This window comes from Hippocampus guttulatus, chromosome 20 (genome assembly GCF_054856545.1).
Source record: "Hippocampus guttulatus isolate MCC_2025c chromosome 20, RoL_Hgut_1.0, whole genome shotgun sequence".
In the NCBI taxonomy this organism is placed as follows: domain Eukaryota; kingdom Metazoa; phylum Chordata; class Actinopteri; order Syngnathiformes; family Syngnathidae; genus Hippocampus; species Hippocampus guttulatus.
The window spans coordinates 10,494,882-10,546,923 of NC_141280.1; the positions used below are offsets into that span (position 1 = coordinate 10,494,882).

A 52,042-nucleotide genomic window follows, 5' to 3' on the forward strand; every position below is an offset into this window, starting at 1 on the left:
ACATGTTGGGCTCAACCACTAACTAAATCAAACATAAAATCCCCTCGGCTTCAAATTCAGACTCATCACTCGATATGGTACTCTTTTTTTTTCTTTTTTTTTTTTTTTACCTCCAGGACATTCTTACTCTTCCTTGAAGATAACCCCAAATCATTTGAACCCTGCCTTTAAGCTTCAAACCTTACTGTCTGTCCACATGCTCTCCTGGTTACACTTATATAAAATATATCTACCTTACTCCTAATCGTTATGTCAACCAACTCCGTAGCTTTTCCTGTCATCATCCCAACATTCCATGTACCCACTTTCAGTTTTAAGCTCTGTGCTTTCCTCTTGTCTATTTGTTTACTTTCCTGTCAATGATGTATTTGGTTGAGACTTGTGTTGTGTCTTCTGTCAGAGGTAAGACTCAATTTCTATTTTTTTCAATCACCCCCCCCCCCCCCCCCCCCCCCCGCTGAGATACAGGCCTGGAGCAATACAAACAGTAGCAGCTGTTGTGACTGGTTGCTACTGTACTGTGTGCTTCAGCCTAACATAGCATGGCTGTAATTCAGCCACATGAATGGTTCAGCGCAGGGCAACTGTCATTGTCACTTCTAGTCTATCGGGGATGTGTGGTCAGGGTAGGTAAGTGAGGCAGTGCCACCCCACTCCGGCCATTCTCTGCAAGTGAAGAGTTTCAATGAAATAAAGCAAAAGAAATTTACGATTACCGTATTGTCTGGACTATAAGGCGCTTCGGATTTTAAGACACACCTTCAATGAATGGCTTTTTTTAAAAACGGTTTTCATATATAGGGCACACTGCATTATAAATTGCATATAATAGAAACCACAATAATGGCTGCGGTTGCACTATGCATCCACTAGATGGTGCTACGCTAACGGGAATACAATACAATACGATACAGCTTTATTTATATAGAGCCTTCTCAACCACTGCAGCCGTACCAAAGCTATAAGAACTTGTCACAAACAAGTAACTATACATACATATGGCATTACAAAACAAGAAATGATAGATAAAAGTTATGAAGACAACTGATTCACCAAAAAGGCACACAAACCTTGTGGGCTCACATCCACAAGGGGCTAAATATCCTTCAAAGTCTTGCTTGTCTCCTTCTTCCTTTGTTTAGACAGTAGTTGACTATGCTTTTGGTATTATCTTCGTTTCATAATGGCTGCGCAGAGCTCACAAAGTAGTTGTCTGTTTGAGCGTGTGTTTGAGAATGCACATGTCAAAATAGTGTCAGGCAAAACCCTTTTAAGTTACAATTGGTTCCTGCTCATAATCACCACGAGATGGCATCGGAACTCGAACAGCGAAACAACTCAATGGGGAATAAAAGGAGACTGTGACACCAGATATAAGGCGCATCGGATTATATGGCGCACTGTCGGCTTTTGGGAAAATTGAATGCTTTTAGGTGCACCATATAGTGCGGAAAATACGGTACATGAAGTTATGTTCAATTTGATCTTTATGGTTTTCTTTTCAATCTTTTTATCATTAAAATAGCTGAGTTTCTACTTCCCGTTCAAATGCGTGGACAAGCAGTGAAGAAAACCAAGCGCCTCCAATGACCACGCAATCAAAAATTGCGACTCAGGCAGTTAGCCCGTGCACTCACAGAAGCGTCATTGCTGTTTTTATCTTTCTATGGCCAATAAATGTGTTTTAACACTCATGTGCTGAACATGCTGATCTCCAACAGTCTGTTTCCTATGATTGTGTGTGAGATATTTTGTCTTTCTGATAGACCACAAAACCACTGAATGTGCACGGTAGCACCAAGAAAGTACAGTAGTGTTGCCAAAACGTGGCAGTGCTGTGCTGCATTGGTGCAATGCGTAAAAGCCCAGACGCACACATACCCACAAGAGCAAGCCTAGGCTGGAATGTTCCATTCATGTGCATTGTGGCCACTGTGTTTGGCTTCCAAAAAAATTAAATTGGTGCCTGTCTGGATTTTCTCCGGGTACTTTGGTTTCCTCCCACATTCCAAAAACATGCGTTCTCTAAATTGTCTTTAGGTGTGATTGTGAGTGTCTATGTGTGCCCTGCGATTGGCTGGCAACTAGTTCAGGGTGTACCCCGCCTACTGCCCGAAAACAGCTGGGATAGGCTCTCGCACACCCGCGACCCTTTCGAAGTAGATTTGAAAATAACGAGTCAGTGAAGTCTATGAAAACCACCGCCTAGTCACCGCCCCGCAAGTTGCGCCTTTTCCAGAGGAGCTTCTCAACCGGCACACGCTCATGACTGAACTCAACTAAACTGGCGATGGAACCAATCAGTTCATGATGTGAACCATTCAAAATGCCAAAGGATTGATTAGCAAATGCTCAGTGACAGATTTATTCTATATGTAGTACGCTTTAAAAAAAATTTCACTGAGCATGCACACCTGTGCACCATTTATGCACACCCCTGTGTAAAAGTTACATTTGCAGTATAAAAACATATATAGACGCAACAAAAAATATATACACTGGACAGTTTTAGCCTACAATATGGTATTCTTTTAATGATGCTTAAGCGCACAAATAATGACTTTGGATGCCTTCTTTTGATCCTCCTTCGGGATAACCACAATCCTGGGTAAGTAAATTTGTTCCTGTTATTTGTTGCAAAATTTTGAGCCAATCCCTTTTGTCTTCTTGTTCACTTCAAGTGAGATGATAATGGGGCACACACTGCAGCTGCTACTGCATCGATGAAGGAGTCATTATCTTTCATGCATATTTGTGAACCAGTCATGCATTTGCCCAGCACATCCCAGATGCTGTTGGAGTCATCTGCTCAGCACACACCCTGCTGTGAGGAAAACTCAACTTCCTCAATTCTTTCCATCTATCCCCCACCCTCTCTCTCTCTCTCTCTCTCTCTCTCTCTTTCTCTCTCACTCTCTTTTCGTGGTACCATGTGCACTGCAGAGACCAGGAGAAGTAGGTGAAAGTAGAGGAGCAAGATGACATTGTCTCTCTACTGCGCTTCAGGAGAAGGTAAACAATGACGCCTGCCAAGAGGGCCCAAGGGATGAGTCCTAATGTGGCTAGGGCGGTGGAGCAGAGAGTTCCCTCTTTTGTCCCTTGGGCATAAGAATGTTGATTAAACATGTGCTCAGCCTTGGATATTGAGTAATTGGACGAAGAGCAAATGTCAAGTGTTTGTTAATTTCGGTGTTATGCGGTGGTTTATAGTGTGTGATCAGTGAAGGGCAGTGAGCCGGGGCTTCATGATGCGTGACCCTGGGCCTTGATTAACACGCACTCTTATGATCTATGCTTTTCTGTCATGATAGGTGTTTTTGTGTGTGTTTGTTTTGATTATGACACAGAGCATTTCTGTTTGCTTTTGTTCTGGATTTGGCGTCTACCGGGTTCCTGGATTATCTGTATGTGAATGGCGATTCGTGTACAGTGGTACCTCTACTTAAGAACGTCTCTTAATATGAACTTTTCAAGCTACGAAAGGCCTCAACAGGAAAATATTGCCCCTTGTTACGAAAGATGTTTCAAGATACGAAACGTAAAAATACAGTGTGGGCTGCGACTCGCAGCTACGAGTTTCCTGAACGCATTACTCTTCTAGTTGCTCTGCCACTGGCTACTACCGAGCATCACCCTGGCATCCCATTGGCTAAGAGGGACTTCTACGTATGCATAGATAGGTGCCATGAGGTGTTCCGATAGTTTCTTTTTAGATTAGAGCATTTACATGGAAAATGCGTCTCTACTTACAAAATTTTCTAGTTATGAAATTTCTTTCAGAACCAATTAATTTTGTAAGTAGAGGTACCACTGTATATGTTGCCTTGTGATTGGCTGACAACCAGTTCAGGCTGTACCATGCCACTTTCCTGAAGTGGGATAGGCTCAAGCAAGGAGAAAGGACTGATCGATGTTTCCCTGGGCCTCTTGTTCTTGCCTTCCCCGTCTGCTTGCTATGTCCCTGTCTCCACCTGTTCTCATCAGCCTTGCTCCCCTTGTGTCACAGAATATCAGGGCACTCATTTCTTTTCCAGGTGTTCCTTGTTGCCCAGTCAGTGTGTTTGTATTTAGTTTCCTGGTTCTCATTCATTGGGCCTCTGACCATAGACCAATGTCAAGTATCCTGTGCCGTATGCTAAGTGTTCCGTCTCCCTCGGTGGTGAGTCTATCTTGGTCTCTGCAGTATTTGTTTTTGGGAGCTTTTGTTCCTTCCTATTTTTTGATACTATGTTGGTTTTTGTTAATAAGAACTCCTGCCCCCCTTGTCTGCTTCCTTGTGTTTGGGTCCACCGTTTGCCTGCACACCACCCTGAAAATGTTTATGAACAACAGTTATTGAAACATACACGATTTGGTACAAAATTCTATTCGACGGCAAGCCTAAATTCATGAAGAAGGAAATAAAAAAAAAACAAATATCAGAAATGAATGGCAGGTAAGGGATGAAAGGGACACGGTTGGGCTGTGGGAGTCTTGCCGAAGATGAGACATAGTCCACTTGTGGCTTATTCATTACATCTCCCTCTCTTTGCCGGTCGGAACCAAGGTTCTAACTGTTCTGGGCGGCACCTCTGGGCAGGATATCAGCAAGTGGACAAATGGGACAACAACGCAGCAACCAGGGCATACAGTTAGTGCCCCCCACTCCCTAGCCCGAGCAGTGTAGGTGGGGCTGTGTTACAGGGAAGTAAATCTGTAAGGACCAAGGGGGAGGGGGCAAAGCAGAGGCTTAGATGTCAAGGAGAGACACGTTGACCATGTGACCTGGTTTGCTCCTGGTTGGGCACGTTCTATTGCACTGAACCATTTGGGACATTAGGGAACCTTGTTCGAGGGTAAGGCAAGGTGGGTCGAGAAGATTAGTGGGAAGGGCATGGATCTCAGCACACCGATTCTTGGCGTACACAATATGGAGGAATTCTACTCTATTGTTATGTATACGGTAGACAAACTGATTTCATGCAGCATGTCAGTCATTAACTCATTCACTCCCCGTTTAAAAACGTCTTTTCAGAGTTGGTCCAGAATTGGCTGGTACTGAATGAGTTAACATGGTGACAGTTTGGGTGTGAGCGTAATGAATTTTAAGCATGGACAAGAGTTGGTTCATGGATTGTCCAGTTGATTTAGTATTTCGCTATGTATATTGAGAACTAGGATGGTACCTGTAACCATTTGCTGAGAAGCTGTAAATTAACCCTTCCATGCACCCTGCAACCTGATCATTTGATAAGCTGTCCACTATAGTAACCGCTGTCCCCGAAAGGGATAAGGACTTTTTTGTAATGTTTTGACACATTTGTGATCCACCCTGGGTGCACCCGCGTGACGCATGCATGTCAAACTTATCGAAGGCTCCGTTGAAGGAACTTCATACATCTGACAATTGCCTCACGCATCACCTGCCAAACGGGCTCGTAAGTTTTTATTAACACCAGCCAAAATGAATTTGAACCCGCATTTGATAAGATAAGATAAGAAAACCTTGATTCGTTTCACAATGGAGAAATTCCCAATTCACAGCAACAAACTTATGAAAGGAAGAAATAGAAGAACAAAACATAGGAGCTGCTGTAAAAGCAGACACTCTCGTGGTGCCATCTTGAAGTCAAAATAACAAAGTAATAAGACATGATGCGTGTTAATTTGGAACCTTGCATACATCCCATTGCCCAGACACGAGTACTCTCAGGGCACTTGTTAACCTTAATAGGCAAAGGAAAGGCACGGTACGATTGGTCTGGCCGGAGCGATGAAACTCCAAAATTCAGAACAGTTAACTGATAGCTTTATAGACAAGTGGAAATCATTGCATATGTCTCAACTCAACTCAACTCAACTTTATTGATAGAGCACTTTAAAACAACCAACATTGTATACAAAGTGCTGAACATGGAGCAAATATCATATATACAGCAATAAACAATAAAAAAAATTAATAACAAAGACAGTAGAAAGCACAAAAACAGTAAAACTAAAAATATTGTCTCACGCTTAGTCAAAACCTGAACAATAAAAATGAATTTTGAAGTTTTGAAGTTTTAAAGATGGGTAGTGAGGGGGATTGCAGAATGTTCAGTGGGAGGTCATTCCAAGGAGAGGGACCAGTAACGGAAAAGGCTTGATCACCTCTGAGCCCCTGCTTAGTTCTTGGTACCTCTAATAGTGTCTGGTCCACAGACCGGAGGTAGTGGGCAGGTGCGTAGGAGCTCAGAGAGGTAAGCTGGAGCGAGGCGCTTTAAAGATTTGAAAACAAAAAAGAGGATCTCAAAAAGAACTCTAAAATGTATCGTGAAGGAGTTATGTGCTCCCTCTTCCGAGTACCAGTCAAGAGGCGAGCAGCAGCATTCTGGACCAACTGGAAAGGCTTCATGAAGGATTGAGTGACTCCAAAGTAAAGTGCATGACAGTAATCCAGCCGGGATGTGACAAAGGCATGAATAACTCTTTCAAAGTGCTCACGAGAAAGGAGAGACTTGACTTTAGCCTGCTGTGAGGCTGTGTGCAAAACAGTCGACGACTGGGCTTTCCCGGCTCACTAACATGTTTTGTTCTTTTTTATTTTTTTGTCAAGGTAATATTTTCCTCTCAAAAGAGTAATTCTGAATGGCCACCAACAGAACCACTAAGCAAGAAAAAACTGCCATTGCGATCACCCTTTTGATCTGTCGCTCGGAGATCCTCTCATCTCCGTCATTAGTATTATTTTGCTGTAATATGCTCTAAATGTGAACCCTGCAATTGTTGTATTACTCCCAGACCAGACAGTCCAATCTAATGAGCATCATCTCCATCTCGGGATGCTAACCGAGACTCCCTGCTCCCCTTTGTGTGGCTGGACATGTGTCTAACTGAATGATGAATGACCCTGTTTCTCCTCATGTAATTGGCTCCTTGCTGCTTGGCCTGAGCCTGGCTGCATGTCTGCCGGGCAGCCACCTCCATCTGTCAATCACCAACCTGCTGCTGCTTGCCTCTACCTCTGATAGCTATGCTAATGCACAGCCTCTGAGTCTCATTGGCTGAACCTTCGCTGGTCCAAGCTAATCCATTAAAGCTGTGACAGTAATAATCTCTCCCCAAACACAGGGTTCCCTGTGTGCTAAACGTTATTTGACCGTTCCTGTCACATTGCTCTTTGCTGGGTACAGAAGTGAGGTGATGGATGAGTCCTACCCGGGCTTATTCATTCATCACCTTGGGCCACTTTGTGAGTGGGCGTCTTCTATATTTCTACTGTTTTGTTGGGAATTTTGGAGTACTTGCAATTAACTCACTTCGCTGGTGTTTCCATCGGGGGTGTTGTTTTTGAGTGTTAATTAATTTCTTTTGCTGTTATTTTGTAGGAGTTAATCGTTGCATTCATTTATTGTTCATCTTCATGAATGTCACCATTACACGACCCATGAAAGCTTAGTCTGACAAAATATTAGCAGTTGACAAATATACTGACAACCATAGTTGGCGAGTGGACTGTAGGATTGTTTATTATTATGTAATTACACTGACTCCAAGTGATTGATGTCATCAACCTGTCCAAATATACACTCTGGAGCGCACCCATTAACCTTGGCCATTTATTTTTACTTTCTCTTTAACAGCTGTGGCGGCACAGCATGTTAAAGGTGTCCACTTGCCACATTAAACCCCTAAGTACTGAATTGTAAAGCGGAAACTCCAAAAGCAAACATAATTTGTTCCGTGAAAATCACCAATTTGATCAAATTCAGACTACTGCTGCTCTCTTAGGAAATAACGGAAATGTAAATAATCTGTTCTCGCAGTGGTCCCCAATCCCCGGGTCGCGGACCGGTACCAGTCCGTGGTTCATTTGGTACCGGGCCGCACAGAAAGAATAAATAGCTTACATTACTTCCGTTTTATTCATTTCGGAATCTCAATGATGTTTTATTCGGAAAAATGACCTGATTCTCTGTTACATCCATTAACAGGTCAAGGCACGCTTCTCTGTCAGGTGATAGGTTACCGCTAAAATGAAACCCAGGAGCTAGCAAAATGAGAAAAAACCCCAAACGTCTTTGGAAAGTTTCTTTGGGAAGGGGAAAAGGCCCAGCTAGGAGACAGAAGATGTAGCCTTCTTTTTCTTGAAAATCACATTTAATAGACAGTGAAAGGAGTCCGACTTAAAATACAGAGTTAGCTCAAGGGGAGACTCCCACGCACCAAGCCCACTGTGCATGATATGAGGTGATGGTGAGTCGTATTTTTCATGCACTTTTGTATTTGCGGTCTATCTTATTTTGAAGGCACATTTAAACATTACCACAGTGACCAGAGAGCGTTCGGGGAAGATAGTCAATCGTGTTCCTCGTGTCATAATTCGTGTTTATCATTATGTTTAGAAAATACCACAATTTTCATGCAAGTCATATAATATTATTATGTTGTATTTATACGTCACACCTTGAAGGCCAGCCCCGGACAATATTGTCTGACATTAACCCGGTCTGTGGTGCAAAAAAGGTTGGGGACCGCTGTGTTACAGGGTCAAAACTTCATGCACATGCAAGGTTTTAAATTCTTAACTGTAATACAGGTGAAAAAAAGGTAAACCTCTGTTAATAGTACATGATGAAATAGTCAAATGTTGTCATGTTGTAAAGAGCAGGCAGGACAGAGATATGTGTTTTACTTTCCCATGGCATGATAAGTTCAATTTTTAGTTCTGTGGTCTTCATCATATTTCCTTTTTTCTTCCGTCACTGGTACCCTCACAGGGCGGCACGGTGGGGGACTGGTTAGCACGTCGGCCTCACAGTGCAAAGGTGCAGGGTTCGATTCTGTGTGGAGTTTGCATGTTCTCCCTGTACCTGCGTGGGTTTTCTCTGGGTATTCCGGGTTTCCTCCCACATTCCCAAAATAAGTTTGGGAGGTTAATGGAACACTCTGAATTGTCCCTAGCTGTGATTGTGAGTGCTATAGCTGTTTGTCTATGTGTGCCCTGTGATTTGCTGACAACCAGTTCAGGGTGTCCCCTGCCTACTGCCCGAAGACGGCTGGGATAGGCTCCAGCACACCCGCGACCCTTGTGAGGATAAAGCGGATTGGAAAATGGATGGATGGATGGATGAACAAAGAGGATACAACTGCTCTTATACAGCATTTTGTTTTGAAGTCACGCAGAGACCTTTTCCATTTGATTCCACAACTCAGATGCTCAAAATTTGCAGTTTCTCACACAAGGGAACAATCTTCAGGATCTACTTGACTCTGTCTAACCTCTTATGTCTCTTTTGTGTCTTTTGAACACAAAGCCTAACTACTCAAAGTATGGCTTATGATGTCATCCGTCCTTTATAATGTGAAAACAGCAGCAATCAAACAAATTTGGCTTGAAGAAACACAAAAATGTCTCTCACGGGCAATTTTACTCAACAAACTCACACCCAGATGCCACCTTACGGTCTTTTTAACTCTTACTTTATGTACAATTATACACTAATAGCACTTTCCAGGCAGTGTTTGATTGTTTGTTTCATTCATTGTAAGAAGACAATGAATGCATGTCCTAAAGAAAAATGAATTCAAAACAAGTTTTTAAACACAGTTCTTGGGAAAAAGTATGGTCTGATATGTATAGTTAATATTGCACTGCACAGCACTGGAGCTAACCCAACACAACTAACTAACTGTAAGTCAAACTTAATCAAGAGTGAAAATAGAGTCCCAGTCAGAAATAATAACCATACAAAATATTTACTTTTTAAAGGGGAGTGGATGTCCCATATTTCTGTAGCATGTTACATTCTGCGATTTATGTGACGAGAGTGCTTTGGGCAAGCTTCCACTATATGAAATGACCCTGTCAGGGCGCATTGCAGGCAAAGGGCAAAGGCCTTTTCAACCCGTCACAAATTCTTACCAGTGGAGTTAATTCCACCCCACCAAAAAAAAATAAAAATAAAAATAAACTCGGTAAGCCTAGTTTCATGAGGAAAAGTCCACTGCTTTGTCAATGCCTGAGTAGTTCTGAGTTGAAATGGATGTTTCTACATATCAAAATCAAACCACTTGCTCCGACAGGACCTTCTTAAATGTAATCTAATAAGAGCCATGGATGTGCTAACACTTCACTTTTAATACGATCACACTGATGCGTCTTTCCTTTTGTCAAGGCTGGCTGACATGACGAAAAGCACAGCTGTAATCTGAGGCCGAAAGGAAGTGGATGATTGGATGAATAAAGTCTGACTATGAAAGTCATTTCTACGTTTTTATTTGGTAGACTGGCGCCGTTCATAAAAATTTTCATGCGGGCGCAAGTCTTCTACCGTGTTTGGGGTTATGTTGCGCATGTCTGTGCATTCCGGCGCACAGAGTTGCCGCACCCCCGACTCATTTGACAATTTTGGAATAGAAAGTAGTCTGTGCTCAACGTAAAAATGGGCAGATTGTAAATTTTCATGCCAGGGCAATGGTCTAGTTCGGCATGTTTGTGCATTTGGTAGATGCGCTACGCCTTACTGAGCGTTACTGCTGCGCCCCCGGCGCATCTTGCAATTTGGTGGCAAAAATCTACGCTAAAATTTTTAATGGCTAAAAGGTGGTGTAATTTGATTTTAGTGCATTTGATCAAGGCTCAGACAGACAAATTCAGCCCTCCGCAATCTTGTATGGTGGGTCTCATTATTTTCATTCATAAATATTATATTTAATGAATATATAAACCAGTTTGGGACAATCTCTCTGAAACATTTTAGAAATTAAGTCATTGTAGAATTTGTTCTCATTATCATCTTAAAATACCTTCATAGCACATTGGCGGGGGTGAGTGTCACATTCAGACTCATGATCGGGGTTTGCAAGACTGTCTCCAGTCTCCCCACGTCACTGCGGTCAACGACATAATTCGCAAGGGGATAGCATGCAGCTTACCTGCCAATGTCACGCACGGACTCCAGCGAGTCTGTTTCTGTTTCCACATTGTCCAACCTGGCGTACTCGTCATACTACGCCCGGACTGCCCTGATTTTGATGCAAATGGCACCAACCATGATAAAAAGTTCACTGGGAGAAACAGTCGGCTGATATAAATATCGAGAACATTGCAATTGTGACAACAGGATCACCTAAATTCTAATGATGTACTTTTGAGTCATATTTTGTTGTCCGTTTTTTTTAAACACCACAGTAAATGTATTGTTTTACGCAACCAATACAGCAAGCTACATTGGACCTCGACTTGGCATTCCTCTTTGGCTTTAGTGGAGGCCCGCACTCGAGTATTCCTGTTCTTTTTTCAAGAATGATCTCTTCCTTGATAAATTTGTCTTTTCATCATGGAACTGGTGACAATGTGCCAAAACAAGACCCACATTTAAGTCCCTCAGTGACTGACTGACTGATTTAAAAGTCGGCCTGCTTTTGACAGATACAGTCAAACACGAGCAGCCCGCTAAGCATAGTCATATGTGCAGCCTGAGTTTGGCCTCCAGTCTCAACTTTAATTTGTCATTAATATAGGCTATCGCATTTCATCTAAATCCTCATCTGACACACTGTGTTTCCACTTAGGAAGTCAACATGGGAGAAATTGATTATAAAATATTTTAAATCGCCTACGTGTGTTTTGCTTTGTTTGTCTTTAAAAGTAACAGCTGAATGTTGTTGAATTTTGGCCAGCAAGGTTATTTATCATTGTTTTGTTTCTTAGCACAGTTACTTATAATACTGGCCGAACCACATGTTATTGATTCTCATCCTACAGTCGAGATTATTAAAGTGTGGTGATCAAAAACATGAATAATTGCGCATGCAAAAGGCAATGCATGTTAAAATACATAAATATATAAAATCACAAAAACAAAATAGCACAAAAAATGCTAACTGAATTGGGAACACTTCAAATGTCTTTCTACCTGTGGATATCGCATGCATATAAAGACAAAAACAAAATTCACTATGAAAACAAAGAATAAAACCCTGTTTTCTTGGCAAGATCTTGCTCAAGATCGGGTCCTCTACAATAGGCCTGGGAGCTTGAGGGTTCTGCGTAGGATCTTAGCCGTTCCCATTATCTCGAGTGTTGTTCCTGGTCTGCAGCCACCCATCTTGAAGATTACTGCCAGTTCCCCGATCACTGCTGACACTACATTACCTTCCACATTGTCTCTAGTTTTTCCTTCAGCCTTTGGTATTTCTCCAGGTTTTCACATTCCCTTTTCCGCATGTTGCTATCTGTCAAGACTGCGTTTGTCTGATGTTCATCCACCATCGCTATATTAGGCTAGTTGGCTATCACCAGTTTGTCACTGTATGTGAAAGTCTCAGGATTTGGGCCAGTATTTTTTTTCAACCACCTTCGGTGGTGTTTGTCGTCTTCATTCTAGGATCCCCAGATCATATATGATACAGATGTTCTGGTACACTATTCCTGCCTACTGGTTATGCCGCTTCATTTATGCCTTGCCCGCCAGTGTCTTACAACCTTGCCATGATATGCTGCACAGTCTCGAGGGCTTCTTTGCACAGCCTGCACCTGGTATCCTGTCTCATGTGGTGTAGCCCCGCCTCTGTGATGTTGCGTTGAGGTCCCGTTCTTGTACTGCCATGAGTTGTGCCTCTGTGTTGTCTTTCACTTGAGCCTTCTGCAACTCCTGGAATGTTTTCGTGGTACTCAACTCACCACAACTCAACTGTATTTATAGAGCACTTTCAAACAGCCATCGCTGCATACAAAGTGCTGTACATGGAGCAATTTAACATATACAATAAACAGTAAAACAAATCGGTAATAAAGACGGTAGAAAGCACCAAACAGTAAAACCAAGAACCTATCTAAGCCATGCTGAGTCGAATGCCAAAGAATACAAGTGAGTACATGCCATGCAAGGGCTTTTCATGGCCGTAGATCTGGTTCCTTCTCCTTACTGGGATAGTATGTGTGTGTGTGTATGTGTATGTGTGTATGTGTATATATATATATATATACACACTGTATATATATACACTGTATATACAGTATATGAAACTCCTCTAGAACAAAATCATGTTTGCAGAAAGACATTTTTCACAACAGGGGGTTTTTCACTGTAGCAAATTTGATCTCAGATGTAAACACACACACACACACAAACGTATGTGTACACGCACACACAAACGCAAGTGTACTATTTATTTTTATTCCAATAGCGCATCAGTATGAGCATACACTTATTTAAAAAGGGAAAGAAATTGCAACATTTACGATCGGCATTCACTTTCACTTACATCAATTTCTTGGATAATGTCTTTTGCTTCCTCCGTCTTTCATTTTGATCACTTTTACCCTCTCTTCCAGCGCCAGAGCTCTTCTTGCTGCTTGACATCCAAAGGTCCGTTTTGTAGCCATTTTAGCTATGCAACATTCTTGCTGCGCCTGAAACTAACAATAACAAATACTTCCTGTACTACTGCGCATGTGTAAACCAGTGTGGTGGTCGATGTTGCCGTTTCCGAACGAAGTAGTAGAGGTCGCTGTTGGATTAGACTTCGTTGTAGTGAATCTCATCGCGAGGCAAGAGCAGAGAAAAAGATTTCGTATAACGCAACAGGGTTTTTTTTTTCGTTGTATGGGGGGCAGGAAAGTGGGAATGGTGTTAATGCATGAAGATTTTTTTTTCACAGTAGGGGCATTTTCGCCCATGTAGGTTTCATTGTAGAGGAGTCTCACTGTATATATAACATGAATGAATACAATAGACACAGACAACCCCGGAATTTATTTTAAAATGGCATTTTCAACACATGACATTCAAAGGAGATCGCCAGGAATAATAAATCATTTCAGATGTATGTAAACTTGACATTGTACTGACTTATTTTGAAACTACTGTATGTTTCTGATTAGGTATTTTTGATTCCTCGTCTATGTGTTCCTTTTCTTTCACTCTAAAGCAATGATGCCCATGTCCTATGTGATGCTCAAGGTCCTATAGGCCCCTATGCAGCCTCTTTGTCTCCCTCTTCCAATGCTCTGATTCAAATGATTAGGGTCATTGTCAGACTTCTCAGAGCTTGCTGATGAGGGAGATATCTAAAACAGGCTGGATAGGGGCTCTTGAGGACCGGACTTGGGCACCCCTGCTATCAAGCATTTTACTCAACGATGAACATTGAACATATTTTGAAGAAACTTCCATCTACAAACTTGCTCATACTGCCTTTGTCTGACAAGTCAAAAAAGTAGACACAAAATTAGTGTTACTAATGTGAATGTATGTAAACCACAGTCCCTGAAGGAATATATTTCAAAATCTCTTCGACTTTATGGACTGCCCCTGGAAACTAGATCCAAAGTGACGTATTTCTCCACCATGTGGAAAAAAAGAGGAAGCCTCAGATTGCAGGACCAGTGGTCTTGGGGTCGTGGTGATGTGCTAACTAAAGTGTAAGGGCTGTCACACAGGGCTGGACAATAGCGCTGACAAAAATGTCAGGTGAAAAACCTGGGACGACATGTGTCACTTTAATTCTGAAACAGAGGCCAGCGTGGCAAGTTCAGTGTCCGGAGTGCCTGTCTGAATCCTACTCACTTTCCCCCTAATCTGAAGGAAACCATTTATGTCCAGAGCCAGATGCAGCTGCAGGGTGAGAAGGGACAGCCTGACAGAAAACACTGATTTCCTGAGTAAAAACCAAGGGAACAGGACACTTTAGGTCTGGGCGAGTCGGACACTCACCCTTTGAGACAACGCTGATTTACAAGATGACAATGACAAAACAATGGTGAAAATAATCTAAATAGGCCTACGTTCAATTGAACTTTTTACACAATCTCAGACAATAACTGACTGGAATTTGAAAGGTCAGCTGTGAAACCACATTTGGACTGCAGTTCTTTGCTTTGCCATGCTACTTTGTGAAGATGTACTTTTGCTGATTTAAAGAGCTGGTTTGTGAATGTGTTTTGTTGACGAATATGAAAAATGGAGAATATTTTATACGTTTGCAGGGTTCAATTCCGGCTCTGGCCTTTCCTGTGTGGAATTTGCATGTTCTCCCTTTGCCTGCGTGGGTTTTCTGCGGGTATTCCGGTTCTCGCCAAAAACATACATGGTAGGCTAATGGAACACTCTGAATTGTCCCGAGGTGTGAGTGTGAGCGCGGATGGTTGTTTGTCTAAGGTTATTATTTTAACACTAACCAACAAACTTGGGAATGCCCTTCTTAAAGCAAGCCAAATCTTGAATGTTGAAGGACAATGAAAACCTTGATAAAGAAAGCCACGGCGTTCGATTAAATAAAATAATGTCGAAAGGAGTTTTGAAGGACTTTTGTTTACTTTGGAGTCATCCAATCCTCCATTACGCATCTCCAGTTGATCCAAAATGCTGCTGCTCACCTCTTGACTGGTACTCGTAAGAGGGAGAACATAATTCCTACTCCAGCATCCAAGTCACTGACTCCCGATACATTTTAGAGTTCTTTTTAAGATCCTATAATTTGTTTTTGAATCTCAAAATGGTCTCATCCCACCTTACCTGTCTGAGTTCCATTCCTATGCACCTGCCTGGTGCCTCGGGTCATTGGACTGGACACTATTAGAGGTACCGAGAACTAAGCGGAGGTTCAGAGATGATTGAGCCTTTTCCGTTGGCGGTCCCTCTCTTTGGAGTGACGTCCCACTGAACGTTCGGCAAGCCCCCTCGCTGCCCATTTTTAAAACTCATCTTAAAACTAATTTTTATTTTTTGGGTTTTGAGTCAGCATGGGAATTGATTTTTCGTCTGACTGTTTTTATGATTTTTATTGTCTTCGTTCTTAATTTATTGTTTTACTGTTTGTTGTTGTATATATGATTTTTTTTCTCCATGTAGAGCACTTTGTATACAGCGGTGGTTGTTTTAAAGTGCTCTATCAATACAGTTGAGTTGAGTTGAGAACTTACGTTTGAAACAACAAAAAGCCACCATTTCACCCCCCCCCCCCGACCACATTTTCACCTCTGACCTTTTACCTCCTGAGCGTCTTGCTTCTGACGTATTTGCCCCTTCCCACATATGATTTCCCTTACTTTAAATTTAAACAGTGAGCACGCTGAACCTCGGCCATCAACGTTGGAGGTAAACATCTACCATGTTGATGAGAGCTAAAAGAATCGAGTGAGTCACTTAGAAGGCGCGGACATACATACATCAAATTATGTTTGACATAGTCAATCCAGAGGTTGGGTCACGCCATGTCTCCTGTCATTAGCCCCGCTCCTATTGCTTGCCACCAAATGCATGTTGAAGTGATCAAGGAGCATGTGTAACTTGACACTTTCCCCATGAGTTGATTACTGCCATTAGTGTGGAGATTGACTTATTTAGCTGCACCCTGGACACTATGGAATACCTAAAGCCAACATAATCTAATAAATAAATAAATTCCCACCATCCACACCAATTAACTCTGGTTAAATATTTTCATATATTTAAATATAGATATACTGTATATATAATATATAAGAAAACCTTAATTAGTCTCGCAATGGAGAAATTCCCAATTCACAGCAGCAAAGTTATGAAAGGTAGAAGTAGAACAACAAAATATAGGAGCTGCTGGAAAGGCAGCCACTCTCGCGGCGCCATTTTGAAGTCAAAATAACAAAAATAACACAACACAACACATAGGACACACACAGTCGTGCAATCTTCACCACTTTTCTGCATACACTTTGTTGTCTGAAGCAGTTCTAGATGAAAGAGGATCAAAGTGTCCTTTCACCAGTGGGTCAGAGACGTCATGCTGGAAATGTGCACACGTCTGCTACAAGCTAAGTTTTGAAAGCAAACACGAAGCTGTAGCGTCCATTGACGAAAAGAGATGAGTTCACTTCTCCTGTCCCACGTAATCCGCTTCAAACTCCAAGCCGCGACTCCCAGTTCCAAATCCGCATCGGCGCTCCGCGCTCACGCTCCTTTCTTCTCATCGTCGGCTCCTCAAGACTTACATCCATCCAGCCGCAGACCGCTCAACAGCACCGATCTCTCCGGTGACGACTGTGGTCTACTGACTGATTTATTTATTTTTATTTTATTTTAGTTTTTTTCATGCCCTTCACACAAGATGAAAAAAACCAAAGGTGAGCCTTGCAATCCATTGCCCCCAAACTGTGAATGCACTTTGGAGCTAAGAGTTGCCTCGTCAGTGGATGTTTTCCAAAAGCACTTTAAAACGTACTTGTAACATAGGTAGCGGCAGAAAGAATAGATTTTTTTTAAACTTTCATTTATTTTGATTTGATTTTAACCCTTTGAGGGACAGCAGCTACTACAGTGGACAGCGTATCATGTTATCAGGTTAGAGGGTGCATCAAAGGGTTAATGATTTGTGTTTTTTATTTTTTTGTATTAAATCTGCAATGTAAAATGTTGTGATTCTTTATTTCACGTGCGGTATTTCTGACCAGAGTTGCAGAGTTCAATTCTGGCTCCGGCCTTCCTGTGTAGGGTTTGCATGTTCTCCCCGTGCCCGTGTGGGTTTTCTCCGGGTACTCCGGTTTCTTCCCACATTCCAAAAAACATGCATGGCAGGTTAATGTAACGCTCGAAATTGTCCCTTAGGTGTGATTGCCGATGTGTGCGAATGGTCGTTCTTCTCTGTTTGCCCTGCGATCGACTGGTGACCAGTCAGGATGCACCCCGCCTTCTGCCGCAAGACAGCTGGGATAGGCTCCGGCATGTCCATGACTCCTGTGAGGAAAAGCGGATTAGAAAATGGATGGATGGATGGATGGATGGATGGATTTATGACTGCATTTCAACCATGTAAAGCACTTTGTGAGTGCTTGCTTTGAAAAGTCCCAGATAAATGAAATTTCCTTATGTACCCTGCCTGTATGCTTTGTATGATCTCCCAGTATTTTATATGTTTTTAATCATCATATTACAATCTCTTCAAGCTGCTTGGAAGCCAAGCTATGACAGGTTAGAGAACCACCCGTTGCTTGGCATGCGCTTGACATTGACAGCCAGCACGTGTTTTCCGGTTGTTATTGATTTTTGGACAAGGCGCTGCTGTCTTTTTGTTTTTATTTTTTACTTGCTTTTACCCCATATTGTTTGCAGCCCTATTGTGTTTAAAATACACCTCTACAAGCTTTACAGAGAGGGGAAATTCTATTTCAACATTCCATAATAGACATATGGCGCAGGGCACAGCTTAATGCAGTTGGTGCCGGCAGACTTCATTGTGAATATTGAGGCGGAGAAAATCACAACAGGCATATATACTCACCAGAGCGCGAAATATAGATAAAAACGACGCTAAATTGTAGTCCCTGACAAAAGCGTGTTTAGATATGGTGAACACATTTTGCATCAGTGTATTTTTGTTGTTTTTGAACATAATATATAAAGACTGCTTATATTAATTATTATCAGGCAGAATAAATGTGGAGGATATATTATGCTTGGTAGTCTCGAGATATTCAATAGAATTAGATTTTTTTCCCTCGTGTACTTAATCAAACATTCCCTTTGCAAGCAGCCTCATGCTTATTTTAGAAACAAGCTAAGGACACTTTTTTAATGAAAGAAAAAAATTGTACTGAAGGGAATTCAATCATAGGTGTGGGGGCTGGGGGTCACATACGTCCACACTTTCTAAAATATAGCTATATTTTATTTATTTATTTTTTTTACATTTATTTGAATCCGGATACTGTGAAATGAAAACTATAGGGTAAGAATATTTTTGCACTTCAGAGGTTGGGCTCGGTAGTTTGCATTCAACTGGGCAAACTGCTGCCTTCTGAGAGTTGGCCTTTGGCCGCCTAATTTTCAGTGCACACGATTTGACAGTGATGGATTTGGGCCTAATTACAAATCATCCAAAGCAAATGATTAAAATGTGAGAGTGTGGGGGGGGGGGGTTGTTTGTTTTGTTACGTTTTGTTTTTGCTGACCAGTGACCACGATGACTCGGACAAAGGATGGAGCATGAAAACAACAATCATAGCCCCCGTTAATTAACTGATGCTATTATAATTATCTGAATATTTATTGAATTGTGATTTATCTTATTTGAATGTTTTTGCAAGAGGGGTGTTACAGTCGCCTTCGTTTGCCTTTTTTTTTTTTTTTTTCGGAGTGATACATTTGCGCAGTTAAGGATTGGGAAGAAATAAATACTTAAGCAACCGCGGCACTGTGGTTCCAATTCAGTGAAACGTAGAGTTTGGGAATCGTGTGACGCATCGTTCATGCATTCAGCTTGCTGCAGCGCTGACCTATATTTCATACAGACAGGCGCACATTTCCGGCAGCTTTCACAACGCATTTATCTTGCGCGCAGTCTGCAGAGGCGAACCAATTAGGGCCTGTTGGCGCTCATATAGTGCGAGATGGCGAATACCGGGAAATGTTTGCACGCTGGATTTGGCTTTTTAAATGATGCCTCTCTCACGCCTTAGTAAATATCGAGCGTACCCGTTGGCATTTTAAAAAAATATGAAGGAGTTATTTATTCCTACGTAACGTTATGTTGCCGAGATTTTTTTTGATTCAAAGGTCGGGATGATACAGTACTCTAATTTCACACGTTAAAATATAAAAGAAAACATCTTTTTTATTTGCTTCCGGTATTTCAGATCATTGATGCCACACACGTGTGTTTTGGGGTGGGCGGTTTTTTTTTCGGAGGTGCAGCGTTGCAATTTGGGCCTCGTATAAGGTGAAATGTGGAATCGAAACAACAATATTTAATTGTATATCGAAACATTCAGACCCGCTCACCGCGTTAACTATTTAAAGCAACATAATAATAATAATAATCTACTGAAATATGTGAAAATGCAAAATAGATTTTTTTTATGCTGAATAAATCATCTCGTAAAATAAATTCCAGCACTACATTTAAATTCGTGGTGATTTCTTTAGATTTTTATGGCTGAAAATAATCACGCATCAATACTCACAAAGCGAATATGCACTGTGTAGTCACAATTCCTCTAAGGACGATTCTGGTTTTGCGCTCGCCTCGTCGATAAAAGGCTCAGAGGATCGTTGACGTCCGACAGTGATAAATGAGCTCCTCTGTGCACTTTTTGTGCATTTATATATTTATAATTCCCTCCCGTTTTCCGCGGCCATCCGACGAGCAACGGAAAGGCGGACAAACAAAAGAGAAAAAAGGTTATCTGTTTGAAAACGAAACGATTTATTCCGTTTTGTGATGAACGTGTAAAAGAACTACCACAAATCTCGGTATTTAATTTTATCTCCCCCCCCCCCCCAACAACCCCTCCATGCCGTCCAATCCCACACACGTTGACTCAAACTAACACGCACACGCGCGCACGTGCAGGGTACAAAACAAAGACGTGTCGTGAAAACCAGCTGCAGCTTCTCTTATTTTTTTCAGAATTTGGGAGCCGGCCCATCCATCATCGCTGTCACTATCAATCCAATAACAGCAGACAACTGCAATTCCGTCTTTTATCGAACCGAAGCTGGATACGTGACCTGCTCCAACAACTAATTTTGTTGCTTTTCTTTTTTTTTTTTCTTCCACCGCCCACACGCGACCTCTGAATTTTTTTTCTCACTTCCCAAAGGCCTTCTTTCACACCAACACATGTGCTTTGTACCTTCTTTCTTTATTCTGTCTCGATTTGGTTCGAGTGTGAAGGCTTCTTCTGTGTTTTGGTGATATAGAAAAATCATTCAAACATTATCCCCGCCCCCCCCAAAAAAAGACCGAACTCTTTATAAATTCCCTTCAGTTGTACACAAGGATCATGAAAACAAAATGCAACAAAAAAAAACAACAACATGAGTGTGGAGTAAAATCACTCAAGGTCGTCGCTGTGTGGTGAGGTCACAAGAATCATACTGTTAAAAAATAATAATTAAAAGAACGCAACGAAGAAGCACAAACATGTACAGCACAACAGTTAAAATGACTATACATATTTTTCAAATATATTCCACAGTGTTTGCGTGTGTGCGCGCGCGCGTGCGTTGTGTCTGTACATCGTTGTTTAGACAGGAGATGCCGATATGGGAATAAAGCTTCACAGATTTGGTTAATATATGGGGGGGGGGGCGGCGGTGTCATCCCTGTGGTCCATCGTGGTATAAAAATAAATAAATAATTTAACACGAAACTGGGGAGTGGGGTGGGGGGTGGGTGGGCAAAAGACCGCTTCTCTTCAAAATGTCTTTTTTTTTTTTTTTTTTTTTTTTTTTTTAATAGCAGCCACCCACCTCCCCAGCTCTTCCCGCGCTTGCCGGTCTTAGAGTTCATCCTAAAGTCTCTTTTGAAAACTGCATTCAATAAAATCCAAAATAAAAGTAGTCGACAACTGGTACACCCCCCCCCCCCCACCCCAGCCCCCAACACGTGATCCTCGACACACGTGCGCGTGCAAAGCGACGGAGCGTCAAAGTTGAGGTGAGGCGCGTGGGGGTGGTCACGTGGATATGCACCGGCGGCTTCAAGCTCCACAAGCTGAATGAAGATCCCTGAGCCAACCATGGAGGCCTGCAAAGGCAGAGAAAGGGAGATGAGGGCACGTAATGTAATCGTATTTTTTGAAGGGGTGGGGGCGGGGGCAACGAAAGATGCACACGCAATTAAATATCACACACACACACACACACAAGAATCAAAACAGCTTTCTCAGTATTTGCGTGTGACATATAATAGCAAATAACCGCGATACACGCCTCTCATTAAAAAAAAAAAATTTCAGGAAAAAAAAAATGATTTTTCTGTGGTTCGTTTCTGCCGCCGTGGCCCTTTTGATCGACTCAAACTGAAAATGAAGACCCGAGATACGGAAACGTGAATGATCATAATGGATTGGTCGCCGCTTCGGAGGATCGGAATCGTCTGAAAAGATTTTTGTGGCCTTTAAAAAAATGAAACCGACGTAAATATATTCTTTTTCGGGAAACAACTGCAACCGGATCTGATCATTTTAACACTATGAAGGGCACTCAATTAAATGTGTATTAAATGTTTAACTGAAACATTTTGGAAAAAGAAAACGCAACCAACCAATAAAACCCTTCTCATATATGGCTTTCATTTTTTTTAACCTTTGTAAGATGAAAAATACATCAGGATAATACTTCAATGGATTCCATTGTAACCATTATAATAACATCTCTGCGCTGAATAATAAATAATTTACACACGTTATAAAATAAATAGTGCCTGGGTTGTGTTATAAAATTAATAGTGCCACACAAACACACCCGATTAATGTTGTGTGTGAATGTGTAAAGTTGCATGTTTTCGTCGCGAGCATTCTTATCTTTCTAAAACTACATAAATACACAATGCGATTTTCCACTCATTGATTTATGAAAAATGATAAGACAATAGTATAGTATAATTGAAGAAGTCAGCACCCCCCCACCCCCACACACACACACAAGACCCACTTTGGTCTTTTAGACAGTAGTATAATGCGGTAAATTAATGCTTACACATTTTTACACTTTTAAGACTCTGCATTTCGTATTTAAACAAATGTTGTCTCCTTTTTTCCTCAACCAGTGAAACGAGTTTATTTTGTTTCATAAACTAAAGTAAAGGTCAAGCCATATTCTGCCCAGCCTTCATTTTCGCAAATATTTGTTTAACCCTTTCGGGGACAGCGGTAACTACAGTGGACAGTTTATCACGTTGTGAGGTTACAGGGTGCATGAAAGGGTTAATATGTCATTATGGAGTATCACCCTCATTTTGGAAAAAAAAAATAAACTTTTCAAATGGAGCAAACATTGCAAAGATGAGACGTGATGCGTCGACAACGGAGCGGATGTCAGAGTTCCTGTATGCAGAAGGCATCATGTAGATTCACTCAAGTATTCCACGCTGGTTAAATGTTATGGCTCCGGCTTTATTGTGCATGGAATGCAAGCCAAATGGAATGCAAGCCTCATATTTCTGCAGTCCTGAGAAATTTACTGCTGCAGTCAGCATATGCTCTCACTGCAGATGAAATTGGGGGAGGAAAATACAGCAGGCTTCATTGAACTACACAAGTAACGACCCACCCATCGTTACATGAGAAGTAATTAGATTAAATCACCACCAAATGCAGACACAGGACAGTGTGTATTCGAGGTGGAAAAAAAACCCATGCCAATCTTCCTTGACATTTTTTTTTTTAAATAGAAGAAGCATCATGATCGCACTGGAACTTCATGAGCAATATTTAGGGATTATACCCCCCCCCCCCCCCAAATAAATAAATTAAAAAAAGAAGGAACAAGGCAGACGTGTCGGTGAAAATTGGCCCACTGGATAAAAAAATGAAGCAAATGCAGCTCCTATTTACATATAAAGAGCTCTATTAATCAAGGTAAGTGTCATTACAGCGTGGCTCATTGAGCAGCGGAGTGTGGGTGTTAAATAAAATTCTCCGTGCTTGGATGCCTTCGGCAGGCAATACGTCTTGATTTGAGAACTGTCAGCGGCAATGTGAAGCTGATAGGGGCCGAAGGAAGTGGAAGGGGGAGGAGGGGGGGGGGTGTAGGGGTGGGATTAGCCTGATTCTTAATCAGATTGCAGATTGAGGGAAAATGGAGGGAGTGGGAAAAGAAAGGGTGCAAAGGGAAAGAAGCCATGGCAGTTGGGGAATGTGATACAATCGCCACTTTTATTGATATGAATCAAAAGGATTTTCAACACGGTGTTTCAAAAGAGCTGCAAAATGTGAAGGGAAATGGACTGTTAGTCCCTTCACTTGATTAAAACAAACAAACAAATAAGCAAACAAGGCGGCCTTCGTGATGTACTCTACATTGGTCCAATACACAAACAAATGTATGCCTATATCGTGTCCATGTTAAACATCGGATTTTTTTGTCATACTTCCGGTAAGGAAGTGCGTGGTCTCGCATGTGCTTTTTTTCACTCAGAAATTCTAAGTAAATTCAACAAGGAGAATTTATATACATATATATATACACATCCATCCATCCATCCATCCATTTTCCGAACCGCTTGATCCTCACGAGGGTCGCGGGGGGGGGGGGGGGGGGTGCTGGAGCCTATCCCAGCCGTCTTCGGGCAGTAGGCGGGGGACACCCTGAATCAGTTGCCAGCCAATCGCCGGGCACACAGAGATGAACAACCATCCACGCCCACACTCACACCTAGGGACAATTTTTAGAGCATCCAATCAACCTGCCATGCATGTTTTTGGAATGTGGGAGGAAACCGGAGCACCCGGAGAAAACCCACGCAGGCCCGGGGAGAACATGCAAACTCCACACAGGGAGGCCGGAGCTGGAATCGAACCCGGTACCTCTGCACTGTGAAGCCAACGTGCTAACCACTGGACTACCGGGCCGCCTTTATATATATTTTAGTAAATTGCAATTGCAGATTATGAGCTGTTTCGTGGTTGTGCAAGTAAAATTTCCTCAAAAACGCATCTTGTAAAAAATTTTAAACTGATTTTTGAGTAAAAAAAATAAATTTAAAAAAACGTAAGCAGATTTTTTTTCACGTAAAGGACACTCCCCCAAAATATTTCTGTGCAGTTTTAGTCTACTTTGTAAAGGTTTTAAGATATAGGATCAGCATTTTCTTAAAAAAAAAATTCATTAAATCTGTATGTATGTGAATAAATACTAAAATGGATTAGTGACAAATGTAAAAAATATATATAATAAAATACATTGATAATTAAAAAAAAAAAAAGAAATTCAATTTACAACGGTATGCCCATGGCTACAAGGTTAAGGGAAAAATACCCTAATCTTAATTCATACTGTATTAGCTTTCTGTTTGCAGATATTGATAGTACTGATCAACTGGGAGCCGCACACGCCTCTCACCTCGCCGTCTAAATTTTGACTGCACAAACAAATAGCCACGTAGCTGAAGATGAGCCCAATCGTAATCAGCTCTGCATCATATTGTCTAACGTCAGCGACTGTAATCAGTGGAATTTTGTTTACTTCACGTGCGAGAAAAAAAAACTGACAGTAATTTTGGAATCCGGATGCTATTTTTAATCATAAAATAATAACACAACCATTTTTTAACACTTTCAGGGACAGCGGTTACTACAGTGGACAGCTTAATATGTTATCAGGTTACAGGGTGCATAAAAGGGTTAAAAAAATGGTTCCCCAGTGTTATTATACATGCAATGAAATGCTGATGATGACAAGAATGTATGAATCTCTTTTTTGCACCAAGTCCATCCATGTTTTTTGTTGTTTTCCAAAAGGGGGTAGCACAGGGGTGGGCAAACTTTTTGGCTCGGGGGCCGCATTGACTTTTAAAATTTGACAGAAGGGCCAGGTCAGCACGAGCTATGGTACATTAAAAAAAAAAACTGCATTTGTTGACAGTCCATATCAAACATCAACAGAACAAAAGCATGAAAGTACGGTATTAATATACTTTTTTTAAATGACAAAAGTGTTGTTGATGACCTATTTTAGCCTGTGCATCGCTGCAGATGGGTTGTGATCAGACCAGTAGAAGTAGAGCAATACAGAGGTACTAGGTGGTCGAAAAGATTGCCCCCCCCGTGTTCTGCAACTTCAAGTCAATGCGCCACCTGGCGGTTAAATGCCTGTCATTACAAGTCCAATTGAAATGAATGCAATCATTCACATCGAACCTTAATTGTGGACCGACCTTCGGCGGGCCGGATCAAAAAGACCAACGGGCCGGATTCGGCCCGCGGGCCGTAGTTTGCCCACCGCTGGGGTAGCACGTACGAACAGACCTTACATACGTATACCGATGTTGTATTAAGAACAAGAACTTCGTAACCTTTTTATGTATCACCTCCAAACGATATTTTGAGTAGAAAAATGAAATGAGAGAGGAACTGTGCAGTAATGTACTTACTCTGCCCTGTTGTTGAGGCTGGCCTCAGCAATGTGGCCTTACATGTAGTGCCATTGCCCGTCCATGCCCATGTTCATACCCATACCCCCCATCGGACCTGGAACAAGAGTGTGTTTCCAAATTTTATTCGTTTCAATTGAGCGGCATATTAACTACACGATTGATAACAATCGTTAAGTAAGTTATTTTTGAAGGTGGTAGTACAGAACTAGATGAAGTGTATTTACTACCCTGACTGTGATTAGAAACAAATGACATTTGAAGAGGTAAAATTTTGGGGGCTCGAGAATGTTTACCTCCGGGTCGGAGGCCCATGTGCTGCTGTCCATCAAGGACAAAGCCTCCCATTGGTTGGCCGTCTGGACTGTAAGCTGTACCCTGACTCACTGAGAGAAGAACAGAGAGAAAAAAAAAATGTCAATGGGACATGAAATGCATTACACCTGTCTTTTGAGCCATATAAACCTTCCATGGCTCCAAACCTTAGGGAGTGGTCTCCTGCCCACTGAAGTCTTTCGGACGATGTGAAACAGGCTGCAACTCTGACAATGTTCATTCTATTTAACTGTGCATAAGAAAATATTTGACCTGTGCTGCTTTTGAATTAATTCATTATTTTTTAAAGGTATTTATTTATTTTTGGACAAAATGATTTTAATTGTGGTGGCACCACCGGTGGTCAACCGGGTAGCATGCCGGCCTCACAGTGCAAAGGTGCGGGGTTCGATTCCGGCTCCTGCCTTCAGTTGTGGACTTTGCATGTTCTCCCCGTGCCTGTGTGGGTTTTCTTCGGGTACTCTGGTTTCCTCCCACATTCCAAAAACATGTACGGCAGGTTAACAGAACACTAAATTATCCTGAGGTGTGATTGTGAGCGCAAATGTTTGTTTGTTTATGTGTGCCCTGCGATTGGCTGGCAACCAGTTCAGGGTGTCCCCCGCCTACTGCCCGAAGATGGCTGGGATAGGCTCCAGCACACCCACGACCCTCATGAGGATAAGCGGATTAGAAAATGGATGAATGGGTTGTAACCGTTCAAGTTTATGTTCCGTAGCTGTAAAACATTTCAAATTACCTTGTGTAAGAAATGTGCTCCACAAATAAACTTGCCTTGCCTTAATTTTTAATCCTGCACAACTCAGGGGTCATCAACATGGTGCCCGCGGGCACCAGGGAGCCCTCAAGGACTACATGAGTAGCCCGCGGGCCTATTCCAAAAATAGCGCACCAGTGATTAGACATTATGATTGTCCAGGAATATTGTAGAAGCGATCGTTTCAAAATGTAAACACTGGCACATATTTATTCAAGTGTTTATAAGTGTGGCCAATTTATATTTATCTGTTTCATAATTTTTGTGAGAAACCGTCAACGCGATCAGTGTCTTCTCAGAAGTGCATATCATTAATCGTTAATTACAACATACAAAGGTAGTTTGAGCAAATTTCTTTCAAAAGTGCATCCTATCAAACTGGTAGCCCTCCGCATTCATCAGGAGGGAGGAAGGAGCTCTTAGTTTTAAAAAGGTTGGTGACCCCTGTGCTCCTCTCATCTGTCTCTCCACCTCCGATTATCATTTAAGAGTACACCAAGTTCCATCTTCTTTACTTGATGATGAGTTTAACTCTGTATGAACTCTTTTTTTTTTTTTTTTTACCTGCTCTGTTGGATTGGTCGATCATCGGCTGAACTATTCTTCTCCGTGCATTGATGAACCTGAAAATCAAACGTATATCATATAAATAACGAAGGGCGTTATGCATCTACACTCACAAGTTCTCCAGTTCCTGAGAGGGTTGAACAAAAAATTCTTCAGTTAAAGCATTCGGGATCCACCCTTACATATCCTCCTTGTTATGTTTCGATCTGGTTACGTTTGGTTTTGATTCCTCATGTGCCCTTTTTTCGCCACCTGTTCTCGTTATCAGTGTTCCTTGTGTGTAACCAATTAGCTCCCTCAACCCTTTGTGTGTTGTCCAGGTGTTTCTCGTTGTCTCGTCACTTAGCTTGTATTTAGTTCCCTGAGTTTCTGCCAGTCTTTGTTGGGTCATTGTGAGTTGTGAGTATGTGAGCATACATGTGCTCCTGTCATGTTTTGTTTCCTGCTGTAATTTGGTTTGATACTTGTGATTTCCAGGCATTTTTGGGTACTTTGACTTTGTGTTTTTTCCACTGTACTCCTGTGTGTATTTTTTGTTAAATACATTTTGGTCAATCCTCCCTGCCTCCCTGCTTTTTGGGGTCCTACAACTACCATCTCGCAAAATGTGACACTCCTGACTACCAGTAGTTCAAATTTGTCCTCTGTAGAGGACATTTGTGAACCTAAATATCTCCCACCCAGTGCATCCAATCGCATTAACTCCCTTTGTTACTCTATTCAGTGCTTTCCAATGATACCAAATTTGTAGGGGTTAGAAAAAGTAAAAAAATGGCTTCCCTCAGTGCAAGCACTTTTTATGGGAAGAGGAAAAGTAATACTTTTTATCAAACACATTTTGTCTTGAAATGCTGTTGGCATTTTAATTATAAGACTCTTATGAATACGTTAAAGTGTTGTTTGAGTTGTTTTAAGTGTATTTGAGCCTGTTTAAAAAAATGTAGTGGGATTTCAAATATTTCTTTTGGAGTAGTCCAATTACTTCACATAGATTGGGGAATTTCAAAATAAATGTGATTGGACAACATTTTTTTTCCTGGTAGTCAGGAGGATATGGCAGTTTCAGACAGACTGGAAACCCATGCTGTGTCTCCAGGGGATTTCACTAATAATACATTTCCCTTCCACGGACACAATCTGTTGTATTGGAACCTTGTAATATATCTGTGAAAAGAAAAAAGTCTATTGATTTAGGTTTAGCCTTGTAGCCACAGGCTATACTGTGACTAACTGATCTGCCAATGCTTTTTCATGAACACATCCCCACGGCAGCATGGGAAATTTGAACACGGTGACATCCATATTAGGGCTTCCAAAGCTTGTGGATCTAAATGTGTGTTGTTACGTAATTAAATCTGAATAAGCTCTTTTATATTGTATGGTACATTTATGAGGAAATACTGTACTATATCGATGCTTATATATATCGAACGTCTGCATTGGTTTGAATGGGTACAAATCATATGTTGAATTCGAGGCTTAGAACTTCATGAGTTTCACGGCTCAGACCAGCCTTTAGTTTACGGGAGTAGTGTCAAACTCATTTGTGGCGCGAACTACTTTGTAGTAACATCTTCCCTCGGAGCGCCATTGCCACTGTGAAACCCAATACATGTTGACGTAATCATCTCATCGTATTATTACTTAAAGACAACAAATTGATGGATGACTAGTTTTGCCATCACTCAGGTCAACTGTTTTTTTTGTTAAATTAGTTTTAAAGTTTCTTTTTTTTCCAGACCATGGTCTTTTTTGATGAAGACAACTCTGACCGAGCTGACAGTTTCGGCTGTCACATTTAGCCTTCGTTAAACCTGTCACTGCTTAAAAACAGCTATTTGTTGGTTGGTTGTTCTATTATTGTTCAAGTGAGTGTAAACAGGGTAACGAGAGGATTACAAAATTGGTTTGTAATTTATCACACGTCACAATTTCAGTACTTTCAACTCAACTGTATTTATAGAGCACTTTCAAACAGCCATCGCTGCATACAAAGTGCTGTACATGGAGCAACTAACATTTACATATAATCATATACATATAACTAACATATACAACATATACAAATACTGATTTTAGCAAGCATCGTGGAAGTTGATACACATGATTTGCTTTTGCCGGCCACATAAAGTGATGTGGCGGGCCGAAACTGGTCCCCGGGCCTTGACTTTGACACCTGTGGTTTACAACCTTAAGTGGTATTAGTTTACCCTTATGAGTGTATAAATCTAAAATAGCTTTACCATTGCCTCCAACATCAATATTCGTATTTTATTTGATCAAAAATCAAAGTGACAACTGAATATGCTCCCAAGATCACACAGCTTTCAGTATGATTAGTCAGTAGGAGCATATAAATACTTAAAATGGAAGAAAGGACAGAAATGGATCAGTAGGCAAGTTTACATAACATAGGGTACGACACTGAACAAGTTTATTAAGCTAAGCAGCATTTACTGGGGCTAACACGGCACTTCTTGCTAGCGCTCTTATTTGAAACTCTCACTATTTGAATTCACATTACTTTGCGGACCGGCGCTAACTTTCCGATTGCCACACAGCGTCAGATGCATTACAGAACGTCACACAAAACCCAAACAAACACATAAGAGTGCGCGCATGCTACCCTCGGACGTCTGACTGCGCCACACGCAGTACTTTAAGATGGGTCGGTACGCACCAGTATCAGGACCTCTCAGTTTTAGCCTGTGGCATACTGGGACTTCATATGAGCCTCCAGTACCCTCTTTTGTTCTATTTCTTTCTTGTGCTCTGCGATACTCATACTCCTATGGCTATACTACATTACCCAGTGTGCACTATTACACGTTGGCGCGGCTCCAAATGGACCAAAACAGAATCCAGACTGGTAAAAAGCGGGCGATAATCAAACAGGAGGACATATTCGTCTTACAAGTGAAGAGCAACCAGCAAACGGTAATGATAGCGCTTCTCATTCACTTGTTGCCAGCGATGTCAACAAACCATAAACAAAAACTAAAAAAATAAAAGTTTTCTTCCAAACAACTGACAGTGTTTAGAAATACTGGTCAGAACATTTCGTCGACGTTTGTCATGGAGAAAATTTGGCAAGCTGTACAGCGATGAGGCGCTAAATCTTTGGTTGGTTTTACATGACCCTTTACTCAAAGAAAAATCTCAGATAAAATGTGCCATTTGAAATGCGCAGAATTGGCTTAAGACGCACTTACCAGTTGTTGACTTGGAGAATGGTGAGGCCCGTGTCTTGCGCTAACTGTTTCTTCTGTTCCTCTGAGGGATACGGATGCTAAGAAAATCAGGAGAAGTAAGAATCATTCGGACTGTCACGTGCCTTAATTCTTAGATGTGACAATGCGAGTGCCTCCGAAAAAAAAAAAGAGAGAGAGTGTCTGACCAACGTTTGGCCCTGTTAACACTTGAGGCTTAAAGCGCGTGGCTTTGTGTGACAGTATTTGACATTATTTGACATTGCTTGACAAACGATTGGGTGGGATGTAAAGAGGCACAATAGTGTCTTTTGTTTGGGGCCTCGGTAAGGCCATGCCCCCCCGCCACCCTGCAACCCCTCCCCACCTCACTCCTCACTCCATCCCCCTGTCCTCTGCTTTGCTCTGTGCGTGCGTGTGTGAGTGTGTGTGTGTGGGTGTGTGTGTGTGATGGAAGGAGGAGGGCGGCAGATGGCAGACAGAGGTGACCCATGTACTGGGAACAGGGTCGTGGGCCAGTCGCCATTCTACTGCTGTCAGACCATCAGCTGCCTCCTGCGGTCATCGGTGAAGGATGTGCTTCCAAGCACTTAATTTTCAACTTCTTTTCAGCTTAGGTGTCCAAATACGCGCTCACTTGGGGTTGAACTGAACCGATTACCCAACAACAGGTCCGCTTTTCTACTCCGCATTGACGTTTGACGTTCGAAGTCGAATCGTCGCTAATTGTGTGTTTCGGACCTTTGCATTCCAATCAGACAATTTATAAACACAAACCATCGCCGCAACATTTGAGTCTCTTTACGATCCTGTTCGTGACACTTTACAACAATGTATGTCAATGTATATACGGCCATATGGATGCTCCAACCGAGTGGAAATATATGAATCCAAAAAAAATCAACCAGTAGCAAGTATCCTTAAATACAATAAAACCAAAAGTGAAATCCCTGCAGTGAAGCAGTGAAATACTCTGGGGTTTTTTTTTTTGGTGTCGTCTTACAACAAACTATCAGTTACATAAAGTGACACAAATATCGCTTTCAGGGATATGGAGGGTCATGATGTTTCATGATCTTAGTCAGTGGCAAACAATGAAACAACAATCCAAAAACAAGTGCTAAAATGTTTGCACTTAGTTGCTTGTGGAGTTTAATTTCGCATCGCTACCCTTATTCATAGTCCTGAGGTATCGCTAAACATCCATCCATCCATCCATCCATCCATCCATCCATCCATCCATCCATCCATCCATTTTTCTGATCCGCCTCATCCTCATAAGGGTCGTGGGCCATGCTGGAGCCTATCCCAGCTGTTTTCGGGCAGTGGGCGGGGGGACACCCTGAACTTGTTTGCCAGCCAATCGCAGGGCACACATAGAGGAACTCCCATTCACACTCACACCTAAGGACAATTTCGAGTTTTCATTCAGCCTGCCATGCATGTTTTGGAATGTGGGAGGAAACCGGAATACCCACACAGGCACGGGGCGAACATGCAAACTCCACACAGGTAGGTCAGTGCCGGGATCGGACCCACGACCTCTGCACTGTGAGGTCAATGCCCTAACCACTGGACTACCGGGCTGCCCACCGCTAAATATCAATCGTTGAAACGAAATCTAGCAGCCATCGGAAAAGCTAAAGCTAGCTATTTGTATCCACACACATCTTATTTTCATTCTCACAGTCATACCTAGAGGCAATTTTGAGTGTTTGATTAATTTACCATGCGTGTTTTTGGAACATGGGAGGAAACCCGAGTTCTCGGCGAAAACCCACGCAGGCACCGAGAAAACATATAAACTCCACACAGGAAGGCCCGAGCCTGGATTTGAATCCACGACCTCTGAACTGTGAGGCAGAGTGTAAAACCTCACCTGGCCCAACAGTGCACACTCCTCAGAATCAATGGAACATAATCAAGATATCCACCTTGCACAAACCTCAACTGAATAGTCAAAAAGGAATCTTGGAAAGGACTCGTTTTACGGCCCTTCGTGTGAGGCTAACAGTGAATTCCAGGGTGTGATGGCGAAATTCAAAGTTCGTCTTTGAATGTGGTCAAATGTAAGGTTGCGTGGAAACCAACAGTTTGACCAGGCTAATGAGACGATAATGAATAATATAATGAATCGAAACCTGTCCAGCTGCTTTCTCTATGGCTTCCTCAGAAGGGGATCTTTCAAGTCTCTTCAGAATGGGCGACAAAAGCATGAGGCTACGATGGAGGAGTCTCCCCCCCAACCCCCCTTTACCCCGTAACCAGCCGTCGGCCTCACACAGCAACGTGTGACAAAACATAATCCAGCGCCATTCACCACCTCAACAACTGATGAATGCTTGATCGCTTGGGTGTTGCAAACGGGCCTTTCAGTAGCCAAAGTCTCCTTGCGCACTTTTCATTGGCACATCCTGCTATGGCAAACACTTTTGCTTCACAAATTAGGCCTGAAAGAGGATTGGGAGCAGAAAAGGGGATAATTCAATTATCTTGCCTATTTTTCATCAGGGAAAAAAAAAATCTAAAGGTGGGCTTTGGAAAGGAAAGGATTACTCGGAGTACAGGATCCATGTGGGCCTATTATCAACTTAACAACTAAGAGCTTATGACACATCTTAGAGTGTGAAGTATAGAAAAAAAATCTGTGAGAAGAAAGCATGGGTTGTATCTTTTGGACCTCGGACAAAAGGTAAAGTACTCTGAGGTCTCTTTCATTCCGCTTTTGATGTTGATATCTGTATAAAGCATGTAAATAGTGTTCCAAAATGGACCTTGAAATGGTGGTCTCGTCTTGCCCAACAATTTCGGAATATGAAGAATACAACATAGTTGACTGAATATTTTGGACTGCGACAGGAAAGATTCGAAACTGATGTACTTTAGTGCCGTCCTGGTTTTCTAACTACTGTTACCCTGTTCCCAAATATCTTCCAAGATGGCGCCCTAGTTGGTGAGCTTCGCTATTTTTTATTTTGTTGTTGTTTTTGTCTTTTGTTTTGTCACACTGTGTTTTTTGTTAATTCGTGTGGACCCGATGTGGACTATCTTCAGCGTCTTGGGCCACGACATTCGTTAAAGGAGAAGAATCTGTGCTTGGTGGTTGCGACTTCTCTGCAGCACGCGGGTACCAGCACTGATTTTGATTGGGAGGAATGTCTGAGCCATTTGACTGTCGGTGCTGGACAACCCCCGGGGCGCTTGTGTTTTTTTTTGCGCCTGTAATGGGCAGCATTTATCACAGCCCCGTTTTGTTTAGCAGATATGTCGGCGCTGTTGGACAGTCTGCGTTGGTGCGGCTGGATGGATGGTTGCTGGATTGAGGATGAGGAGGACGATGCCAATTTGGAACTAAGAGTCGCCGCTAGGAATTGAAGCGGATTTACATGGGACAGGAAAAGTGAACCTATATCTTTTTTTTTTTTTTTTTGTCAATGGACGCTACAGCTTCTTGTTGACTTTCAAACTTAGCTTCGAGCAGACGTGTGCATATTTTGAGCATGACGTCTTTGATCCACTGGTGACATGACACTCTGATTCTCTACTTTGATTGCGTATGCTCCTTCAGGGGCCGGGACACATGTAGAATTTTCTGAGGCAGGACCTGGAGTTTGCTTCAATCCTTCAATTGCTTTCGATGTCCTGATGTAGCCAACTAAAAAGTAGGAAATACAGGTCAACGTTTCTTACCGTAAGGTGCTGGAATAGCCACGCTCTCATTATATTTGTAGCCACTTTCGGGAAGATGCCTCTTTTCTTCTGCCTCTTTTTGTCCTGGTCATCTTCATCTCCCGTGCCCGGTGATGCTAGGCTGTTGTCGAGACCATCTCCTGTCATTAAAAAAAAAAAAAAAAAAAAAAAAGCAAGAGGAGTCAACAAAATATTTCATACAGAAGTAGGGTTGTATTCTTGTATGGAATGGCAGAACAAGACCCTTCCCCTCACTTCTGTCTGACTCCCCCGGACATTGGATAATGAAGAGGAGTTTGTAGTGCGGGAGCTCAATAAGACCCAAGAGCTATTAATACAATCCGAGTCACTGGCTTGACATGAAGTAATGACTGCAGGAGTCGTGTGCCCCAACGTGAAATAACGAACGCTCGTTCAGGCACCGCGCTACATGTAACGTGACCGCTATTTGAATGGAGACGAACGATTTCTTCGGGAAGAAAAAGAGTAAAACACAATAACAAAGTCTGACCCGAGGATGAAGTGCGAACCCAATCACATCAAGCAGTGTCGTGTTCAAACTTGGACGTGAGGTTGCACGTTTGGGCGTTGAGGCAAAAACGAGGGTGGATGAGTTGGCGGGGCAAGAGGGGAAATTCATCACCCTCGTGTTCCCATGTGTTCGGCGAACGCCAAATCCCCCCCCCCCCCCCCCCGCCCTCCATTCCTCACCCCAAGCATCACAATCACAACGCCTGCATCAGGATCGTCTGCATCTTCCGATCCCGCCATGAGCAGCGTCCTTGTTTGATTTCAGAAGAAAGCTGCGGCGCGGATCAAGGCAGGAGGGTTCCTTTTAAGCAGAGATTTCCGCCCCTCCTTGCCAACGCTCCCCATCTTGCGGCGCGAGGGGCACTCCGCTCCCTCTCCGCCATTAATTGTGCATCAGCCGAGATGATTTACTTTTAACAGTGGTGGTTATTTTTTCTTGCCCTCGGGGCAGAGTAGCCTTGAAAGCCTGCCTGGAGGGCATGTGAATAATGCATCTGAGAGACTCCTCCCCCGAGGCGGGACACAAACCCTACTTTTCTTAAGATTTGCCCGAGCATGTCTTTTTGTTTTTAGGGACGCATCAATCAAGCGCATCTATATGAGCCATATTCATGAATAAATATTTCAGCTAATGAATATTGACATTCAAAAGGATGTGTTCCATGGATGGAGGAGGGGGTGCGGGAGGGTCTAGGGGGGAGCAGGGGGGGATTGTGGGAGTTTTGACGGATGGCATCCCACTCTGAATCACAGGGACAGTGAGAGGTGAGACAGCCTCTGTCCTTCATTCAACGCTGTTGTTGTCCGCTTGTTTTTTTTGGTTGTTTGTTTTTTCTTACATAAGTTTGTTGTTAAACTACCTCTCTCTAGCTTTCGGCTCTTTTGAACCCTTTCATGCACCAATAATGATAACCTGGAACTTGATAACATGATATGCCGTCCACTATAGTGATCGCTGTCCCTGAAAGGGTTACAATGACAAATGATCCTTTTTTTGTAAAATCTTATTGTCTTCTGCGCTGCTCGTTTTCCAATCAAATATACACTGTGTTATTCTAGAAATGATACATCGGAGCAGTTGGATATTTTAGCCCCCCCGACTCCCTGCAGTTGTAATGTCGTCCGGCGTCTTGCGACGTCTTTTAAGTAAATAAGGCAAACTGCGACCACCCCCCCCCCAAAAAAAAAAGTAAGGAAAAAAGAAAGAGAGCTCGGCTCAGACTAATTATCTGTACGTATGGCATGTCACACCCCCCCCCCTTCCCCACTTCACCCTGATCTACCTCCTCTTCTCTTCTCTGCTCGCCTCATCCCTCTTTCTTGTGCTTGCAGAGAGGGGAAAGCCGCAGGGCAGATCTTCTGCTACACTAATCGCTTCTGACTGCTCCCCGGCAACTCAGCCAATCTAAGCCGTGTGTGACGGTCCAGTCTCAAAGTCGTACACCCGTGCAATTCTGCCATGCCCCTGCTCTCACCCCCCCCCCCCCCCACCCATTACTCTACCCACCGCCCCCACCCATCAGGCCGCGCTCCGCACTGCCCGCCAGTGTCTGCACGCGTGACACTGGAAGGGTGGAGGTGGAGGGCTGTGCATTACTGCAGGGATGGCTGGAGTATTGCCCCCAGGCGACGAAGAAAAACATACACAAAAAGCATCACCCGAAGATATGAAGAGGAGTCTTGGCTTTTTTTTTTGCACCCTCCCTTATGCCCGTACTGCTCTTTTCAGCGGTGACATAAACGTTTTTTCTTTTATTTCAACACTGCCTGTATGGCCCGTTCCTGATGTTTTATTTATTGGATAAATATTCCCCAAAATATGGCGATAGCTTTCCATTCTGCATTTTCCTTGTTGAGGACTCATGGTAAATGTTCCAAATGGGGACAATTATAACCGCATTGTGAAGTAGACAAAGGAGTAAAAAAATAAAATAAAAATGACTGCCATGTAAGTAAAATCCATCCCTCATTTTGTATCGAAATTCTTTAATATTATAACCTGAAACCTGATAACATGATAAGCTGTCCACTATAGTGACCGCTGTCCATAAAAGGGTTAATCGCGATGTTCTCAAAAAAGAAACGCCCAAAAAAAAAAGCTATCGTGTGAATATATTTTTGAGATGCAATTTGAAACACTCGATTCTGCCTTCCAGATTTGTCTCGTCTGCGGCGTCTGCATCCACTTTAAAGCAGGTTGCTGTTATTTCGCCTCGCGTAGAAGTGGTTCGCATTTCCACATTTTTCATTTCACGTATTGCCGGCATTTCAGCTTTATTTCTTTCATTCCTCTCTAATGTCTCGCTCTTTTTAAACAGTGTTACGGTGTGACGAGCAACCACGGGATGGTGTGTGAAAAAGACAAAGCGGGGAGCACTTAGCAGAACTGATTGCTGGACCCCATTTGCATCAGTGATGCAAAGCCAGCACGCCTATCTAATGAGCTCAGCAGGTCCCTGATCCATCATCAGTGACACCACACAGCTCTTTCCCTTATTAGGCATGATGCACAGCTCCAAATGGAGCGCTTTGGATTGTTTCCAAGTCACGGGGAATACCCCTGCGCTGGGATCTGAACGTGGTTCTTAAATTGAAAGCCAAATGCAGCAGTTTTGCATACTGCAATCACAATGGTAGTTAAAGGTCATGTTTCAACATTTCTGCAAGCATGGAAAACCTCTTCTACTGTGTGCATGTGTGTGTGCGTGTGTGTGTATATAGACACACACATATATACTGTATATGTGTGTGTATAAATTTTATATATATAAACTGTATATATATGTATATGGCAGCCCAGTAGTCCAGTGGTTAGCACGTCGGCTTCACAGTGCAGAGGTACCGGGTTGGATTCCAGCTCCGGCCTCCCTGTGTGGAGTTTGCATGTTCTCCCCGGGCCTGCGTGGGTTTTCTCCGGGTGCTCCGGTTTCCTCCCACATTCCAAAAACATGCGTGGCAGGTTGATTGGATGCTCTAAATTGTCCCTAGGTGTGAGTGTGGGCGTGGATGGTTGTTCGTCTCTGTGTGCCCTGCGATTGGCTGGCAACTGATTCAGGGTGTCCCCCGCCTACTGCCCGGAGATGGCTGGGATAGGCTCCAGCACCCCCCGCGACCCTAGTGAGGATCACGCGGTTCGGAAAATGGATGAACGGATATATATATATATATATATATATATATATATATATATATATATATATATACACATATACATATACTCACTATTTCACGGTTCGTTTATCGCGGATTCGGTGCATCGCGGATTTTTTCAAACATATTCAGTTTTTTTAAAAAAAGTTTTTTTTTTCCATATACATGGAGTACAGTACTGTATATGTTGCTCTATGTGACTTGCTGTTGTTTTGCAGCTTCTGCCGGACTGTTTGCGGACTTAAAAAAATAATAATAATTTTTACCTGTATCTGTACAGTATGTTAATTGGTCGCTACTTCGCGGATTTTCGTTTATCGCGGGTGGTTTTGGTCCCCATTAACTGCGATAAACGAGGGATTACTGGATATATATACTGTATATAATTTTTTTTTTTTTTTACCCTTTCATGCACAAATAATGCTAACCTGTAACCTGATAACCTGATGAGCTGAGCTGTCAACTCTAGTAACCGCTGTCCCCGAAAGGGTTTAAAAGGGCGGTAAGGAAGTAAACTGTTTCTTTTCACGAAGTGCAACAAAGCCAAAAGTCCCACACAGACGCGCACACGCTGTAGGATTTGTGTTGCTGCGTGCTCATGAGGGTTGTGATTTAGTGACTTGCAGGGGCGACATTCATTTAGGTTGGCAATTAGTATTTGTGTGTGGGGGGTTTCTTTTTTTCCTGCTCAATATAAACAGCTGACGGATTGTAACTTGAAAAACGTTGAACTTGGGGCACCGTGTTCGCCTGGACGGTCATTTGTTATAATCCAACGAAGGATATTTGTATTATGTTCCTCTGCTCTTTGCCCTTTTTTCGGGCCAAGGTACAAACAAGGCACACTGACAGGCCATACATACTGAGGCTCTGACATAACTCGGGTTCGAGAGTTAATGCATAATGTGTTCCGATATATGCAAATGAAGCAGATATAAATATGCATGCGTTTGCGTTGCTGTATTGACAGTGAAGCTGTGTTGTCACTGGCATGTCAGCGACCATACGGTGAAACATTCCATCCTGTTTACTTCAGTCTTAGAGTCTGACAGAAGAATTCTACATATCCTGTTCCTTGCAATACATTTCTCAACGCAAGTGCATGGAATCTTTTGGACCTGTCTCTCTCCCGCCTTTTGTTTTATCTCCCTCTTTGTGATGGACATTCGAAGCTTCTCCTAGTCCACCCCCAGACCTCTTCCAAACATTCCTCGGATAGCTCAGCCCCCTTAGCTGTGGTCAACAGCAGTAACCCTGGGGGTCGGAGGTATCAAAGGGAGCCCTTTGCATATCACACGGCTTACAAGGAAACAACCAAACGCTGGGAGGCCACAGAAGAAGCAGGCAGCCAGAAGCCCAACCACTAGCCACAAGTGGATGAGATCATTTTCCTGTGGTTTGAAGGCAATTGCCATTGCCAGGATGCTCTCAAACGGCATTGCTCGGTGCTGTCAGAAGACGGGGGAGTGACTACTGCTGCCGCAGCAACGTTCAGACAAGCAATTGCTGGAATAACAAGTTTTTGGTCTACTCTAGAAAATGGATTCCTCTGCAAAGAAGGTGCATCCATTAACTCGTGGAAAGACCGCAACGCTGAATTCATGTTAAACATTAGAGTATCGATATTATTTCATATACAATTGATGTCATAAAGAAATACACATGACCCTATGATGAAATAGCGACAAGTCCAGGATGTACCAAAATCAACTGGGATTGCCTCCAGCTCATCAATGTCTATCAGGCGGACAAGCGGTACAGAAAATGGATGGATGGATTGAAAAAATGGAAAATAAAGGACTGTGACCGCCCATGTTGTTTGACTTTACAAAAATACACAATTTAATAATGGACAATCACAACAGTAAACTCGCAATGCTACTAAAGAATTTTCTTTAGGCCAATGCGCCTGGTTCGATTTCGATTAGGCAAATGAACCCTTTCAGGGACAGCGGTTACTACAGTGGACAGCTTGTCATGTGATAGGTTACAGGATGCATGAAAGGGTCTTAAAAAAAGTAAATCACATATTGAATGCTTTGATTTTCAAGAAGAATTGAATGTCACAAATAGGATGGTTTCAGTTTGCGGCTGCTGTGATGATCTGTGTAGCCTCCACTTCTCACTCCACTTTCCAAACAATTATGCCATACAGCATTTTAGATGCACCGAGCATCCATCTTTTCTGTTTCGTGAGGTTTTATTACACCCCGTATTTCTACATTGGGTTGCTCAAAAATTGCTGTCACAGATTTAACCAGAGCGAGTCGCAGAAATCGGAACGTTTGGCGAAGTGGTGCTGCTTTGTGTTTATCTGAGTGCCCCTCAATTTGAGCGTGCCGGCCATGAAATACACGGATGGGACTTCTGCAGTCTCCGAATGCTTTTGTAACTGCAGTTTGTGCTGGGTTTGATTCCTCCGTATCATAGCGGGAAAATAAAGCGGAGGCCCAGGTAGCCTCAGCAGGTAGCACATACAGCCATCCCTTGCTGCAGCAACTGCAGCTCTGATCATTCCGTTCTCCTCTCTGCCTTTGTTTCATATACATAAAATGCTCTGCCCTTACATCCCCACGGGGGGTATTCTGCACCCCCATCCCCAATGTATTCTTTTCCAGGTCAAAAGGCCATGGACCTTGAGGTTTCCCCCACTGTTGTCTAAAAAAAAAAAGCCTAAAGGGGGAAAAAAAAAAGCTATTCACATACGGGCTGTTGTGACTTTTAGATACACACGCGCACACGCACACACACAAAAAGTTAAAACTATCTCCAACATGCTCATCTAAAGACGATGCAGGGTAAAAATAAGATTTTGTAAACTGCTTGGTGCAATATCAAAGTGAAGATTGCGATCTGTTTCTGTTGTGTCGACTTAATCCTCTCAGTTTCCCTTGTCTTGCAAAGCATCGTCCTATTGTTCTTGTCAATGCTCTGCCCGGTGATGTCTGATATGCAGAGGGTGAAAAAAGTTGCTTTAAAGTCCATTCTAGTTTTGCTGCGGCCAAAAGGGAAGGAAAAACAAAACAACAACAACAACGGAAAAAAAAAACAAGTCATAAAACTCTGATGGCCTCTAATTAGCGTTAACAGATCCATTCATCACTTCTAAATGAGTCGTACCCAGGACGGCATTGTCAAGAGGTCTTCATTAATGAAGCAAATTGTAGTTTGAATACTGTCCCAGAGTTCTGATTTGTGAGAAAGCTGGCAAGACCCAGCAGGACAAACCGAAAAAAATAATAATAATAATAAAAAAAAACTAAAACGCACAGGAACCTCTCTTAACCCTTTCAGGGACATCGTTTACTACAGTGGACATCTTTTTGTTATCAGGTTATCATCTTACAGGTTATCATTATTTTGCCATTTTCCAGCCCGATCCTTCTTTGACCTATCCGACTGTTTGTAAAATTCCAGACCAAAAAATTTGAAATGAAACGTCTTTGTCGATGAATGTCGTCCGTTGTCTGATTATAAACAGATGCGATCGGGATCACGGGTACGTTAACGGTCATGAAATAATCCCCACACCTTTCGGCGGGACCCCGAGTCGAAGAGAGGTCACTGAAAATGAAAAGCCTTGATGTGGAGGAGACATCGTGGGCTCTCTTACCGAGTTCACTGGTGTTATCTCCGCTCTGAGAGACGTGTCCCCCACTGGACGGTCCCGGGGTTCCTACCGAGGGTGTGGAGTGGGCGTCATCCAAGTCCCTCCAGGATGCCGGGTTCTGAGAGGTCAGGGTAAGGTCCGCACACCAGGGGACAGGAGATAAGAAAATAAAAGTAAAAAAGAGAGAGGAGGGAGAAGGGGAAAATAGATGAAGAAGGTCCAGTAAGGTCCGGTAAGAGGTCCATTATGCAGTTTTACAAAGACAGCTGCAAAGTGCGATTAGCATTGCAAGGCAGCAAGTTTACAACAGCACATGAGAAAAAAAAAAATTACCATTCTGCCTGCGGTGGACTCGAAATGAAACGCCGTCGAGAAAAAAAAAATCTAGCGAATTTCTAGAGGATATCAGTCAACTCTGCAGCATGTGAACCTTGCGACGCCCTGATCGTTTCTGCGAGCAGTTTTAGGGAGGAACCCTGTATTTATCGGGAGACTTAGTCAGGCCACTCAGACGGCAATAAGCCCGAGCCAAACAGTAGATCTCCCTCTTCAGCCTCTTTGCGTCAGCTGTTTGCCTGATGGTGATCAGATGAAGAGCTCGGCAGATGACAACAAGAAGCACAGGGACAAAAGCGCAGCGTGAAGGAGGCGTCTCCACGATGGCCCCTCTTTTCTTAGCAGGACGAAAAATAATTACAACTCCTCTGTAAACGCAGCTACTCAACAGCATGGCATGTGTTTTGCCATTTTTTAAGCTAATGAAGGTCCTATTTCTTCACCTCCCGTCTATTAAAAATCAATCGAAAGGAACACACAATGTGTGCATTGAGGAAATCATGTCTCATTCTTTCGTAGTTAAGTGTTATCGTTGAGCAGTGCATTTCATTTTGAGTGGAAATGGGAAAAAAATAGATACAGTGGTACCTCTATTTACGAAATTAATTGGTTCTGGAAGAAATTTAGTAGAGACGCGTTTTCCATGTAAAAGCCCTAATCCGTTCCAAGCCCCCTCAAAATTCAGACATGAATGTTCTCTATCGCATAAAATTTCATCAAAATATTTAACAAATACATGTTACAAACCAGATTATTGGACAATTAATGAGAGTTGTGCATAATGTAAAAAACAAAGCATAAAGAACAAAAATGATGTCATTTAACTTTTAACTGTGTTCTCATTGTTTTTTGCCCACTTTAGTTCATGTTCTCTCTCAAAAGTGTTTTTTTTTTTTTTTGCCTGGCGTTTTGTCAAGAACTCATCCAAGGACGTTTGCTTTTGTCAGCTTTTAACAATCCTTCGAAAATGTCCAAGGAAAACATCAGCATAGCGAGCGATCGCCCGACTGGTGAACACATTTTCTGGGTGACTCACATTTCCGTCAAACTATTGGAACGCCTCATGGCCCGAGGGGCGAATGACGAGGACGCTGCATCGACACACACAGACACACACTTTTAGCCAATGGGACGCCAGGAAAATGCTTAGTAATAGCCAACGGCAGAGCAGCCTATAAGTATGTTGCGTTCAGGAAACTCGCAGCTGTGACTAGCATGCCATACTGTGTTTTTACCTTTCGTATCTTGAAATTTCTTTTGGAACAAGAGGCAATATTTTCCTGATGAGATGTTTCGCAACTTGAAAATTTCGTATGAAGAGACGTTCGTAATTACAGGTACAATTGTATAAGACTCAATTGAACAGGATTGTTTAGTGGAAATAGGTCCAGTCACAAAGAAGGAATACGCAAAACTGTGTTATTTCGGAATAGTACTAACAGCGGTAACAAAGGGGAGAATTGGGGTGGTTAACTCTAAAACCGGGTGCTCCTGTAACAATGATTCATCCTGCCTCAATGCAGAGGTTAAGTTAAAGTTAACATACAGTACATATCACATTGAGTGTTATCAGCGGCCGGGTTATCAGCTAAGACACACACCAGGCTAGTTAGGATACAATTAGCGCTTCTAATGGTTTTATAGCGCTTCACAGCTAGCATTCACGATCTCTGGCGCAAACCTTTTCATGGATTTTTAACCCTTTCAGGGACAGGAGTTTTTCCAGTGGACGGCTTATCGTGTTATCAGGTTACAGGATGCATGAAAGTGTTCAACTTGATTTTAATTTCATTTATTTATTTTTAACATTTGGTTCGGTTTTCTTCATGTGAGATAGTTCTTATTGGCCAGTGGTATGGTCAAGAATGAAAACAAAAAGAAAGTTTGCTGGAAGGACTAGTGACCATTTGGGCTTCAATGGATTGTAACCCAGCACGCTGCTCCAAAATGTGCTGCCCTGGTACGTTTATAACCTGGAAAAATAATAACTTCAGTCTTATTTTAGCATATACTACAGAAAGACTGAGAGAATTAATGTCCCTTCAGGGACAGCAAAGTCCAACTGTACCTTCTTCCTTTGTTATTTTACAACAGCGCTACAAAGATGTCACGCCTTGGTGGAAAAAAAGCTACAAAAACGCCGTCTTTTGTCAGGTGCTTGCAGAGTCTCTAATTACACGCACAATCGACGTTCACTCTGTTACACAAGCACACTTTGAAAAAGGAGATGCAAGTGGGTTAACGCTCATCTTTAGCACGCCGCTGTTTTGTATCCACACATCCCATCTGACGTTAAAACAAGAGTGTCCTCATATGGCGACTTTCCTCACACACGCACAGAAACACACAGAACACACATTTTTGTTTGTTATATGATGACGAGAGAGACATATTTTGAATCGCCCTAATTTGCTTCACAAAAGGGGGCACGTTCTCAGAGGTTTGAGGACTATTTGTTATATGAAATGGGAGTGTTGTTTATTCTTACTGCCAACCAAAAAAATAAATAAAAATCCAACACACCACTGACAACTAAAAAAAGTAGTGTGCCAAATAGCTAACATTATTTCAAGAAATGTTCCCAAAATGAAACAATCAAGAGTTTTGTCTTAGCTTAAAAAAATAAAATGATGACCAAAAAATATTCATTAAAAAAACGTTTGCGAGGTACTACTGTACATATTGAATTAAATGGAATGGATGAGAATGAAATGGTATACAAAGGAAACCGCTCATAACCAAAACACCCACCAATGACATCAAACATCGCATTAAATGGGTTGAACGAATCCATGAGGGGAAAAAAAAAAACATATATTGTGACATAAATCCTTTGCTCAAGACGCCATAACAAATGATGAACATGAGAGTCTGTTTTCCATAGCGACATCTTTACGATGCAGTAAACTCACATGATCTGCGAGGTTGGTGGAAGATCCCGACAGATCATCAAAATCCGACTTGCAGACGTCCCGCTCCTCAATGACCAAGTCGATGGGCATTTTGCCTTTCAGGCAGCTGATGTACCGATGGCAGAAGTTATCGCAAAGCTCGTGCACCTATGATGAAACCAAATAGGGTTTGAAATACTGCACCGATTTCCTTTTTTTTGTTGTTGTTGTTTTTTTTTTTACCTGGCCATTGCACAAAAAATGGAACAAAGAATGACTTGGCCCTCCCTTTGCAGCTTTTATATACTTTAGTGTGGGGGAATTGATTTCTAAGTAATACTATCCATTCATCGAGAAAAGCATTTGTGAGGTCAGAGGTCACTCATGTTGAACAGAAGGGCATTGCAGTACTTGCAATCTTTGTTTATTCTCAAAAGGTGTTTTGCTAAAGTCATATTCCCCCATACAATCTCTTTGACTCGCCCTTACTCTGGGCACAGTGAAACTGGAAAAGATGGCAAAATGTAATGAATGCCTTGGGATGCTTAAAAATTAAGATGCCGGGTGAGTTGTGCATGCATCACTGTAGCCAAATTTATTCATTAACTGGTGTTTTGATATGACAGTGTATTTAACTCTATATGTCAATCTAAAACGCTCCACAATGTGGTCTTCACTGCCAGCAGAACAAGACTAACCTTTTCCAATTCCAGCAGATGAAAACGCAGCACTTGGATGGCTTGAATCATCTAAAAGCAAAAAAATACATAAAAAAAATAAATAGAAAATAAAAAATCAGGGAGCCATCAATCAACAGGGTGCGGAGAGCCTTCGGGCGCTTCATAAAACGCTCTGCTGTTTTATGAGTAAAACAATGATTTTAATAACTGCGCCCTAAAGGGATGTGATTGCTCCAGGCGAGCGCATGCGACGCGCGCCTTCCAAGAAAGGAGAAGGAAACGCTACTGTGTACTCACCAAGTTATCCAGCTCCGGGTTCGAAGAAAATAAAGGTTTCTCTGCGCGGATCTGAAAGTGCAGGAAACGAGAAAATATCCGCCGGCTGTTTTTTAGAAATGCAAACATTTCGAAAAAATCATTGCCCATTTAATGCAGCAACAATATAATAATCTTGCCGACCCCTGAAGTTGATTTATTTCAGGTGTCTTATTTCTCGTCAAGATTTGCACGCGCTAACTAACCTGTTTGGCAAACACCGCTATGTCTTCGTTGAAAGAATCCGAGGAGCACACGTCGCCGCCAGCCACTCCGGGTTCTCTGGGCGTACACGTCGCCAGCTCGCACTTTTCGAAAACCAGGGCAAGAAGCGGGAATAAAGGATGGCTGCAACGCAGGAACGTGAAACTCGTCAAAAAAAAATAAAAAATAAAAAAATCATCCGCGGCGGCCTTGCGTTAAAACAAAAATGCAAGAAGTTGATCAAATAAAATCAAGCCAGGCTCCTTTTCAACAATTATAATCACAATCAATGGAAAGCGATTATTTCTAAACAAAATATATATTCGCGTTTCGATCATCGCGGGAAGTTGTGTTGGTTTAATTGATTAGTAAATAATGTTGTCTTCATATAATTAGCACTTCAAATTTAAAATTGCTTGAAATAACCAAATTGATTTTCAAATTGGCTGCCGAGCCCCAAAAAAATGGTTTAGATTCTTCCAAGACTCATACCCGTAAATCTGGTCCTTGTCTCTTTTCAGGGCGTCATTGACCGCACTGCCCATGCTGCCCGGCATGATGCTGTGCGGTGCGTGCGCCCCGTAGTGCTGCGTGGGATGCGGGGGCGGCCCGTGGTTCAGGTGGTGGACCTGGGGTAGGGGCCGCGGGGCGTGGGGGTCTCCGTACATGGATGTCGGGACTCCAACTCCGTCCATCCCGCCTCCGTAATGAGCCAACTCATCGTACTTAGGTGATAAAAGATTATATGAATATGAATTTCTTTTGGAATGAATAAGAAAAAAATATATTGCCCAACAGTTCTACCATCCCCAGGGCTAATATGAACGACGATGGAATCGATTTCACGCATTCACATCATTACACCTAATTTAAAACCACACACTACATATTTAAAACCTTTCAAATGATGACTAAATATTAACATCCAGTATGAAAAGTTACGGTGTGTGTTACTTACCCTTTGCGCCATAGTTGCGCGCAATTTTCAAGCGCTAAAGAGAAGTGACGCCGAAAACCAGGGATGATTTTTAAAATCCAAGAGTCCCAAAAGTATATTCCTAAATTTAATTATAGTCCTGTTGGCAAGTCAAAGGGAATGTAAATCAAAAGGAAGTGATCAGAGGGAATAAGGAATCATCATCTGTCCTTGCAAACTTGATTCCTGGGCTCATCTGTAAGGATCAGCGCGTGTGTTTGATGTGCATCTGAAGCATCAGATGCAAGGCTCGGACAAAAAAGAAGACTGACTCTGCTTGTCAGTCCTCCGCTGGTTGGGAGTGAGTTCTCGCGTCCGTGCGCGCCGACACGCTCTCTGCTCGCAGATTGGCTGAGGAGCCACTTATATGAAGCGAGAGCTGCAGTGTATGTTAATGACGGAATTTAGGGCAGGCTGGATTCAGCCTGCCCACGTTTAACATCGAGCTGGCGTAAGAAACAATTGCAATTTCCGGTTATTGCTTTCACAATATTGTCCTAACAATGATGCCAGTTATGGCGGATTGATGATCATTCCCGGTGGTCACGTCGCGGTGTGTGTTTCCATCGAACTAGTAAGTGTGTTAAGATATGAGTAAGCACAATGCATTTTCCTTCACGGCAACAGGACAAGTCTGGCTGTCTTTTGGACAGTTACCGGAAGTCGCCATTTTGGCCTGAGATGATTGATCTTTGACAAGATACCTTTTCTAATAAAGGGAAGACCCACTGAAAATATTTTAAATGTAATGTTATATGTTTGTTAGTTTTTTCAGAGCGTTTCCATAACCCCTCTTCCCTACATCTTTTTTGTGCTTTTATTTTTAAAGAACACACACGGTTTCCGGTCAGTGTGATTTCCACACGACAGAGCGGCCGCCAGGCTGGGGAAAGGAACCAAACAAATATGATTCCCTTTTTCAGTAATAATTCAGTTTGTGAATTAGTATAATTCTTTTATTTGAATACATTATTCAGTGCTTGTAGCAAGTCATTAATATTATCATTATATACATTTGTTATTTTAAATTTATATTGTTAATGCTCGTTTTAATGTTGATTCATAATAATGACATTCTGTTCAATTTCACTTGTCATATTATTGTCTGGCAATGGAATCCACACACTCGTTTTATTAGATGATTTGTCATTTGGGAAATGTGATTTTTTTTAAATATATTAGTGTTGTATTCACTAATATATTTCTATTAATGTATATATATAAACAATATTTGAATGAACTCTTTCAGATTTATGGCAAGTATTTACTAGCATTTTTTTACATTTCATATCAGAAGTTCTTGGATCTAACTGCAATATCCATTTTGATGATGTGTTGAACACAAAGTGATGTACATCTAACTTTTCTGAAAATGTCCATTGAAGACTGACAATAGCACAGCCACTGAAAAAAATAATGTGTTGAATTTACTTTTTTATTTCATCCAGTGGTTGCACAAAATCAAATCATCTGGATCTAGATACATTTTTAAGTCGTGTGGTTGCATAAACAACATTGTCCAACATTGTCTTATCTAGTGAACATTTGGAAAGTGAAAATATATAAGCTATCTTATTTAGCAAACATTTAAAAATCATTCATATCTGACCGACGAAAAATATCAAAACAGTTTTAGTAAAATAATTTTTTACAGCCACTAATACTGCGAACCTTTCTTCGCCCAATTTTATTGAAAACTAAATAAATACAGTGAAGCATTTTCTCAGAAGGAGAAATCATTCTCGCATGTACTTTATTTTGAACATAGACACACTATTCCACTCTATTCTTTGATATGCCCTGTGTGAATTATTTAAAGCATATATTTGAATTAGAAGTACACTAATGATAAGGAAACAAGGAAAACATGCCCCATGCCCAGGGGCTACATCTCTCCTCATTGCATACTATTTCCATTGCCGTTTCTGTTTCTTCCTCCCTATGTTCTCTTTCTTTATATTTACCTCATTCTACCTCCTCCCTCCCCGCATACAACCTCCCACAATCCCGGCCGGCCGACGTGGTCTGAATGAATGCTGATTCAGGGTGTCAGGCCCTGTCTTACATGTAATAAATTACCATTTAGTCAGGGAAATATGCATCTTTTTCGACACATCACCAGAAAGGGGGCCAGTGCAGTACCATCCTTTAACTCTTTTTCCATCCCACCCATTGTAGTAGACTCACGCACTCACACACACACACACACACACACACACACACACACACACACACACACACGCACGCACGCACGCACGCACGCACGCACACGCCCACGGTTGGTTCTTCAAGTTTCCTTCCACACCCCCTTCTTCCCCTCCATCATCAGACAGTCTCGGTCTAGCTGCCTCTGTCACCCGTCATCCTGTACTCCAGTGAGAATCATTAGCATTGTCAGAACTGACTGAGAAAGGAGGGCAGCAGAGACCTGGGTGGATGAGGTGCAGGGGCAGGGGGGGGGAGGGGGGGGGGGTGCGCCGGCGTGGCTATTTGTTGGAAACGGGTGTATTTGCATCTCCGTGGGAGGGATAGAATGCGTGATAGCATGCAAGCATGCAGTGATGTTGCATGAGGTCTCCTACACGATACACAAAGTGTATAAAAATGTGGTGAGCGTTGATGTGTTTTTTAAAAGTGAGTTCCTTCCCAATATCAATAAAGTAAGGAAACTGCTTAAAAGAGTTGTACATTTGTTAGTAGAGCCATTTCTTATTTACTTCACACGTTTGCACCTTCATATGACCTCAACAATCAAGCTCCCCTCAATTTGTAGCCTTTGCAAACTATCCATCCATTTTCCGAACCGCTTAATCCTCACGAGGGTTGCAGGGGGGAGCTGGAGCCTATCCCAGCCATCGTCGGGCAGTAGGCGGGGGACACCCTGAACCGGTTGCCAGCCAATCACAGGGCACACAGAGACGAACAATCATGCGCGCTCCCACACACACCCAGGGACAATTTAGTGTGTTCAATCAGCCTGCCATGCGTGTTTTTGGAACGTGGGAGGAAACCGGAGCACCCGGAGAAAACCCACGCAGGCCCGGGGAGAACATGCAAACTCCCCCTTGCAAACTATGTATTTTTTAAATTCTTTTGAACAACGGTAAATTATTCCTCAAGTCGTACCAACACCTCTAAAGTTTGAACACAAGTCCTGATTTCCTTGTGTGCACAGGAGAAAAGCTGTACATGTATCAGTCCTGGATGCCGAATGCAGAACATTTTCCATGCAGTCGTCCTATTCCACATTTGGAAAGTGGAAAAGATAAAGTGTCCAATGCAGTAACTGCTGTCCCTGAAAGGGTTGAACTCTCCATTGACAAAGTCGAGCATAAACCAAGGCAAATACAAATTCTTCCAGTTACAGCAGAAATTAACATGTCAGCTTTTATTTATAATAGTTCTAACATTTGGATTGGATAAAACATTTTAAGATAATATTATTTGTCAATGGAATGCCCAAATATTTATGTGACCCACTGAAATCACCAAACTTGAAAATTTTATTTGTGACGTGCTTTTCTTGCTTTTCAGCTCAGCAGGATTTTCGGTGAACTTGCAAAATTACCACAGTTGATGGCACCGCAGATGAACTAGAGTGAACGTTTTTCCTTTTTATCTTAAAATGGCTTACATCCTGTGTCGCATTGTAGCCAAAGGAACATTTCAAGAGTATTTATCCACCTTTTAAATCCTTGCTGTTGTTGTTCTGCGAAGCTAAAGTTGGTTGCCATGACTCCCATTGTTTCTTCATCTTCGTCGTCTTCTTCTCTTTTGAAGAGACAATGAAGAAGCACTTCCACCTGAACTACAAAAGTATTCATAGCATCTAACTTTCGCTTTGCACATCAGCAAGGACTTAAAAGGTGCATTAATCCACCAGGAATGTACCTTTGGCAACAATGTGATGCGGTACTCTAGTTAAGTTAAGCCATTTTAAGATAAAAAGGAAAAACTATAACGTAGTCCTTGTCCACTGCCCGGATACAACCCTTCATTCACGTTATTTCTGAAAGCAGCTGTTTACTTTCTTACTGGGCATCGCTTTTTGGGGCACTCTGAATAACTGAACAGCACAAAAAACTTGAAACAGAGTTTCCAAAGGGTCTGAGTGAAGAGCGTATTTCTGAATGCACCCACAATGAGTAAAGATATGGGTGTTGATGAGCACTACGGTGCAATTGAAAATATAGTCCAAGTGCTCACATGCTTCATTCTGACAATTTGCGATTGACCGGTAGCCCGTGGACTGGTCCAAAGTCAATTGCGAGGGGTGTAGAGGGAAATGAAAAAAAAAATTGTGTGTCTGCATGTGTGTGTGGTGTTAATATAATATATTTTTGTGTTAGGGCACACTACATCCTCCTATCAGTTTTACTTTCACAAAAAAATAATTAAAAAAAAATAAAAGCTGGTCACCTTTAATCTTTTCATGCACCCTGTAACCTGATAACATGATGAGCTGCCCATTGTAGAAACCACTGTCCCTGAAAGGCTTAATGACCTGCATCAACGGAAGTTGTTAGTGGTCGGCAGTCTGCAATCGCAGCCTCTGAGCCGTTGCAAAATATGCTTCTAAAAATTAGTATTGTAATTCATTATACTTATATTATTATAGTTATACTTCAAACTGTACACGTGAGCACCAACAGTGACGTTCCTGCACTTAACCCGCTGCAAAAGTGCATCCCATTCCTTCGCGTCAGGTCTCGACTAAGGTGGGCAATGATATCCTTTTCACAAACAAATGAGTGTGTGCGTGCATGTATATGCGCGGGTGTGTGTGTATGCATACACTTGTGGTAAAAGGTCAATCGCAGTACGTTGGTTGCTTGAAAAGTAGATCTTTGGTCAAAAAAGGTTGGGCACCCCTTGTTTAAGAACATAGACTGCGTTCAGAGGTTAATGAGAGGTGATCACTTGGTGCCTCTCCGAAGACACGCACTGTCAGGGTAGTGTACTGGCATCAGAG

The 52,042-nt window shown here is 42.3% G+C and overlaps 1 protein-coding gene across 1 annotated transcript; it reads right to left on the reverse strand.

The window, feature by feature from the left end:
- Positions 1-20,237: 20,237 nt before the first annotated feature.
- On the reverse strand, positions 20,238-47,426 carry meis2b (Meis homeobox 2b). The gene is made up of 13 exons (XM_086101008.1): positions 47,053-47,426; positions 46,587-46,819; positions 46,097-46,238; positions 45,873-45,923; positions 45,594-45,644; positions 44,917-45,063; positions 41,672-41,786; positions 34,378-34,517; positions 30,691-30,767; positions 27,476-27,534; positions 26,115-26,204; positions 25,819-25,915; positions 20,238-21,471 (listed from the first exon to the last, which is right to left on the reverse strand). The coding sequence occupies exons 1-12, from the start codon at positions 47,062-47,064 to the stop codon at positions 25,857-25,859; spliced, it is 1,176 nt and encodes a 391-aa protein (XP_085957134.1). The 5' UTR covers positions 47,065-47,426; the 3' UTR covers positions 20,238-21,471; positions 25,819-25,856.
- Positions 47,427-52,042: the final 4,616 nt, after the last annotated feature.

Coding starts and splice junctions, on each gene's coding strand:
- meis2b (XM_086101008.1), bottom strand. Junction 41,787..44,916: donor CCACCAACCTCGCAGATCAT/GTGAGTTTACTG, acceptor CTGACCTCTCAG/AACCCGGCATCCTGGAGGGA. Junction 34,518..41,671: donor AGATAACACCAGTGAACTCG/GTAAGAGAGCCC, acceptor TTTTAATGACAG/GAGATGGTCTCGACAACAGC.